Source organism: Bombus huntii, chromosome 1 (assembly GCF_024542735.1).
Source record: "Bombus huntii isolate Logan2020A chromosome 1, iyBomHunt1.1, whole genome shotgun sequence".
Classification (NCBI taxonomy): domain Eukaryota; kingdom Metazoa; phylum Arthropoda; class Insecta; order Hymenoptera; family Apidae; genus Bombus; species Bombus huntii.
In genome coordinates, this window is record NC_066238.1 from 22,236,247 (window position 1) to 22,308,335 (window position 72,089).

Consider the following 72,089-nt stretch of genomic DNA (forward strand, 5'->3'; position numbering starts at 1 on the left):
AATTTTTCAGCCCTCCGAGGTAGAATATGTTTTATAGAGAGACGTACAACGCCATGAAGGGGAGACAGATCAATAAATTGGGTTATCTTTAAATTACTGACAATCATTTCATCGACGCGGTTTCACCGACACCGAGTCCCCCGGCAACGTCTGTCAAAGCTTATTTACCGATACACTGAAATCAACCACAATCATTTTACCGACCTCTTCCTTTGCTGACAGTTATTATACTCGCTGTCATATGTTATCGTTGATTATACATCTTTATTTACAAATTCGTACCTGTGTATAACGAAACAAAGGAAGAAACGAAAATGATACGTTTCATGACGCATTGTTAAATTATTAATTAACGAGAGTTACATATCTACATGAATGCTTTGAAATGTCAGTTATAATTCATGAAAATGGATACAAGCCATTTTACTATACATAAATAGAATTATAAAGACATGTTACGTACTAATGCTTTTACGAAATATATTTCTGTATACGTTTGACGTTTCTGTATTATTCCTTATGTGCTTTCTGCTCTTGTGTTTAGCTCGTCGGAAGTAAAAATACGTTAAGCGAATCAGCTAATCTATTCGAGCGTTTCAACGGCTCAGTCTTCTCTTATGCAACTACCAAAAGAGAAGATAAGTCTTTGGTTATACAACATTTCATAACGTCCAAAGTAACGGGGCACTAATTAGTTGCAACTTTAAGACAGACCAGATATCAGTCATCGTCCGTAAATACATTTATTACGATCGTTTAAAGTTTAAAGAAACACCGTTATAAAGTCGTAATACGAGACAAAGCGAAGAGAAAGTAAACTGTTGGATATATGACAAAATAATTCTATTTTAAATAAGAGACTGGTCAGCGTGGTTATTTTGTTTACAAAATCAAACGAATTTAATGAATGTAATGGTAAGGAAGTAACTATAAGTGGCTGTTAAACTATTTTTATGCTTGAAAAGTAATTCGCAAAGTAATGTAAAGCAGTACTACTGAGTTGTACATAACCTCTTTCAGAATTTGTTCTTAACCTCTTGCTTCATAACTTCCTTAATTATACTCTTCAAACTTATTGACTACTTCGATGTTGTTACGAACAGAAACTGATAAAATATTAATCTTAAATATATATATATATATATATATATATATATATATATATATATATATATATATATATATATATATATATATATATATATATATATATATGTACTACTTACTCAAACTATGGATCACATAACCTATACAAAAAAAAAAAAAAAAAAAAAATTATTGTACACTATAAAGCAAGAGGTTAAATCTTTAATCTGTTAAGAATTAAATTTTTTATTGTAACTGCGAAAATTATAAAAGTACCAAGCGAAGCAAGTACGGAATATATGCGGAATATGAATCGCTCAACGAACCAAAGAGCGGCTCAGTGACAAAATTAGTAAAGTAAAGACCACAAATATTACAACATTATATTCTACCACAAAATAATTCTCTATACAAAAAAGGTACACAACGAATCGATTTTTCACAACGATAAGAGTCAACAGAACCAATCAAGACCAGACGAGACTCTCATAAGACAACGATATCAGAGGGATCAAATCAGCGACTTCAATCTATGTTACAGAGTATAGTTATCAAGAAAAATTGCTCTTTTCATGAAAAGTATGGTAATGATACTCTTATAACACATTGTATATCTGGCAGTCGGATGTGCCCGTGGCCATCGGAAATGTAAAGACGACGCTTTTAGAAAGTGATAGCGCCATCGCGTATTAAAAACGCGTTAGAAGAAGGACGGTTTCGCTATCCAAGGCGAATCGAAAAGTGTGCGTGTTGCGAGAATCAGAGTTGATCGAGACGTCGAAGCATAGAGTCGTTAGAATTGAGTTGCGAGTGTTGTCGAGTGTTAGAGTTGCTAGTGAGAGAGAGAGAGAGAGAGAGAGAGAGAGTTACCAAATAGTTGTCAAGTTATTTGTTGTAAATACGAGCGTTGCATTTAGTTTTCCTGTTAATCAAACATCGTTTCTCTGTCTAACTAATATCTGTATTTTCAATCCATTATTAATATATTCCGATATTACAAGTGGGGGCTCGTCCGGGATTGAATAAGACAGAGAAACGATACGATTTAACGGAGCTATTTCTGCGGGAGTAGAAAAGAATAGAATAAAATGGCAAACGTTGAAGACGAACGATTGTCGGGTGAAGAGGATTTGACGCTGGAGGAGCTGAGGAGTAAGCTCGCACAGATGAATCTGCCTATATCCGGTGCGAGATCAGTGCTGGTTGCCAGGTTGAACAGAGCGTGCAAACCTGGTCGATCTACTCCTAAGGATTCGAAGCGTGGCGAAGAACCAACAAACCAGCGAGATCTAAGAAGCAAGCAGAGAGCCGAACGCAGTCAAGAGGGAGAGGAAGACCTCGAGAAGCTGAGGACGAAAGAGCTGAGAGCGCGTCTCGTTAGCTTGGGGTTGAAGGTAACGGGAAGAAAATCCGAACTACGCGCGCGGCTACAGGCGGCCCTAGAAGGAGACGATGTATCGTCGGAAGAAGAGAGCTCCGACGAAAGTGAAGGCGAGGACGATAAACAAGGCGCGCGAGAATACAGGAGAGGCACGCGAGCGGTGTATCAGGACCGCGATGAGTAGCAGCAGAAGGTATGCGTCGGTTCGATGTTGAGTCTTAAAGACGTGGAAGACTCATTAGAGAAATTCAGCGGGGATGATCTGCTGAGGGTAAATCAGTGGGTGGAAGACTTCGAGGAAATGGCAGAAGTGTGGGGTTGGTCAGACGCCCACATGGTGGCCTATGCTAAGAAATTACTCGCAGGCTCCGCTCAGGCCTTCGTACGACAAAAACGATGCGCGAAGTCCTGGGCAAAGCTAAAAAAGGCGTTGAGGAATGAGTTTGAAAATGTAGTAAGCGACCAACAGATACATGGCGAGTTATCCCATAGAAGCAGATGAGAGTCTGCAACAATATATGTATCACATGTGCGGGATTGCAAAACAAGGAAGGGTTGATACGCAATCCTTGATAGACTACATTATTCAAGGCATTCCCGACGAGGTCGCGAACAAGACTGTGCTATACGGAGCCAGGAATATCGAGCAATTAAAAGAGCGTTTCAGGCGCTACGAAGCGATAAAAAGAGATATGGAGATGAGGACGAAATTTGAGGAGCCGAAGAGTAACAGGGTAAAGCCGGTGGCGAAGCTGTCCGAAACCGAGAGGAACAAGGAACCCGGTCGATCTGGAGATGCGAGGAAGACGCGATGCTACAATTGCTTCAAATGTAGGGAGTACGGACACATCGCATCAAGTTGCGACAATTTGGGTGAGCCCTCAAAAAAAGTTTACAGCGTGTTTCGGTCGTTACAAACAAGGCGTGGTAAGGATGTTAAGATGGAAAATTTCAAATTGAGCGCGTTGATAGACACCGGTAGTGAGCTGACTCTAATGCGAGCAGATCAGCATGTGAAAATCGGAGCGCCCAGATTAAGTCGGGAAATCGTTGGATTTGGCGGTGTCGGTTCCGGAAGGAATTTTACGCTCGGGAAATTTTCCACGAACATTATTATAGACAATGAGTCGTACTGTATAACCATACACGTAGTTCCAGACACAGTGATGCAACATTCGCTTATTATTGGCGCAGACTTTTTGGACACTGTTGAAATAAGTATAAAAGGGGGAGAATCTTTTATTAGTAGAATAAAGGACGAAAATCCCGATGAGTGTCCGGAAGTCCTCAAGATAGATGTAGAGACACAGGCGAGTGAGATAGATTTGTCACACGTTAAGGACATGCAACATAGGCTAAAAAGAGATTTGAAGAGAACCAAAGCATTGCTAAGAGACGCTCAAACGATGCTGGAGAGATCGAAAGGTGACTCGACGGGTAAAGCAGCTTTACGACAGCTGAAGAACCAGTTAGAAGATGCAGAATGCGCTAGAGCAGTTGCAGTTAAAGCGAAACAGGCACTGGAGCAAGAACCGAATGAGACGCAGGCTTCGTTGCAGGAAGTACTGCGGCAACGTTCCGAAGCAGAAGATCGTGTTAATGTAGCTAGTCGCGAACGAACTGAGCTACTGTCGCAATTGGAAGAAAATAAAGAAGAGTTAGCAGAAGTTTTGAAGAAGTATCGGGCAGCTGTGCAGCAAGTGTCGGAGGAACGGAGAATAGTGGCAAGACACGTGGTGATTGGTAAAGTGGACCACGAGATGGTGTCCTCGTCGGATTCTTGCGGCCAGCAGGAGGACTTAGCGAACATCACGAGGAGGAAGAATCTGGCTAAACAACAGCAACAGGATGTTGTTGATGATATTTGCGAATTTACTGAGAAGGATAGCGTTGCGGATGTGAGGGTTGTTTCAAGTTTTCGGATAGACTCGAAGAGAGTGAATGCAAGGCGAACGAAAAGACAAGGGAAGTCGCACGTGCGGAATCCCTCCAATAATATCGATATACAGAGGATGTGGATGACGAGGACGACGATGGGATTGTCGAGGACACGATGAACGTGAAGACCTTCGAAAAAGAAGAGATCATAGTCTCGGTAGATGGTAAGTTGTTAACGTCTTCCATGTACGAACCGAGCCTACGAAAATGTCACGATGCTGCCACGACGATCAAAGCCCCTGACAAGAGTGAAATGGGTAAACAAACAACGGAGAGGAAGATAGAGGAAGAGCGAAAGAGGAGCAGTAGCATCGAGGACGAACAGGCCGCGGTGTTCCAAGAGGAACGAGATCAGCTGCGTGCGGACGCAAAGAGACGGATTGAGGAGATCCAAATCCGAAACAAGCGGGCGTATAACAGGAGACGCAAGAAGGCGACAGCATACAGGACGGGAGATCTAGTGGCAATCGAGAGGATGCAGAGGGGTCCCGGGCTAAAGCTGCATCCGAAGTTTCTTGGACCGTATCGGGTGATAAAAGTCCTGCGAAATGACCGATGCATAGTGCAGCGAGAGGGGGAGCACGAAGGGCCACGTACAACTTCCACGGCAGCCGATCACATGAAATGGTGGAATGCTGACGATAGTGATGTAAGTGCGAGCGGCGATGATGAGCACATCTGAGGGCAGATGTGATTGTCAGGAAAGGCCGATTGTAATATCGTAGAATAGCTTTGATTGGAGATCGGCTGAAAATAGAAAAACCGTGTACGTCGTGTTTCTGTGGTTCGTTTACATTTAAGAGTGCCTACGTGACTAAAGGCACGTAGTTGGTAGTTCTTACATAGGTATGAGGGAAACAATAGACAACGTTAGAAGAAGGACGGTTTCGCTATCCAAAGCGAATCGAAAAGTGTGCGTGTTGCGAGAATCAGAGTTGATCGAGACGTCGAAGCATAGAGTCGTTAGAATTGAGTTGCGAGTGTTGTCGAGTGTTAGAGTTGCTAGTGAGAGAGAGAGAGAGAGAGAGAGAGAGTTACCAAATAGTTGTCAAGTTATTTGTTGTAAATACGAGCGTTGCATTTAGTTTTCCTGTTAATCAAACATCGTTTCTCTGTCTAACTAATATCTGTATTTTCAATCCATTATTAATAAATTATAATTAATCGAACAAAATTACACCTTTAATATATTCCGATATTACATTACCGTGATGTAATATTTATCATGCTTATTTTGTACGTAAAACGAATCGTTGGAATATTCCCGAAGCTAACGAAGCATTTCCCAAAAGTTAAACCGAAGAGATTAACGCGAATAGTTAAGTGAAATTTTTCCATTAACTTGCTGACCAACCGGCAAATAAAAAATCATAAAAATTGTTTCAATGTGTTGAGGTCACGCATAACTTCTTTTTTCATTGACGATTACCAAACAGGTAAAATTTCGAAATTGTACGAAGGCCACGTGACCAGATCGTATTGGAATTTGAAGTGCATGGAAAAAGACAACTCGAAGTACAAACCTTGAGCTGTACTACTCGAAGTACAAACGTGAACTAATGGATGCAGAAAAGCAATTAACGCCAAACATCCGAACAGCATCTTGGAGCCCGTCATTGTTCTGAAATAAAAGAAGTGACGAATTAAAAAGACGCAGGACTAATAATAATAAAGGAAACTTAGTTCGTATTATAAATTGAATTTACATCAGAAAAGAAGCACGATCAAGCGAAACAGATCGTAGAAATGACAAATATCATCGATATACGTTTCAGTGTAATTTCACTTTTGAAAATTATTTAGTTTAATACGATCGTATTCATCGCTCCGAAACTTTCATTGTGCTGCAATTTGTGCTGCGTCTTTTTAATTTCTCTATCTTTCTGTGTTTTCGGAAAAATTACTTGAAAGATTAAGAATTGCTTGCCTTATTTTATTTTCGATTAGTTAGGATTTGATTATTCCAGGTAAGGTTTATTATTTATAACAGGTTTTATCACTTGTTTATTATTTAGGAGTTTGTTATTTTAGGATTAGTACCTTTTAGGATTTCTTATCCTTCGAGTTTCTGTTTCAGATATCTAGGTCTATTTCAAGATGTTTTATTACATTAGGATTATTTATTCGATTAAGATAATTTAAGAGTTTCACAATGTACAAAGAAATAATCGCGTGAAATTTAGATTTATGCTTTAAACGTATTAAACACGCGGTAATTTCAATGTCTATAGCCTCGAACGTGTTCTGATTAGTTGTGTCATTGTCTGTGACATTGAAATCACAAAAATCCATTGCAAGTGTGCTGTCATGCAATGTGGATGTAATTGGGTTTTTTGGGGTTAGGTTGGGGTTAGGTTGTATCATCTGATTTGTACAGTACTATTTTAACGCAAGGACAGGAAAGTTATTATATATTTCCCGTCCATTATTTGAATCGTTGTGAAGTGTAACGAATTATATTCGATTCGAGGAGATGTTAATGAATTAGCCATTTCATATGTAATTACATGGAAATAAAAATCATTGCAAAAGTAATTGATCTAATGACAACGGAATTTCCAATATTTTTTTGTTTCGTCACCTCTTTTTCGTAATATATCTTTTATAGGTACGTGATTTATTAATCGTTCGAATGGAAATAATTATTCGTATAATATTCAAACGATTCTAGCCATAAAATAAATTAAAACGATACCTGTCAATGATATGCAATCTGCGTATGACGTCAACCTCGATCTATGCTTATACAAGAAATTTTATCAATCAATGACTAGATATACAATAATCAAATATTATAAAATTTCCTGAAAACCTTTAGGTGTTAATATCTTTAATATTTGCAAGTTATTGTTTAGCGCTAATTAGTTAAAATGTAACAAGTGGTGTACCAGAATTGAGATAATTAAGCCACACGAACAATCTTATTTAGATCTTTTTAATTTTTTAATTCTCTTTTGCTCTAATACTTCGTAAAATTAATCTTCATTAGCTACTACACTTCATAGAATAACAAGAGATAATTTTTCTTATATAACGTTTCATTCATAAAATCTATCATTAAAGTATATCTTCATAAAAATATCATTCCATACTAACGGTATATTTGGTGTCATACGAGATAACAGTTACCAGTGATGACATATGTAACTTTATAAAGATATCTCGTTTTATTATATATTAAAAGAATGTACTCATTGCTGCTATATTTCAGATGAAAAAAAGGCGGCAACGATTTTACAGTAAAATCGTTCGTTTACAACTGATTCATTTACATTTCATGATAATACTGTGCATTCTGAATATGCTATGATTTGGTTTAAAATAATAAATAGTCCATTCTTGCATACTATTGCTCCAGCTTTACTTGTATTTTCGATATTGGTATAAATAGAAAGACAATTAATGTCGTTCGAGTCTATTTTCGGATCATTTATATTACGTTTAATCCATATAGTTATCATATGAGACATAGTATCGTAAAATTTGGAAGAATAAAACGTTCGTACAGGAAGTACATTTTATAAGAACTCCAACAAATCTGCGTGTGCACCTAAAATACAAACTGATAGTGATAGTGATTGTTCATAAGTTTATATACATTATCTAATGTCAATCGAAGGTATCAATTCTTTTTCTCCATAAGAGTACTTTTTCATTTATATGTGTTCAAAAATACATGTGTTCAACCGTGAAGCATATGTCACCTACAACGAAAAAGAGTTTTCCTATACTTAATATTTCCTTTATATACCTATGAAAGTCTATTCTTCGCGTAGTATGAAATTATGAATAAATCTGGAATATTGTTCAATCTGAAAAGAAAAATAACTTATTGACATCATTCATTGATACGAGATTCAGAATGTTTGTTTTGTCTTGCAGAAAAAGAAGGCAGCCCTCCCTTTCTTTTAATGTGAAATAGAAAGCGAAAATTTGAAAACAGATTTTTTGGAAATTTACTTGCAAATATCGTTTTCAATATCGTGATTTTCTTCCCAATGGTACTGTACTTTCAAATTTTCCAGTATCCCTCTAAAAACAAAAAGTCGAACCTCGTTATTGTTAACGTAGGCATTACAAGGAAGCGAAGTATTAGAAAGCAGCTCCTTTTTATTATGGATTTCTCTATAATCATGTAAATAAGAAATTCCGGAAATTTTTTCCTCAAGAATTTAATTCTTGTGTTTTGATTGATAATTATTACACTGCATACTAACTTTTCGCATACTGTTCGCGTCTAACAGTTTCCTAATAATAACTACTTCAAAATTACATATGTTCTTGCACGAATTCAAAAGTACGTATGATACAATTACAATTGATTCTAAAATAATAATTATTTAAAGATATTAAGATACTAATTAAACGTTTCACTGTATTTCAAAATCTGGAACAACAAATTTTTATTTATAAAAAATGAAACTGTCTTTATATATTCTTTGTCACGATGCTATTTCTTATTACCGTGTCGACATTTTTTAAAATTCATTTTGTTATCTCTACGCAATAGGAAAATTCATATACTGCTTAATATTTTTTGCATATTATCCATCCACCGCATGATATCTTCTGAAAAATCAAAATATTAATGTTATATTATTACAATGCTTCTTAAATATCAATTTTTGACAAATTTGAAATCCAATATATTTTGCACAATTATTATTTATCAAAAAATTCCAAGTTAGTAACTTTCTTTTCAAATGGCAAATAACATATACTTTGACTTACCTGTAAGTTTTTGTTCCTAATCATCATTTCCTCTTATAGAACATCATTATTGTTCTTATAATTACTACCAGTGTCATAGATATTGTAGTGGCTACAACTGAATTAATAGAAAATGATAAATAACTGTGTATAACACTAACACATAATTGTGTATAACAATGACACATAACTTTTACTTACATATCTGTCGATAAGGGATTACTTACTGTGATATCCTGTTGATGTTTCTTAAGGCACTTGATTAGGTGCGATACGGTATCATTCCTTATGGTATACTGTAGATAAGTATTTTAGAAAATAACAAGAATAAATCTAAATTATTCAGAGGTTCCAGTTTCGGCTTAGACATAAATACAGGACCATTTGCAAAGAAGAAAGGGTGCGTTTCTACAGCCTCGTTATAGTAACCATGAATACCAATCTCTGAATTACTGGTTACTAAACATAAATATCCTATAAAATTTAATATATTTCTTTAATTTTTAATACATACATGAGTTAGTAGTTCTAAATTATGAATCATCCTACCTGTGATATTACGCTTTTCCTTATAATATCATCACTCGAGTGAACAACATTAAGATCATGTAAACCATGTCATCCTATCTTACTGTGAAGATACTTAGTTATGTTATCTAACATTATAAAAATATCATCAAATTCAAGTCCTTTTATTCACATCACATGGCCACGACGATCTGGTTCTTCGTTATATAATGTTCTAAAATTTGTCGTATATATAGGATGTACAAACCGTGATATCAAGGTATCAGTTCTTCCTTCCCAAGGGACAGTTTCATTAAAATTCTGATAGAATTAAAAATTAATTATTAATATTCTAACAATCATATATGTTAAATACGTTATAGTCAACGATATATACCTGAGCGAATGTAGGGGTGATTCCTTGATAATTATAAATGTCATCAGCCCACATCATTGTGCCACTTCTTTGTACTCCAGCCTCTAGATTAACAGCCTAAACAAACATACGAAATTTTATAGAAGCTGTACAAAATATAGTATATATGCGCAATATTGAAGCGTTCAAGGGGATATAAAGGTAATGTACATCACATACACGTGTACTCTCATGCAACAAAATACAATTAGATTTAATAGTATAAGCTCTTTTATTCATCATAATAGATTGGAAATTTAAGTGTCTTACGAGGGTGAGTAAAAAGTTACCCGCTCTGTCGGTGTAGAATTTATTTTAAGCAATTGTCAAAAAAGACATACATCATTTTTTGACATAATCACTCGATTTCTGTATACACTTTGTCCATTTGCCGAAGGACCTTTGTATTTTCTCATTAAAAAATGTTTTGGGCTGAGCTGCGAACCACGAATGCATCGTCGTCTTCACCTTTTCATCAGCTTTTTCGGCATCCATCTCGCACAAACTTTTTAAAATCCAAATCTGTCGTGCACTATTGCATAAGCAGAGCCGTGGCTGATTTGCAAATGATTTGCCACATTATCCAGTGTCACTCGTCTATTCCATAGAGCATAAGTTCATGAGCACGTTCAATGTTGTCATCGTGGATGTGGACGGGCGTCCAGCTGTTTTTTCATAACACTCGTGCGATCTTCTTTGAACTTTTGTGCCCATTCAAACACACTTCGTGACAAAACACTTTCTCCATAATGTGCATTAAATCTTTGATAAATATAGGCATCAAACATAACCTCCGACCACAAGAAACGAATCACAGCATCCTGCACTGTTTTCCTGCAAATCACCATTGCAAAGCGCCATTACTCGCGCAACGGTCACAAACGAATTGACGTAACACAAAGAAACCTGCGCAGCAGCACTGAACAGATATTGACGTCATACGAAGAGTGCAGATGGATCAATACGGTCGACAGAAGTTTTAACTATCTGGAGTGCGGATAAATTTTTACTGAGAGTCGTATAGGAATCTATAATCTGTAAGTACACCTTTGGCTGAATGGAAATTTCTCTTACATATAGTCAAAAATGCTGAAACTGTGTATTGAATTGGAATTGCATGTGATTGCATGAGTACACAGGACGTTTTTAGCGAATAAAAAATAATTTTGAAAGACACGAAACTTATCTTGTATTTTATGCACTCTCTGTGTCCGAATTTCCAGAAGCTCTCTATCTTATGAAGTGTTTTAGATTAGCCGGAAAATTTTGTACGTACGTACAAGAAGTATACGATCTAAGTGGAATATTCCATTATTCTCTTGATACAACAGAAACGAAATTTACAGAACTTCTCAGAAAGTTGGTTTATTATTACCAAATTAATAGAATTAATACACGTTTATCATCTTTACATACCTAAGTCGTGGAGGTTTATCGTGCGTAAAAAATTAGTGTCGTTTCAAAGTTACATTTCGTACATTTTAAGCCTATAATTTGTAACGTACAAAACAATGTAAATTTGAGCTGTTTCTTATCTCCACAATAAGAAAATCCAACTTTACGTTTTTTACACAATGATATTTATGGAACAGTAATATCATATTATTGCATCGCTTGGAGAATGAAGTCAAGGTACGATGTGACCCTAGTGTAAACGCTGGGATACCCAGCTGTGCCGCACTTATAAGCATAAGACACAATACCTATTAAATACGAGGTTAATTCATGTTGTATCAGCAGTGGTCCGCCGCGGTCAGCCTGAAAGGATCGTTAAATTTTTAATCAAAGATACTGAAATATATCGATCGAATTGTATTGAAATTATACTTATATACAGTAATAATCTTCTATTGATTTGTGTATTGAAATACTCCAATTTATAACGTACATGTTATATGTATTTTGAGCAAAACTAAGATTAGAAGGAAATTAGATTAAATACCATAACGAGGTGTGAGAAGTGGGCAAAACTATTAAATTGTGTTTATCTATTATTTTTAATGTTTAAGACGTCGATTTGATGTTAATTCGAATCGACGTGTCTTCAGATACCGTATAGTTTGTAGTAACTTTGTAACTTAATTACCGTACAAGAATCCTCTCCACCCTGAGCATGTTCGGCGCATATTATACCATCAGTGATATCAGGTGCATTAGGAAATTTGGAATAAGCTATTTTGCATTCGGCGTTCTTAATCACTGGCATTTGTACTTCCATTAATGCATTACGTCGTGGTCGTCCTACGAAGAAAATAAGAAAGATATTTAAGACTGGAACTATTTAATTTTATTATAAAATTGATATCACTTACTATATCTTAATGCTCCCCATCCAGCAACAAGGGGGTTATAGCCGACGAAGTTGCTCATTCGTACAAATGGGATATACGTACCCTGAAAAATAAAAAAATAAATGAAAATGCAGGAAACGAATGACCAAAAGTATGAGAAAGAATTATACACGCTTTATGACACAATATATGTGTACAGTAAGAAATTTCAGGATATGATACTTCAGTAATACTCAATAGCATATATATATATATATATATTTGAGGACTTACTCGAAAATGGCACCTCCTCCACCAATCTAAGAATGACAATATTATGATTGTGTATGTTTTCTATTCCATCCATATGTGCACAATGTGCTGCGGTCAAAACATGCCTAGCCGATATCAGGGAACCTCCGCACTTCCATAGTGGTTTGTCTGGGTTTCGGGGATTACGAAAACCTAATGCAGCGATCCATGGCCAAGCGCCTAAAATGCAATAGTCATAGTTGTGAATATACATAATTTTTTCTCACATAACGGGTAACAACGATTATTACCTATTCGATATTCGATCATACAGCAGACGATAAGTACATACGTACAAATACTCTGAAATAGAGATTTGATAAAGACAGAAATTAAATTTTTATTCCAGTGGAATACAAATTATTAAATAATTCTATATAATTTCTATTTGAACTATACTGAACTATAAAGTTCAAACGTGTAATTTCTGCCCTAACAGTTTTTGATCTCTATCCATATTATTACTCCTATATCAATTTTTTATTTCAAGCAAAAAGATACTCTTCCTAACATGAAGTAAAAGAAAGAAATAATTCAAGTTAATAAGTAAAGTTACTACCGATAAAATCATAGCATTATTATTTAGTCTAATTGAAATGTACATTGATGTGCTGTTTAATGCCTTTAAAGTTCATTCTTTGCAGTAAATGGCTTATTATTAATCGGAAAGAAAGACATAAAACGTACCAAGTTCAGCTGGTTTACCATCGACCACCCTGGTATGAGAGACGTTGCTAAAACCACAGTATGGTGGTCGCAAAGCCTTATACTTATACACAGTTTTTATTAAAATTTCTCTCTTCTCTTTGTTTGGATCGTTCGGACAGCAAACGATCGTAACATTGCCCTGGTATCTGCACACTGATCGTCTATAAAAATCGGTGGCTGTACGGTACTGTATCTGCCATATTTCTTGCAGAGGTTTACATTTTCTGTAGTCAAGGCACCTGCCTTCTTGATTGTCCGGTGTGGTACATTCTGGATCAAACAATTTTAAAACATTTATACAGTTCAAAGATGCGTAAGAAAGCGACACCGATTACTCAACTTTCGAAGTAAAAGGCCGATCAAGTCCACCGGATTGCCCTACAGACACGTATTAATCCGTAAGAGTTAGTCATCATGTTGATAATAATTATCTAAAGAAACTTTTTACGTGAAAATATAAAATTTTAATTGATTAGATATTGTGTTAGCCATACTTAAGAAAGAAAATGAAAATGAATGAAATGAAAGAAAAGGACTACCTTCAACCTCATGTTTTAAATAAACACTTTGTCAGTTTTGCGGTAAATAAATTCTTAGGAATTCAGGACAGTTTTTAGTGAATCATTTTGTTTCGACCGTTCGCGGAGAGACGCGATCGCGAGATAGCACGGCAACGAGAGTTGTAAGTTCCCATTACGATTAAATAATCGACGCCACGAACTGATCGATCCCCTTATTTCGATTATGATAATAAGGGTAGTTCAATGAAATTCCACAGAATTAACACAAATAAATTAATGTTTATTTCAACAACTTATTAACTAGAAAGATATAAATGGAACAAAAAAAATGTAACTGCGTTTTGGTTGATAAGTAATGCGCGACATACCACATGTGTTGACGGTTCGACTTCTCGAAAAGTTCTGAACGCCTTTCGATTTTTTTCGTTTTTTCTGGAAGGCGACCCCCACTACGTTCGGATCACGCCACATTCTTTTACTGCGAGGTAAAATACGGGCCACGAGTCGACGTTTCTGGAAGTCGCCCTGCTTAATGAACCATGTTTGTTTGCCGGGCAGACGCGACGATCCGTCTGCGACATTATAGTGCCGCGATCGATAGTTAAGAATATGACCTATTGTAAGCCGCATGGCGTAACATTCTCCCCCCGTTGAGAGGGTACCGATCAAACTAGCGAGGTGTGGTTGAAGTTCCCATCTTATTTCGTCTCGGTGGCTAGTTGTTCGGGTTTCTCGAGATCGGGTTGAATTGGCAGTGGGACAAGCCTTTTGACGCCCCGATCCAAAATGCTCTTTGCCGTCTGAACTGTAGCTGTCCGGATGACACCATCGGCGCCTGGTTGAACCTTGATAACTCGGCCCAGAGGCCAATGCATGGAGGGAACGTTGTCCTCTCTGAGGATGACGATTGTGCCCTTTTGGATGCTGTGTCCACCCTTGCTCCATTTATTGCGGTTGGTTAGCTCGTTCAAATACTCCTTATGCCAGCGGTTCCAAAAATGTTGTTTAAGCTGTTGGATATGCTGCCATTTGGAGAGTCGGTTCGATGGAATGTCTCTGAAATCTCGATCACGTAAGCACATTAATGAATCGCCAATGAGGAAATGTCCGGGAGTGAGGGCTAGGAGATCATTTGGATCGGTGGAGATAGGAGTTAGCGGGCGGGAATTGAGGACTGCTTCTATTTCTATGATAAGAGTATTACGGTGTTAAGCTCATATGTTTCTGTTTCTCCACTCGCGCTGCGCCATAATATCCTTTGATATTTCCGATCCTCTGGTCGTACGAGGAATTGCCGATACATTTTCTCGATGTCGCCAGTGAGTACGTACTGATGAGCGCGGAATCTAATTAATATACAAAATAAATTGTGAATTGATTCGAGAATATAGGATTTCCCCATTTTCATGATTATCGTGATTTTTGTATAAATATATTTTTTAAGATACTAATAATTAGGTACTTATAAATTAGTATTATCAATTATTTTGCATTTATAATTCCGCCTCTAGTATAAGTGTTAATTGAAAACTAACTTTATGTTTCAAAAAGTACTAGCAAAGTCGTTGAGTAACAAGCCACTGATGCTAACACAAATAGCATTGTCGTAATTAAATATTTCTAAATATTCATTTTTCATTTTGAACCTGTAGAAACAATTTATTATATATACTATTAGCTAAGTAATTGCATATTTAATTAAGTCGAAATATAAAACTTAGTTATTTTAATAATTTAAAAAATAAAAAACTGACAAACATTTCAATTTAATTTATGGTTGGAACAAAAGACAGTTATTCTTCATTAATTGAAATATTGCAATGCAGAGTACTTTCCAAAATACGCCGAGAGTATTCCTGATGGTGAAACGAGCGTTGCTTCATCGAACGCAGCTAAAGAAAACAACATCTATGTAGTTGGTGGTACGATGCCTGAAATAGAGGGCGCTAAATTGTACAATACCTGTACTATTTGGGGTCCCGATGGAACTTTGATAGCAAAACACCGAAAGGTAAGTAATATATTCCTTTATGGCTTTGAATTTGAAAATATTGGGGTGAAGAAAGTGACTCTATCTAGGAATAATTTAGGAATATACATATGTACATACGTATACTATAACCAATTCTATAATTTACGGTTTATAAAATACGTTATGATACGGGAAACGCCCATTTTTGTTGTAATGTGTTTGTTGTTGTATAAATTTTTCACATACTTAAAATATTATTCTACTTATTTTTTCTCCTTTTTAAACATTATTAAATGATAAGATTTTTTAATAAAAGAAAGTGATAAAAACGCTGTCAGTTATTAAATAAAAAATAATTAAAGTTTAGGAGTTGGTAACTTTGATATTAAATTACAAAAGTTGCAGCAATAGAATTAGCGACCACATTTTTATGTTATTAGGTACATCTATTCGACATCGACATTCCTAATAAGATTACTTTTCGAGAGAGTGATTCACTCAGTCCTGGTAACTCCCTAACGACGTTCGATGTGAAGGGCTGCAAAATAGGTATTGGCATTTGCTATGATATTAGATTCGAGGAAATGGCACGCATTTATCGGAACAAAGGTACAGTAACTTAATCGATCAATACTTAACTAGCAAAAAATTAAATATCTTTCTTAAATATATTCTATATAAAATTAATATAATCTGTAACTCTGTATAAAAAGAAGCTTAATTTAAAAAACCAGTATATTTGCTGAAAATGAAACAAATAAAAGAATTAAAAGCACAATAAGAGGACTGTCCTCGCATATTCAGAAATGATGGAATGTGAACCGTGCAACTACGAAGTTAATTGGTATTCGGTGGCTTCATATTTCCTGCTTCTCTGGGTTAGGTTGCCAAATGCTGATATATCCAGCGGCATTCAATATGACCACTGGACCACTGCACTGGTCATTACTTCAGCGTTTCAGAGCGAATGATAATCAATTATACGTTGCCTGCATATCACCGGCTCGTGTTCCTTAAGCAAGTTACGTCGCATGGGGACATACACAGTTGACCAATCCCTGGGGAAAGATTCTTTACGATTTGGAAACTCAAGAGAATATGGCAGTCACCGATATCGGTAATTTACAGCTTAAAATTAAAAGCGAGAGATCCATGATGTAATTAATTTTTAGTCTCGTTAATTTATCGATTTAGCCATCTTCCTCTGTATTTGTTGAATTTATTAGTAAGCATTACTTATTACTTCGTATGTTTCTTTTTTCTATCAGATCTAAAAGTTGTTGAGGAAGTAAGGGCTCAGATACCTACATTTTCTCAGAGACGTACAGATTTGTACGACACTGTCTGTAAGAAGGAGTAACTCTACACTAAAACAGAAAATGTTTTTTTATAATATTTCTACTACGATATCCTTTTTTTGTGAATTATTACTAATTTCTTATCATTTGTACTAAATGAATGACTCAATTAAGAAAACCAAAACGTTATAAATAATAATCTGTATATCTTGTGTATCAACATGTAATTGGATATTATAATAATATAGGAATGCTATAATAATATAGGATAATAATATAGGAGAATAGTAATATAGAAAAAAACTACATGCTTTTAAACACCTTTAATATCGATCACATAAATTGTTATAATTCACAATGATTACGCATACATAAAAGACCCCTTGATAGTAAAATTTACGATCAAAAGGCAATTACGTATCGTTTAACAACATTTAATTTATAACACCTTTTAAACATTTAGACAGATTAACACATAACACTTCTTATATAGAAACATCAATTCGAAGTTATCAGCTTGGAGAAATTGGTCGATTAATACCTGTAGATTGTCTGTCTCGATGAAAGACTTAAAGAGAGCAAAAACATGATAATGCCGCTAATATAATATTCCTTCTTTCTTGTATCTGTCTGCCTCTCAGGTCGTTTTACTAATTACAATAAGTAATTTCGCCTTCTTTGCGCTCTCTTTTAACGCATTCGAGACCGAAAGAAATTCATATCAGTCAGTAGGCAAGGGTATAGTATACATATTTTATATATAACTTATGTAGTAATGTATATATCATGTTAATTTCATATTTTTTTCAATATAGAATTATTATATATATATATATATGACTGTACATAATACATTATAGAATAACATAGTATATAATTTTATATTTTAAAAATATGAGGCATACTATTTAAGATTGTCATCGATTTAAAATCAAAGTATGAAAAGGATACCCTGGAGAGAGTAAAACACAGAATCATTCTAACTAAACATTCAGATCGTACCGACACCTAGGTATCGTCTTACAATTAAATCTCGGTCTCGAATGGATTAAAATGAAATACATACTTACAGCTTCAACATCTTCAATATCGAGAAGATTCAAACTTTACAAATAAATGTAAATTGCGATGTAAAACAACGCGATGTAAAAAGGGAAAAAGGAGGAAAGAAGGAACAGGGAAGCAAAGAGAAGAAACGAATTTTTCATTTTCTCTTGCCAGGAATATAAGATGCTAAGTAATCTTCCTAAGTAATCTCCTCCAGCTTTTTCTAGTTTGATCAATAATTATTAGTACATGTTAGGAAAACAAATAGAATTTTTGTTCTCAAGCGAGGTATAATCTAAATTTTGTATGTACACAAAAATGTTAAATATCTGTAATAAACATGGTATAATCAATTTTTTTACATAAAATTATATTGTATAGGCTATTGTTATTTAAACATTTTAAATTGGATGAAGAAAAAAAATGACGCAAATAAAACGTAGGACATTTTAATTAAAGAGACTAATATAGAGATTTATCTACTTAACTGTGATTAAATCATCTCCACTTAACGCTCTACCTCTTCTATTAATTATGCTTCGTTAAACTATGATTACAGAGGATGGGTTTTTTGATAAAATGACATTCTGACAAATATATATAGATCGATATATATAGATATAGATAGACAAATATATAGATTCTTACAACAGTAGTTATGAATGAACAGTAGTTATTGTATCAATTCCGTTCTTCAGAAGCTTCATTTGTGAAAAGACAATTCGCCAGAATATGGATTCACTGTAGTTATAGCTATAGGATTTCAATCTAGTTGACAGACTTGCTTTACGTAGAGAATATCTGTCTCTTGTTCTACCTTATCGCGATTCTCTCCTCATCTTATACGCTTTGTCGAGCAAAGTAATATTGGCATATATCTCGGCTCTGGTTACAATCATTAGTTTCCGCCTAAACGGTTAGAATCACATAGCTCGCGCTCTACTCTCGTTTATTCAACATTCAGGCCATATGGTCGCATGCGACGAGTTTTATGTTAATTCCGACCGATTACAATACCTTTCTTTCGTTTACAAGGAACGACGAGACTGGCAGTTGCGTGATTTCCAATGCAAAAGCCGCGATATCTGCACGATAACCTAACCTCAACCGATTTTGTTGTACTATTCTTACGTGGACTTCGTTTGTACCACTTTCGTAACAAAAATAGAATACGTAGAACACAGCATTCCGTTATGCGATATTGTCGATTCCTAACATCCGAAAAATCAGAGATAATTATTTCCCTACAGTTGTACATTTGTGTGAAAAATTACGAACGTAAAGTTGTTTGGTGCATGCACAGTCCTCCCCTCCGCTGCATTTGCGTGGACATGCTAGAAAGATTCACTTTTCCACGGTGAAACTGTATGTATTATAATTTCATTTTTACAAAGGTCGAACATCCTACTATGCATAAATTTAATATTAATATAAGCAGGTTTCGTGTTAAGTATTACATCTGACGTATAAGCACACGTGTGTACGAGCCTTGGTTTTAAATGTCTTATAGTAGACACCGAAAAGATTATTCAGTTGGATATCTGACTCAATATCAATATTTTACTAGGAGATAACATGTTAAGAACACGTTGGTGGATGGCATGGGAGATGATGAATGAAGACATACTTCTGTGAGATACATAAAATAGTAGTCAGAACGTATTTTGGCGCTTGGGGACAGCAACAGCTTTTTTTTTTTTTTATTTATTTGTTGGAATTACAATCAATTCTCGCGTTGAGAATTTTCAGTAATTTTTCTGGCGTGGCGCAGTGACATGGCTGTTTATTTACAATAAGTTAATACTTATTATAGATAGGTATAATTTATAAGTATTATAAGTAAGTGCATTAGCTTAATTTGGATAATTAAATGAATCTAACGTTTAGGTCTAGCGGGTAGTGCCTCTTCAGCCTGCGAATCTGGTCCGTCGTATCGAGTAGTCCAGTGATTAGGGGGTTTCGGTGTTTCTTGACTCTTTTGCTATATCTGTCGCTATATTTTGCTATTTCCTCTTTGACTGTAGGTATCTTGAGGTCGCGATGGATGGTTTCGTTGGTAACATACCAAGGTGCGTCTATTAAGGCTCTTAGCGTTTTCGATTGGAATCGTTGTAGTATTTCGATGTTGGAGTTACTTGCTGTTCCCCATCGCTTCCTATATCCCTATATTCCGTACTTGCTTCGCTTGGTACTTTTATAATTTTCGCAGTTACAATAAAAAATTTAATTCTTAACAGATTAAAGATTTAACCTCTTGCTTTATAGTGTACAATAATTTTTTTTTTTTTTTTTTTTTGTATAGGTTATGTGATCCATAGTTTGAGTAAGCAGTACACACACACACACACACACACACACACACACACACACACACACACACACACACACACACACACACACACACACACACACATTTACGTGACAAGCTTTCATTTCAATCTATATTTAAGATTAATATTTTATCAGTTTCTGTTCGTAACAACATCGAAGTAGTCAATAAGTTTGAAGAGTATAATTAAGGAAGCTATGAAGCAAGAGGTTAAGAACAAATTCTGAAAGAGGTTATGTACAACTCAGTAGTACTGCTTTACATTACTTTGCGAATTACTTTTCAAGCATAAAAATAGTTTAACAGCCACTTATAGTTACTTCCTTACCATTACATTCATTAAATTCGTTTGATTTTGTAAACTAAATAACCACGCTGACCAGTCTCTTATTTAAAATAGAATTATTTTGTCATATATCCAACAGTTTACTTTCTCTTCGTAAATATTATTAATAATTTTATCAATTTCGTATACTTCCATCCTTCGTATAAGTGACAATAAATCAGAAGAGCTTCATAGCAATATTGAACAACATACAGTCAACTACAGCACCATTAGATACATCCACCATACAGTCAACTACAACACCATTAGATAACAGCAATACAATAGATTATTATTTTCTACGTGTCATTGATTCATCATCATCATTTTCCATTTTTTTAGCATATGTAAAAACGTATCTGACGTAATCTTACCTCGCTCTTTGAGTACAAAAATCCATTCAAATGAAACAAAGGGAAAAGAAATAAGAAAACAAACACTCACATACGAATCTTCATTACATAACTGTATGTACTCCTCGAGGTATAATTACTCAGACACGTTACAGCGTACCTTCTTCGTTCCCTGATGGCTGATGTTGATCGTTGACGTTTATAGTGAAAGAATTTCGTCAACGGCGCCATCTGGATCCCTGTTGAAAAATTAAACTAGCCGCAACAGCACCATTAAGCTCATCACCCAGAGTAGCTTTTGTTGCTGAGTCGTGGAGGAATTATTATCATCAACGACATAAACTTTACCAGTTCCGGTAATGTTCTTCATGTGATCCAGGCATTCGAACTCGCAACATCGCTTTCCAAGACGAAATTTTTTGCATGTCTGTAGTAAAAAGAAATCGAATCTGGTCCGTCGTATCGAGTAGTCCAGTGATTAGGGGGTTTCGGTGTTTGTTGACTCTTTTGCTATATCTGTCGCTATATTTTGCTATTTCCTCTTTGACTGTAGGTATCTTGAGGTCGCGATGGATGGTTTCGTTGGTAACATACCAAGGTGCGTCTATTAAGGCTCTTAGCGTTTTCGATTGGAATCGTTGTAGTATTTCGATGTTGGAGTTACTTGGACAGCAACAGCTGGTGATACTGTCATACACCTCCATTTATAAACTTTCGAAAATCGATGTGACCTTCAAACTTTAGTGTATTCTGTTTCACAGCACAAAATGTTTCCGAAACGTACGTTTATTGTTACAATAAACTTGACTAGTGGCTCTGAAATACTATCCTTGAAAAAACAATGGGGAAATTGGAGCAAAAGCAGAAGGAAATAAACAAAGACCTTGTTGGTTCGTAAAAATAAAATATGCTACAGGAAAAACTTTTTCCAACGGATTGAGATGCGACAAGCTTTAAAAGCTATGACGCGAATCGAGCGTTTGTCTACAAGAGCGCATTTTCGGTGGATATATATGTCGGAATGACATTGATTTCTTTTTACTACAGACATGCAAGAAATTCCGTGTTGGAGAGCGATGTTGCGAGTTCGAATGCCTGGACCACATGAAGAACATTACCGGAACTGGTAAAGTTTATGTCGTTGATGATAATAATTCCTCCACGACTCAGCAACAAAAGCTACTCTGGGTGATGAGCTTAATGGTGCTGTTGCGGCTATTTTAATTTTTCAACAAGGATCCAGATGGCGCCGTTGACGAAATTCTTTCATTATAAACGTCAACGATCAACATCAGCCATCAGGGAACGAAGAAGGTACGCTGTAACGTGTCTGAGTAATTATACCTCGAGGAGTACATACAGTTATGTAATGAAGATTCATATGTGAGTGTTTGTTTTCTTATTTCTTTTCCCTTTGTTTCATTTGAATGGATTTTTTTACTCAAAGAGCGAGGTAAGATTACGTCAGATACGTTTTTACATATGCTAAAAAAATGGAAAATGATGATGATGAATCAATGACACGTAGAAAATTATAATCTATTGTATTGCTGTTATCTAATGGTGTTGTAGTTGACTGTATGGTGGATGTATCTAATGGTGTTGTAGTTGACTGTATGTTGTTCAATATTGCTATGAAACTCTTCTGATTCATTGTCACTTATACGAAGGATGGAAGTATGCGAATTGGGAGAAGTCAGGTTGAGAGATGCAAGATTTATACGCTCGTTCTGTCAGTTATCCCAGTGTCTGTTACGCGATAGAAAATGAACGAACTGAATAATAAATGCATTATCGGCATGAAGATTGCTTGATGTAGGCCACCGCTTTTTTTCTATCCTTCCGATACCATTTTTCTTTTTTTTCTTTTTTTGCGAAACACTTTGCTAGTCGTGAGAAGCAGCAATTCCCTTCTGCGAATCAATTACGGTTCACGAGAAATTGTATTATAGCCTGGAACGTATTCAAATTATCTTCAATTATTCTCGGCTGTTTCCATTTCCATTCGTCTCTTACGTAAGTACTCGTTTGATGTACGTACATAGTGAGACAATAATCGTTAACACCTTTAATGTCTTCAGTATTATAGAATAAGACGCGAAAATACGTTGAAACCTGACTTTTAGATTCGCGAGACTCTATAAGGCTTCGAAAGTCTCTTGTTTCAGGCCGAATAAAAAATTGTAGATGAAGAATTACATTGCGAGGTCTGTTAAGGAAAATTTTAAATCGTATCGTTGTAATAGGATTATTTCAGCGAGGGAAATTACGTGTTGCGTGCGAAGCCACGAGCTTTCTTTCAGGCTAATATACATAATTGTCCTATCGAACTTTCCATCTAAACCGTTGCGCTCACACGTGGATTTTGCATTTCAATTTTCTTACTTACAGTCCAGTCCAGTGAGACCAAGTTAAATTTTTCAGCCCTCCGAGGTAGAATATGTTTTATAGAGAGACGTACAACGCCATGAAGGGGAGACAGATCAATAAATTGGGTTATCTTTAAATTACTGACAATCATTTCATCGACGCGGTTTCACCGACACCGAGTCCCCCGGCAACGTCTGTCAAAGCTTATTTACCGATACACTGAAATCAACCACAATCATTTTACCGACCTCTTCCTTTGCTGACAGTTATTATACTCGCTGTCATATGTTATCGTTGATTATACATCTTTATTTACAAATTCGTTCCTGTGTATAACGAAACAAAGGAAGAAACGAAAATGATACGTTTCATGACGCATTGTTAAATTATTAATTAACGAGAGTTACATATCTACATGAATGCTTTGAAATGTCAGTTATAATTCATGAAAATGGATACAAGCCATTTTACTATACATAAATAGAATTATAAAGACATGTTACGTACTAATGCTTTTACGAAATATATTTCTGTATACGTTTGACGTTTCTGTATTATTCCTTATGTGCTTTCTGCTCTTGTGTTTAGCTCGTCGGAAGTAAAAATACGTTAAGCGAATCAGCTAATCTATTCGAGCGTTTCAACGGCTCAGTCTTCTCTTATGCAACTACCAAAAGAGAAGATAAGTCTTTGGTTATACAACATTTCATAACGTCCAAAGTAACGGGGCACTAATTAGTTGCAACTTTAAGACAGACCAGATATCAGTCATCGTCCGTAAATACATTTATTACGATCGTTTAAAGTTTAAAGAAACACCGTTATAAAGTCGTAATACGAGACAAAGCGAAGAGAAAGTAAACTGTTGGATATATGACAAAATAATTCTATTTTAAATAAGAGACTGGTCAGCGTGGTTATTTTGTTTACAAAATCAAACGAATTTAATGAATGTAATGGTAAGGAAGTAACTATAAGTGGCTGTTAAACTATTTTTATGCTTGAAAAGTAATTCGCAAAGTAATGTAAAGCAGTACTACTGAGTTGTACATAACCTCTTTCAGAATTTGTTCTTAACCTCTTGCTTCATAACTTCCTTAATTATACTCTTCAAACTTATTGACTACTTCGATGTTGTTACGAACAGAAACTGATAAAATATTAATCTTAAATATATATATATATATATATATATATATATATATATATATATATATATGTACTACTTACTCAAACTATGGATCACATAACCTATACAAAAAAAAAAAAAAAAAAAATTATTGTACACTATAAAGCAAGAGGTTAAATCTTTAATCTGTTAAGAATTAAATTTTTTATTGTAACTGCGAAAATTATAAAAGTACCAAGCGAAGCAAGTACGGAATATATGCGGAATATGAATCGCTCAACGAACCAAAGAGCGGCTCAGTGACAAAATTAGTAAAGTAAAGACCACAAATATTACAACATTATATTCTACCACAAAATAATTCTCTATACAAAAAAGGTACACAACGAATCGATTTTTCACAACGATAAGAGTCAACAGAACCAATCAAGACCAGGCGAGACTCTCATAAGACAACGATATCAGAGGGATCAAATCAGCGACTTCAATCTATGTTACAGAGTATAGTTATCAAGAAAAATTGCTCTTTTCATGAAAAGTATGGTAATGATACTCTTATAATACATTGTATATCTGGCAGTCGGGTGTGCCCGTGGCCATCGGAAATGTAAAGACGACGCTTTTAGAAAGTGATAGCGCCATCGCGTTTTAAAAACGCGTTAGAAGAAGGTCGGTTTCGCTATCCAAGGCGAATCGAAAAGTGTGCGTGTTGCGAGAATCAGAGTTGATCGAGACGTCGAAGCATAGAGCCGTTAGAATTGAGTTGCGAGTGTAGTCGAGTGTTAGAGTTGCTAGTGAGAGAGAGAAAGAGAGAGAGAGAGAGAGAGAGAGAGAGTTACCAAATAGTTGTCAAGTTATTTGTTGTAAATACGAGCGTTGCATTTAGTTTTCCTGTTAATCAAACATCGTTTCTCTGTCTAACTAATATCTGTATTTTCAATCCATTATTAATATATTCCGATATTACAAGTGGGGGCTCGTCCGGGATTGAATAAGACAGAGAAACGATACGATTTAACGGAGCTATTTCTGCGGGAGTAGAAAAGAATAGAATAAAATGGCAAACGTTGAAGACGAACGATTGTCGGGTGAAGAGGATTTGACGCTGGAGGAGCTGAGGAGTAAGCTCGCACAGATGAATCTGCCTATATCCGGTGCGAGATCAGTGCTGGTTGCCAGGTTGAACAGAGCGTGCAAACCTGGTCGATCTACTCCTAAGGATTCGAAGCGTGGCGAAGAACCAACAAACCAGCGAGATCTAAGAAGCAAGCAGAGAGCCGAACGCAGTCAAGAGGGAGAGGAAGACCTCGAGAAGCTGAGGACGAAAGAGCTGAGAGCGCGTCTCGTTAGCTTGGGGTTGAAGGTAACGGGAAGAAAATCCGAACTACGCGCGCGGCTACAGGCGGCCCTAGAAGGAGACGATGTATCGTCGGAAGAAGAGAGCTCCGACGAAAGTGAAGGCGAGGACGATAAACAAGGCGCGCGAGAATACAGGAGAGGCACGCGAGCGGTGTATCAGGACCGCGATGAGTAGCAGCAGAAGGTATGCGTCGGTTCGATGTTGAGTCTTAAAGACGTGGAAGACTCATTAGAGAAATTCAGCGGGGATGATCTGCTGAGGGTAAATCAGTGGGTGGAAGACTTCGAGGAAATGGCAGAAGTGTGGGGTTGGTCAGACGCCCACATGGTGGCCTATGCTAAGAAATTACTCGCAGGCTCCGCTCAGGCCTTCGTACGACAAAAACGATGCGCGAAGTCCTGGGCAAAGCTAAAAAAGGCGTTGAGGAATGAGTTTGAAAATGTAGTAAGCGACCAACAGATACATGGCGAGTTATCCCATAGAAAGAAGAAAGCAGATGAGAGTCTGCAACAATATATGTATCACATGTGCGGGATTGCAAAACAAGGAAGGGTTGATACGCAATCCTTGATAGACTACATTATTCAAGGCATTCCCGACGAGGTCGCGAACAAGACTGTGCTATACGGAGCCAGGAATATCGAGCAATTAAAAGAGCGTTTCAGGCGCTACGAAGCGATAAAAAGAGATATGGAGATGAGGACGAAATTTGAGGAGCCGAAGAGTAACAGGGTAAAGCCGGTGGCGAAGCTGTCCGAAACCGAGAGGAACAAGGAACCCGGTCGATCTGGAGATGCGAGGAAGACGCGATGCTACAATTGCTTCAAATGTAGGGAGTACGGACACATCGCATCAAGTTGCGACAATTTGGGTGAGCCCTCAAAAAAAGTTTACAGCGTGTTTCGGTCGTTACAAACAAGGCGTGGTAAGGATGTTAAGATGGAAAATTTCAAATTGAGCGCGTTGATAGACACCGGTAGTGAGCTGACTCTAATGCGAGCAGATCAGCATGTGAAAATCGGAGCGCCCAGATTAAGTCGGGAAATCGTTGGATTTGGCGGTGTCGGTTCCGGAAGGAATTTTACGCTCGGGAAATTTTCCACGAACATTATTATAGACAATGAGTCGTACTGTATAACCATACACGTAGTTCCAGACACAGTGATGCAACATTCGCTTATTATTGGCGCAGACTTTTTGGACACTGTTGAAATAAGTATAAAAGGGGGAGAATCTTTTATTAGTAGAATAAAGGACGAAAATCCCGATGAGTGTCCGGAAGTCCTCAAGATAGATGTAGAGACACAGGCGAGTGAGATAGATTTGTCACACGTTAAGGACATGCAACATAGGCTAAAAAGAGATTTGAAGAGAACCAAAGCATTGCTAAGAGACGCTCAAACGATGCTGGAGAGATCGAAAGGTGACTCGACGGGTAAAGCAGCTTTACGACAGCTGAAGAACCAGTTAGAAGATGCAGAATGCGCTAGAGCAGTTGCAGTTAAAGCGAAACAGGCACTGGAGCAAGAACCGAATGAGACGCAGGCTTCGTTGCAGGAAGTACTGCGGCAACGTTCCGAAGCAGAAGATCGTGTTAATGTAGCTAGTCGCGAACGAACTGAGCTACTGTCGCAATTGGAAGAAAATAAAGAAGAGTTAGCAGAAGTTTTGAAGAAGTATCGGGCAGCTGTGCAGCAAGTGTCGGAGGAACGGAGAATAGTGGCAAGACACGTGGTGATTGGTAAAGTGGACCACGAGATGGTGTCCTCGTCGGATTCTTGCGGCCAGCAGGAGGACTTAGCGAACATCACGAGGAGGAAGAATCTGGCTAAACAACAGCAACAGGATGTTGTTGATGATATTTGCGAATTTACTGAGAAGGATAGCGTTGCGGATGTGAGGGTTGTTTCAAGTTTTCGGATAGACTCGAAGAGAGTGAATGCAAGGCGAACGAAAAGACAAGGGAAGTCGCACGTGCGGAATCCCTCCAATAATATCGATATACAGAGGATGTGGATGACGAGGACGACGATGGGATTGTCGAGGACACGATGAACGTGAAGACCTTCGAAAAAGAAGAGATCATAGTCTCGGTAGATGGTAAGTTGTTAACGTCTTCCATGTACGAACCGAGCCTACGAAAATGTCACGATGCTGCCACGACGATCAAAGCCCCTGACAAGAGTGAAATGGGTAAACAAACAACGGAGAGGAAGATAGAGGAAGAGCGAAAGAGGAGCAGTAGCATCGAGGACGAACAGGCCGCGGTGTTCCAAGAGGAACGAGATCAGCTGCGTGCGGACGCAAAGAGACGGATTGAGGAGATCCAAATCCGAAACAAGCGGGCGTATAACAGGAGACGCAAGAAGGCGACAGCATACAGGACGGGAGATCTAGTGGCAATCGAGAGGATGCAGAGGGGTCCCGGGCTAAAGCTGCATCCGAAGTTTCTTGGACCGTATCGGGTGATAAAAGTCCTGCGAAATGACCGATGCATAGTGCAGCGAGAGGGGGAGCACGAAGGGCCACGTACAACTTCCACGGCAGCCGATCACATGAAATGGTGGAATGCTGACGATAGTGATGTAAGTGCGAGCGGCGATGATGAGCACATCTGAGGGCAGATGTGATTGTCAGGAAAGGCCGATTGTAATATCGTAGAATAGCTTTGATTGGAGATCGGCTGAAAATAGAAAAACCGTGTACGTCGTGTTTCTGTGGTTCGTTTACATTTAAGAGTGCCTACGTGACTAAAGGCACGTAGTTGGTAGTTCTTACATAGGTATGAGGGAAACAATAGACAACGTTAGAAGAAGGACGGTTTCGCTATCCAAAGCGAATCGAAAAGTGTGCGTGTTGCGAGAATCAGAGTTGATCGAGACGTCGAAGCATAGAGTCGTTAGAATTGAGTTGCGAGTGTTGTCGAGTGTTAGAGTTGCTAGTGAGAGAGAGAGAGAGAGAGAGAGAGAGAGAGAGAGAGTTACCAAATAGTTGTCAAGTTATTTGTTGTAAATACGAGCGTTGCATTTAGTTTTCCTGTTAATCAAACATCGTTTCTCTGTCTAACTAATATCTGTATTTTCAATCCATTATTAATAAATTATAATTAATCGAACAAAATTACACCTTTAATATATTCCGATATTACATTACCGTGATGTAATATTTATCATGCTTATTTTGTACGTAAAACGAATCGTTGGAATATTCCCGAAGCTAACGAAGCATTTCCCAAAAGTTAAACCGAAGAGATTAACGCGAATAGTTAAGTGAAATTTTTCCATTAACTTGCTGACCAACCGGCAAATAAAAAATCATAAAAATTGTTTCAATGTGTTGAGGTCACGCATAACTTCTTTTTTCATTGACGATTACCAAACAGGTAAAATTTCGAAATTGTACGAAGGCCACGTGACCAGATCGTATTGGAATTTGAAGTGCATGGAAAAAGACAACTCGAAGTACAAACCTTGAGCTGTACTACTCGAAGTACAAACGTGAACTAATGGATGCAGAAAAGCAATTAACGCCAAACATCCGAACAGCATCTTGGAGCCCGTCATTGTTCTGAAATAAAAGAAGTGACGAATTAAAAAGACGCAGGACTAATAATAATAAAGGAAACTTAGTTCGTATTATAAATTGAATTTACATCAGAAAAGAAGCACGATCAAGCGAAACAGATCGTAGAAATGACAAATATCATCGATATACGTTTCAGTGTAATTTCACTTTTGAAAATTATTTAGTTTAATACGATCGTATTCATCGCTCCGAAACTTTCATTGTGCTGCAATTTGTGCTGCGTCTTTTTAATTTCTCTATCTTTCTGTGTTTTCGGAAAAATTACTTGAAAGATTAAGAATTGCTTGCCTTATTTTATTTTCGATTAGTTAGGATTTGATTATTCCAGGTAAGGTTTATTATTTATAACAGGTTTTATCACTTGTTTATTATTTAGGAGTTTGTTATTTTAGGATTAGTACCTTTTAGGATTTCTTATCCTTCGAGTTTCTGTTTCAGATATCTAGGTCTATTTCAAGATGTTTTATTACATTAGGATTATTTATTCGATTAAGATAATTTAAGAGTTTCACAATGTACAAAGAAATAATCGCGTGAAATTTAGATTTATGCTTTAAACGTATTAAACACGCGGTAATTTCAATGTCTATAGCCTCGAACGTGTTCTGATTAGTTGTGTCATTGTCTGTGACATTGAAATCACAAAAATCCATTGCAAGTGTGCTGTCATGCAATGTGGATGTAATTGGGTTTTTTGGGGTTAGGTTGGGGTTAGGTTGTATCATCTGATTTGTACAGTACTATTTTAACGCAAGGACAGGAAAGTTATTATATATTTCCCGTCCATTATTTGAATCGTTGTGAAGTGTAACGAATTATATTCGATTCGAGGAGATGTTAATGAATTACCCATTTCATATGTAATTACATGGAAATAAAAATCATTGCAAAAGTAATTGATCTAATGACAACGGAATTTCCAATATTTTTTTGTTTCGTCACCTCTTTTTCGTAATATATCTTTTATAGGTACGTGATTTATTAATCGTTCGAATGGAAATAATTATTCGTATAATATTCAAACGATTCTAGCCATAAAATAAATTAAAACGATACCTGTCAATGATATGCAATCTGCGTATGACGTCAACCTCGATCTATGCTTATACAAGAAATTTTATCAATCAATGACTAGATATACAATAATCAAATATTATAAAATTTCCTGAAAACCTTTAGGTGTTAATATCTTTAATATTTGCAAGTTATTGTTTAGCGCTAATTAGTTAGAATGTAACAAGTGGTGTACCAGAATTGAGATAATTAAGCCACACGAACAATCTTATTTAGATCTTTTTAATTTTTTAATTCTCTTTTGCTCTAATACTTCGTAAAATTAATCTTCATTAGCTACTACACTTCATAGAATAACAAGAGATAATTTTTCTTATATAACGTTTCATTCATAAAATCTATCATTAAAGTATATCTTCATAAAAATATCATTCCATACTAACGGTATATTTGGTGTCATACGAGATAACAGTTACCAGTGATGACATATGTAACTTTATAAAGATATCTCGTTTTATTATATATTAAAAGAATGTACTCATTGCTGCTATATTTCAGATGAAAAAAAGGCGGCAACGATTTTACAGTAAAATCGTTCGTTTACAACTGATTCATTTACATTTCATGATAATACTGTGCATTCTGAATATGCTATGATTTGGTTTAAAATAATAAATAGTCCATTCTTGCATACTATTGCTCCAGCTTTACTTGTATTTTCGATATTGGTATAAATAGAAAGACAATTAATGTCGTTCGAGTCTATTTTCGGATCATTTATATTACGTTTAATCCATATAGTTATCATATGAGACATAGTATCGTAAAATTTGGAAGAATAAAACGTTCGTACAGGAAGTACATTTTATAAGAACTCCAACAAATCTGCGTGTGCACCTAAAATACAAACTGATAGTGATAGTGATTGTTCATAAGTTTATATACATTATCTAATGTCAATCGAAGGTATCAATTCTTTTTCTCCATAAGAGTACTTTTTCATTTATATGTGTTCAAAAATACATGTGTTCAACCGTGAAGCATATGTCACCTACAACGAAAAAGAGTTTTCCTATACTTAATATTTCCTTTATATACCTATGAAAGTCTATTCTTCGCGTAGTATGAAATTATGAATAAATCTGGAATATTGTTCAATCTGAAAAGAAAAATAACTTATTGACATCATTCATTGATACGAGATTCAGAATGTTTGTTTTGTCTTGCAGAAAAAGAAGGCAGCCCTCCCTTTCTTTTAATGTGAAATAGAAAGCGAAAATTTGAAAACAGATTTTTTGGAAATTTACTTGCAAATATCGTTTTCAATATCGTGATTTTCTTCCCAATGGTACTGTACTTTCAAATTTTCCAGTATCCCTCTAAAAACAAAAAGTCGAACCTCGTTATTGTTAACGTAGGCATTACAAGGAAGCGAAGTATTAGAAAGCAGCTCCTTTTTATTATGGATTTCTCTATAATCATGTAAATAAGAAATTCCGGAAATTTTTTCCTCAAGAATTTAATTCTTGTGTTTTGATTGATAATTATTACACTGCATACTAACTTTTCGCATACTGTTCGCGTCTAACAGTTTCCTAATAATAACTACTTCAAAATTACATATGTTCTTGCACGAATTCAAAAGTACGTATGATACAATTACAATTGATTCTAAAATAATAATTATTTAAAGATATTAAGATACTAATTAAACGTTTCACTGTATTTCAAAATCTGGAACAACAAATTTTTATTTATAAAAAATGAAACTGTCTTTATATATTCTTTGTCACGATGCTATTTCTTATTACCGTGTCGACATTTTTTAAAATTCATTTTGTTATCTCTACGCAATAGGAAAATTCATATACTGCTTAATATTTTTTGCATATTATCCATCCACCGCATGATATCTTCTGAAAAATCAAAATATTAATGTTATATTATTACAATGCTTCTTAAATATCAATTTTTGACAAATTTGAAATCCAATATATTTTGCACAATTATTATTTATCAAAAAATTCCAAGTTAGTAACTTTCTTTTCAAATGGCAAATAACATATACTTTGACTTACCTGTAAGTTTTTGTTCCTAATCATCATTTCCTCTTATAGAACATCATTATTGTTCTTATAATTACTACCAGTGTCATAGATATTGTAGTGGCTACAACTGAATTAATAGAAAATGATAAATAACTGTGTATAACACTAACACATAATTGTGTATAACAATGACACATAACTTTTACTTACATATCTGTCGATAAGGGATTACTTACTGTGATATCCTGTTGATGTTTCTTAAGGCACTTGATTAGGTGCGATACGGTATCATTCCTTATGGTATACTGTAGATAAGTATTTTAGAAAATAACAAGAATAAATCTAAATTATTCAGAGGTTCCAGTTTCGGCTTAGACATAAATACAGGACCATTTGCAAAGAAGAAAGGGTGCGTTTCTACAGCCTCGTTATAGTAACCATGAATACCAATCTCTGAATTACTGGTTACTAAACATAAATATCCTATAAAATTTAATATATTTCTTTAATTTTTAATACATACATGAGTTAGTAGTTCTAAATTATGAATCATCCTACCTGTGATATTACGCTTTTCCTTATAATATCATCACTCGAGTGAACAACATTAAGATCATGTAAACCATGTCATCCTATCTTACTGTGAAGATACTTAGTTATGTTATCTAACATTATAAAAATATCATCAAATTCAAGTCCTTTTATTCACATCACATGGCCACGACGATCTGGTTCTTCGTTATATAATGTTCTAAAATTTGTCGTATATATAGGATGTACAAACCGTGATATCAAGGTATCAGTTCTTCCTTCCCAAGGGACAGTTTCATTAAAATTCTGATAGAATTAAAAATTAATTATTAATATTCTAACAATCATATATGTTAAATACGTTATAGTCAACGATATATACCTGAGCGAATGTAGGGGTGATTCCTTGATAATTATAAATGTCATCAGCCCACATCATTGTGCCACTTCTTTGTACTCCAGCCTCTAGATTAACAGCCTAAACAAACATACGAAATTTTATAGAAGCTGTACAAAATATAGTATATATGCGCAATATTGAAGCGTTCAAGGGGATATAAAGGTAATGTACATCACATACACGTGTACTCTCATGCAACAAAATACAATTAGATTTAATAGTATAAGCTCTTTTATTCATCATAATAGATTGGAAATTTAAGTGTCTTACGAGGGTGAGTAAAAAGTTACCCGCTCTGTCGGTGTAGAATTTATTTTAAGCAATTGTCAAAAAAGACATACATCATTTTTTGACATAATCACTCGATTTCTGTATACACTTTGTCCATTTGCCGAAGGACCTTTGTATTTTCTCATTAAAAAATGTTTTGGGCTGAGCTGCGAACCACGAATGCATCGTCGTCTTCACCTTTTCATCAGCTTTTTCGGCATCCATCTCGCACAAACTTTTTAAAATCCAAATCTGTCGTGCACTATTGCATAAGCAGAGCCGTGGCTGATTTGCAAATGATTTGCCACATTATCCAGTGTCACTCGTCTATTCCATAGAGCATAAGTTCATGAGCACGTTCAATGTTGTCATCGTGGATGTGGACGGGCGTCCAGCTGTTTTTTCATAACACTTGTGCGATCTTCTTTGAACTTTTGTGCCCATTCAAACACACTTCGTGACAAAACACTTTCTCCATAATGTGCATTAAATCTTTGATAAATATAGGCATCAAACATAACCTCCGACCACAAGAAACGAATCACAGCATCCTGCACTGTTTTCCTGCAAATCACCATTGCAAAGCGCCATTACTCGCGCAACGGTCACAAACGAATTGACGTAACACAAAGAAACCTGCGCAGCAGCACTGAACAGATATTGACGTCATACGAAGAGTGCAGATGGATCAATACGGTCGACAGAAGTTTTAACTATCTGGAGTGCGGATAAATTTTTACTGAGAGTCGTATAGGAATCTATAATCTGTAAGTACACCTTTGGCTGAATGGAAATTTCTCTTACATATAGTCAAAAATGCTGAAACTGTGTATTGAATTGGAAAGTGATAAAAAATAAGTGAAGTTTCGAGGTTGCATGTGATTGCATGAGTACACAGGACGTTTTTAGCGAATAAAAAATAATTTTGAAAGACACGAGACTTATCTTGTATTTTATGCACTCTCTGTGTCCGAATTTCCAGAAGCTCTCTATCTTATGAAGTGTTTTAGATTAGCCGGAAAATTTTGTACGTACGTACAAGAAGTATACGATCTAAGTGGAATATTCCATTATTCTCTTGATACAACAGAAACGAAATTTACAGAACTTCTCAGAAAGTTGGTTTATTATTACCAAATTAATAGAATTAATACACGTTTATCATCTTTACATACCTAAGTCGTGGAGGTTTATCGTGCGTAAAAAATTAGTGTCGTTTCAAAGTTACATTTCGTACATTTTAAGCCTATAATTTGTAACGTACAAAACAATGTAAATTTGAGCTGTTTCTTATCTCCACAATAAGAAAATCCAACTTTACGTTTTTTACACAATGATATTTATGGAACAGTAATATCATATTATTGCATCGCTTGGAGAATGAAGTCAAGGTACGATGTGACCCTAGTGTAAACGCTGGGATACCCAGCTGTGCCGCACTTATAAGCATAAGACACAATACCTATTAAATACGAGGTTAATTCATGTTGTATCAGCAGTGGTCCGCCGCGGTCAGCCTGAAAGGATCGTTAAATTTTTAATCAAAGATACTGAAATATATCGATCGAATTGTATTGAAATTATACTTATATACAGTAATAATCTTCTATTGATTTGTGTATTGAAATACTCCAATTTATAACGTACATGTTATATGTATTTTGAGCAAAACTAAGATTAGAAGGAAATTAGATTAAATACCATAACGAGGTGTGAGAAGTGGGCAAAACTATTAAATTGTGTTTATCTATTATTTTTAATGTTTAAGACGTCGATTTGATGTTAATTCGAATCGACGTGTCTTCAGATACCGTATAGTTTGTAGTAACTTTGTAACTTAATTACCGTACAAGAATCCTCTCCACCCTGAGCATGTTCGGCGCATATTATACCATCAGTGATATCAGGTGCATTAGGAAATTTGGAATAAGCTATTTTGCATTCGGCGTTCTTAATCACTGGCATTTGTACTTCCATTAATGCATTACGTCGTGGTCGTCCTACGAAGAAAATAAGAAAGATATTTAAGACTGGAACTATTTAATTTTATTATAAAATTGATATCACTTACTATATCTTAATGCTCCCCATCCAGCAACAAGGGGGTTATAGCCGACGAAGTTGCTCATTCGTACAAATGGGATATACGTACCCTGAAAAATAAAAAAATAAATGAAAATGCAGGAAACGAATGACCAAAAGTATGAGAAAGAATTATACACGCTTTATGACACAATATATGTGTACAGTAAGAAATTTCAGGATATGATACTTCAGTAATACTCAATAGCATATATATATATATATATATTTGAGGACTTACTCGAAAATGGCACCTCCTCCACCAATCTAAGAATGACAATATTATGATTGTGTATGTTTTCTATTCCATCCATATGTGCACAATGTGCTGCGGTCAAAACATGCCTAGCCGATATCAGGGAACCTCCGCACTTCCATAGTGGTTTGTCTGGGTTTCGGGGATTACGAAAACCTAATGCAGCGATCCATGGCCAAGCGCCTAAAATGCAATAGTCATAGTTGTGAATATACATAATTTTTTCTCACATAACGGGTAACAACGATTATTACCTATTCGATATTCGATCATACAGCAGACGATAAGTACATACGTACAAATACTCTGAAATAGAGATTTGATAAAGACAGAAATTAAATTTTTATTCCAGTGGAATACAAATTATTAAATAATTCTATATAATTTCTATTTGAACTATACTGAACTATAAAGTTCAAACGTGTAATTTCTGCCCTAACAGTTTTTGATCTCTATCCATATTATTACTCCTATATCAATTTTTTATTTCAAGCAAAAAGATACTCTTCCTAACATGAAGTAAAAGAAAGAAATAATTCAAGTTAATAAGTAAAGTTACTACCGATAAAATCATAGCATTATTATTTAGTCTAATTGAAATGTACATTGATGTGCTGTTTAATGCCTTTAAAGTTCATTCTTTGCAGTAAATGGCTTATTATTAATCGGAAAGAAAGACATAAAACGTACCAAGTTCAGCTGGTTTACCATCGACCACCCTGGTATGAGAGACGTTGCTAAAACCACAGTATGGTGGTCGCAAAGCCTTATACTTATACACAGTTTTTATTAAAATTTCTCTCTTCTCTTTGTTTGGATCGTTCGGACAGCAAACGATCGTAACATTGCCCTGGTATCTGCACACTGATCGTCTATAAAAATCGGTGGCTGTACGGTACTGTATCTGCCATATTTCTTGCAGAGGTTTACATTTTCTGTAGTCAAGGCACCTGCCTTCTTGATTGTCCGGTGTGGTACATTCTGGATCAAACAATTTTAAAACATTTATACAGTTCAAAGATGCGTAAGAAAGCGACACCGATTACTCAACTTTCGAAGTAAAAGGCCGATCAAGTCCACCGGATTGCCCTACAGACACGTATTAATCCGTAAGAGTTAGTCATCATGTTGATAATAATTATCTAAAGAAACTTTTTACGTGAAAATATAAAATTTTAATTGATTAGATATTGTGTTAGCCATACTTAAGAAAGAAAATGAAAATGAATGAAATGAAAGAAAAGGACTACCTTCAACCTCATGTTTTAAATAAACACTTTGTCAGTTTTGCGGTAAATAAATTCTTAGGAATTCAGGACAGTTTTTAGTGAATCATTTTGTTTCGACCGTTCGCGGAGAGACGCGATCGCGAGATAGCACGGCAACGAGAGTTGTAAGTTCCCATTACGATTAAATAATCGACGCCACGAACTGATCGATCCCCTTATTTCGATTATGATAATAAGGGTAGTTCAATGAAATTCCACAGAATTAACACAAATAAATTAATGTTTATTTCAACAACTTATTAACTAGAAAGATATAAATGGAACAAAAAAAATGTAACTGCGTTTTGGTTGATAAGTAATGCGCGACATACCACATGTGTTGACGGTTCGACTTCTCGAAAAGTTCTGAACGCCTTTCGATTTTTTTCGTTTTTTCTGGAAGGCGACCCCCACTACGTTCGGATCACGCCACATTCTTTTACGCGAGGTAAAATACGGGCCACGAGTCGACGTTTCTGGAAGTCGCCCTGCTTAATGAACCATGTTTGTTTGCCGGGCAGACGCGACGATCCGTCTGCGACATTATAGTGCCGCGATCGATAGTTAAGAATATGACCTATTGTAAGCCGCATGGCGTAACATTCTCCCCCCGTTGAGAGGGTACCGATCAAACTAGCGAGGTGTGGTTGAAGTTCCCATCTTATTTCGTCTCGGTGGCTAGTTGTTCGGGTTTCTCGAGATCGGGTTGAATTGGCAGTGGGACAAGCCTTTTGACGCCCCGATCCAAAATGCTCTTTGCCGTCTGAACTGTAGCTGTCCGGATGACACCATCGGCGCCTGGTTGAACCTTGATAACTCGGCCCAGAGGCCAATGCATGGAGGGAACGTTGTCCTCTCTGAGGATGACGATTGTGCCCTTTTGGATGCTGTGTCCACCCTTGCTCCATTTATTGCGGTTGGTTAGCTCGTTCAAATACTCCTTATGCCAGCGGTTCCAAAAATGTTGTTTAAGCTGTTGGATATGCTGCCATTTGGAGAGTCGGTTCGATGGAATGTCTCTGAAATCTCGATCACGTAAGCACATTAATGAATCGCCAATGAGGAAATGTCCGGGAGTGAGGGCTAGGAGATCATTTGGATCGGTGGAGATAGGAGTTAGCGGGCGGGAATTGAGGACTGCTTCTATTTCTATGATAAGAGTATTACGGTGTTAAGCTCATATGTTTCTGTTTCTCCACTCGCGCTGCGCCATAATATCCTTTGATATTTCCGATCCTCTGGTCGTACGAGGAATTGCCGATACATTTTCTCGATGTCGCCAGTGAGTACGTACTGATGAGCGCGGAATCTAATTAATATACAAAATAAATTGTGAATTGATTCGAGAATATAGGATTTCCCCATTTTCATGATTATCGTGATTTTTGTATAAATATATTTTTTAAGATACTAATAATTAGGTACTTATAAATTAGTATTATCAATTATTTTGCATTTATAATTCCGCCTCTAGTATAAGTGTTAATTGAAAACTAACTTTATGTTTCAAAAAGTACTAGCAAAGTCGTTGAGTAACAAGCCACTGATGCTAACACAAATAGCATTGTCGTAATTAAATATTTCTAAATATTCATTTTTCATTTTGAACCTGTAGAAACAATTTATTATATATACTATTAGCTAAGTAATTGCATATTTAATTAAGTCGAAATATAAAACTTAGTTATTTTAATAATTTAAAAAATAAAAAACTGACAAACATTTCAATTTAATTTATGGTTGGAACAAAAGACAGTTATTCTTCATTAATTGAAATATTGCAATGCAGAGTACTTTCCAAAATACGCCGAGAGTATTCCTGATGGTGAAACGAGCGTTGCTTCATCGAACGCAGCTAAAGAAAACAACATCTATGTAGTTGGTGGTACGATGCCTGAAATAGAGGGCGCTAAATTGTACAATACCTGTACTATTTGGGGTCCCGATGGAACTTTGATAGCAAAACACCGAAAGGTAAGTAATATATTCCTTTATGGCTTTGAATTTGAAAATATTGGGGTGAAGAAAGTGACTCTATCTAGGAATAATTTAGGAATATACATATGTACATACGTATACTATAACCAATTCTATAATTTACGGTTTATAAAATACGTTATGATACGGGAAACGCCCATTTTTGTTGTAATGTGTTTGTTGTTGTATAAATTTTTCACATACTTAAAATATTATTCTACTTATTTTTTCTCCTTTTTAAACATTATTAAATGATAAGATTTTTTAATAAAAGAAAGTGATAAAAACGCTGTCAGTTATTAAATAAAAAATAATTAAAGTTTAGGAGTTGGTAACTTTGATATTAAATTACAAAAGTTGCAGCAATAGAATTAGCGACCACATTTTTATGTTATTAGGTACATCTATTCGACATCGACATTCCTAATAAGATTACTTTTCGAGAGAGTGATTCACTCAGTCCTGGTAACTCCCTAACGACGTTCGATGTGAAGGGCTGCAAAATAGGTATTGGCATTTGCTATGATATTAGATTCGAGGAAATGGCACGCATTTATCGGAACAAAGGTACAGTAACTTAATCGATCAATACTTAACTAGCAAAAAATTAAATATCTTTCTTAAATATATTCTATATAAAATTAATATAATCTGTAACTCTGTATAAAAAGAAGCTTAATTTAAAAAACCAGTATATTTGCTGAAAATGAAACAAATAAAAGAATTAAAAGCACAATAAGAGGACTGTCCTCGCATATTCAGAAATGATGGAATGTGAACCGTGCAACTACGAAGTTAATTGGTATTCGGTGGCTTCATATTTCCTGCTTCTCTGGGTTAGGTTGCCAAATGCTGATATATCCAGCGGCATTCAATATGACCACTGGACCACTGCACTGGTCATTACTTCAGCGTTTCAGAGCGAATGATAATCAATTATACGTTGCCTGCATATCACCGGCTCGTGTTCCTTAAGCAAGTTACGTCGCATGGGGACATACACAGTTGACCAATCCCTGGGGAAAGATTCTTTACGATTTGGAAACTCAAGAGAATATGGCAGTCACCGATATCGGTAATTTACAGCTTAAAATTAAAAGCGAGAGATCCATGATGTAATTAATTTTTAGTCTCGTTAATTTATCGATTTAGCCATCTTCCTCTGTATTTGTTGAATTTATTAGTAAGCATTACTTATTACTTCGTATGTTTCTTTTTTCTATCAGATCTAAAAGTTGTTGAGGAAGTAAGGGCTCAGATACCTACATTTTCTCAGAGACGTACAGATTTGTACGACACTGTCTGTAAGAAGGAGTAACTCTACACTAAAACAGAAAATGTTTTTTTATAATATTTCTACTACGATATCCTTTTTTTGTGAATTATTACTAATTTCTTATCATTTGTACTAAATGAATGACTCAATTAAGAAAACCAAAACGTTATAAATAATAATCTGTATATCTTGTGTATCAACATGTAATTGGATATTATAATAATATAGGAATGCTATAATAATATAGGATAATAATATAGGAGAATAGTAATATAGAAAAAAACTACATGCTTTTAAACACCTTTAATATCGATCACATAAATTGTTATAATTCACAATGATTACGCATACATAAAAGACCCCTTGATAGTAAAATTTACGATCAAAAGGCAATTACGTATCGTTTAACAACATTTAATTTATAACACCTTTTAAACATTTAGACAGATTAACACATAACACTTCTTATATAGAAACATCAATTCGAAGTTATCAGCTTGGAGAAATTGGTCGATTAATACCTGTAGATTGTCTGTCTCGATGAAAGACTTAAAGAGAGCAAAAACATGATAATGCCGCTAATATAATATTCCTTCTTTCTTGTATCTGTCTGCCTCTCAGGTCGTTTTACTAATTACAATAAGTAATTTCGCCTTCTTTGCGCTCTCTTTTAACGCATTCGAGACCGAAAGAAATTCATATCAGTCAGTAGGCAAGGGTATAGTATACATATTTTATATATAACTTATGTAGTAATGTATATATCATGTTAATTTCATATTTTTTTCAATATAGAATTATTATATATATATATATATGACTGTACATAATACATTATAGAATAACATAGTATATAATTTTATATTTTAAAAATATGAGGCATACTATTTAAGATTGTCATCGATTTAAAATCAAAGTATGAAAAGGATACCCTGGAGAGAGTAAAACACAGAATCATTCTAACTAAACATTCAGATCGTACCGACACCTAGGTATCGTCTTACAATTAAATCTCGGTCTCGAATGGATTAAAATGAAATACATACTTGCAGCTTCAACATCTTCAATATCGAGAAGATTCAAACTTTACAAATAAATGTAAATTGCGATGTAAAACAACGCGATGTAAAAAGGGAAAAAGGAGGAAAGAAGGAACAGGGAAGCAAAGAGAAGAAACGAATTTTTCATTTTCTCTTGCCAGGAATATAAGATGCTAAGTAATCTTCCTAAGTAATCTCCTCCAGCTTTTTCTAGTTTGATCAATAATTATTAGTACATGTTAGGAAAACAAATAGAATTTTTGTTCTCAAGCGAGGTATAATCTAAATTTTGTATGTACACAAAAATGTTAAATATCTGTAATAAACATGGTATAATCAATTTTTTTTACATAAAATTATATTGTATAGGCTATTGTTATTTAAACATTTTAAATTGGATGAAGAAAAAAAATGACGCAAATAAAACGTAGGACATTTTAATTAAAGAGACTAATATAGAGATTTATCTACTTAACTGTGATTAAATCATCTCCACTTAACGCTCTACCTCTTCTATTAATTATGCTTCGTTAAACTATGATTACAGAGGATGGGTTTTTTGATAAAATGACATTCTGACAAATATATATAGATCGATATATATAGATATAGATAGACAAATATATAGATTCTTACAACAGTAGTTATGAATGAACAGTAGTTATTGTATCAATTCCGTTCTTCAGAAGCTTCATTTGTGAAAAGACAATTCGCCAGAATATGGATTCACTGTAGTTATAGCTATAGGATTTCAATCTAGTTGACAGACTTGCTTTACGTAGAGAATATCTGTCTCTTGTTCTACCTTATCGCGATTCTCTCCTCATCTTATACGCTTTGTCGAGCAAAGTAATATTGGCATATATCTCGGCTCTGGTTACAATCATTAGTTTCCGCCTAAACGGTTAGAATCACATAGCTCGCGCTCTACTCTCGTTTATTCAACATTCAGGCCATATGGTCGCATGCGACGAGTTTTATGTTAATTCCGACCGATTACAATACCTTTCTTTCGTTTACAAGGAACGACGAGACTGGCAGTTGCGTGATTTCCAATGCAAAAGCCGCGATATCTGCACGATAACCTAACCTCAACCGATTTTGTTGTACTATTCTTACGTGGACTTCGTTTGTACCACTTTCGTAACAAAAATAGAATACGTAGAACACAGCATTCCGTTATGCGATATTGTCGATTCCTAACATCCGAAAAATCAGAGATAATTATTTCCCTACAGTTGTACATTTGTGTGAAAAATTACGAACGTAAAGTTGTTTGGTGCATGCACAGTCCTCCCCTCCGCTGCATTTGCGTGGACATGCTAGAAAGATTCACTTTTCCACGGTGAAACTGTATGTATTATAATTTCATTTTTACAAAGGTCGAACATCCTACTATGCATAAATTTAATATTAATATAAGCAGGTTTCGTGTTAAGTATTACATCTGACGTATAAGCACACGTGTGTACGAGCCTTGGTTTTAAATGTCTTATAGTAGACACCGAAAAGATTATTCAGTTGGATATCTGACTCAATATCAATATTTTACTAGGAGATAACATGTTAAGAACACGTTGGTGGATGGCATGGGAGATGATGAATGAAGACATACTTCTGTGAGATACATAAAATAGTAGTCAGAACGTATTTTGGCGCTTGGGGACAGCAACAGCTTTTTTTTTTTTTTATTTATTTGTTGGAATTACAATCAATTCTCGCGTTGAGAATTTTCAGTAATTTTTCTGGCGTGGCGCAGTGACATGGCTGTTTATTTACAATAAGTTAATACTTATTATAGATAGGTATAATTTATAAGTATTATAAGTAAGTGCATTAGCTTAATTTGGATAATTAAATGAATCTAACGTTTAGGTCTAGCGGGTAGTGCCTCTTCAGCCTGCGAATCTGGTCCGTCGTATCGAGTAGTCCAGTGATTAGGGGGTTTCGGTGTTTCTTGACTCTTTTGCTATATCTGTCGCTATATTTTGCTATTTCCTCTTTGACTGTAGGTATCTTGAGGTCGCGATGGATGGTTTCGTTGGTAACATACCAAGGTGCGTCTATTAAGGCTCTTAGCGTTTTCGATTGGAATCGTTGTAGTATTTCGATGTTGGAGTTACTTGCTGTTCCCCATCGCTTCCTATATCCCTATATTCCGTACTTGCTTCGCTTGGTACTTTTATAATTTTCGCAGTTACAATAAAAAATTTAATTCTTAACAGATTAAAGATTTAACCTCTTGCTTTATAGTGTACAATAATTTTTTTTTTTTTTTTTTTTTGTATAGGTTATGTGATCCATAGTTTGAGTAAGCAGTACACACACACACACACACACACACACACACACACACACACACACACACACACACACACACACACACACACACACACACACACACACACACACATTTACGTGACAAGCTTTCATTTCAATCTATATTTAAGATTAATATTTTATCAGTTTCTGTTCGTAACAACATCGAAGTAGTCAATAAGTTTGAAGAGTATAATTAAGGAAGCTATGAAGCAAGAGGTTAAGAACAAATTCTGAAAGAGGTTATGTACAACTCAGTAGTACTGCTTTACATTACTTTGCGAATTACTTTTCAAGCATAAAAATAGTTTAACAGCCACTTATAGTTACTTCCTTACCATTACATTCATTAAATTCGTTTGATTTTGTAAACTAAATAACCACGCTGACCAGTCTCTTATTTAAAATAGAATTATTTTGTCATATATCCAACAGTTTACTTTCTCTTCGTAAATATTATTAATAATTTTATCAATTTCGTATACTTCCATCCTTCGTATAAGTGACAATAAATCAGAAGAGCTTCATAGCAATATTGAACAACATACAGTCAACTACAGCACCATTAGATACATCCACCATACAGTCAACTACAACACCATTAGATAACAGCAATACAATAGATTATTATTTTCTACGTGTCATTGATTCATCATCATCATTTTCCATTTTTTTAGCATATGTAAAAACGTATCTGACGTAATCTTACCTCGCTCTTTGAGTACAAAAATCCATTCAAATGAAACAAAGGGAAAAGAAATAAGAAAACAAACACTCACATACGAATCTTCATTACATAACTGTATGTACTCCTCGAGGTATAATTACTCAGACACGTTACAGCGTACCTTCTTCGTTCCCTGATGGCTGATGTTGATCGTTGACGTTTATAGTGAAAGAATTTCGTCAACGGCGCCATCTGGATCCCTGTTGAAAAATTAAACTAGCCGCAACAGCACCATTAAGCTCATCACCCAGAGTAGCTTTTGTTGCTGAGTCGTGGAGGAATTATTATCATCAACGACATAAACTTTACCAGTTCCGGTAATGTTCTTCATGTGATCCAGGCATTCGAACTCGCAACATCGCTTTCCAAGACGAAATTTTTTGCATGTCTGTAGTAAAAAGAAATCGAATCTGGTCCGTCGTATCGAGTAGTCCAGTGATTAGGGGGTTTCGGTGTTTGTTGACTCTTTTGCTATATCTGTCGCTATATTTTGCTATTTCCTCTTTGACTGTAGGTATCTTGAGGTCGCGATGGATGGTTTCGTTGGTAACATACCAAGGTGCGTCTATTAAGGCTCTTAGCGTTTTCGATTGGAATCGTTGTAGTATTTCGATGTTGGAGTTACTTGGACAGCAACAGCTGGTGATACTGTCATACACCTCCATTTATAAACTTTCGAAAATCGATGTGACCTTCAAACTTTAGTGTATTCTGTTTCACAGCACAAAATGTTTCCGAAACGTACGTTTATTGTTACAATAAACTTGACTAGTGGCTCTGAAATACTATCCTTGAAAAAACAATGGGGAAATTGGAGCAAAAGCAGAAGGAAATAAACAAAGACCTTGTTGGTTCGTAAAAATAAAATATGCTACAGGAAAAACTTTTTCCAACGGATTGAGATGCGACAAGCTTTAAAAGCTATGACGCGAATCGAGCGTTTGTCTACAAGAGCGCATTTTCGGTGGATATATATGTCGGAATGACATTGATTTCTTTTTACTACAGACATGCAAGAAATTCCGTGTTGGAGAGCGATGTTGCGAGTTCGAATGCCTGGACCACATGAAGAACATTACCGGAACTGGTAAAGTTTATGTCGTTGATGATAATAATTCCTCCACGACTCAGCAACAAAAGCTACTCTGGGTGATGAGCTTAATGGTGCTGTTGCGGCTATTTTAATTTTTCAACAAGGATCCAGATGGCGCCGTTGACGAAATTCTTTCATTATAAACGTCAACGATCAACATCAGCCATCAGGGAACGAAGAAGGTACGCTGTAACGTGTCTGAGTAATTATACCTCGAGGAGTACATACAGTTATGTAATGAAGATTCATATGTGAGTGTTTGTTTTCTTATTTCTTTTCCCTTTGTTTCATTTGAATGGATTTTTTTACTCAAAGAGCGAGGTAAGATTACGTCAGATACGTTTTTACATATGCTAAAAAAATGGAAAATGATGATGATGAATCAATGACACGTAGAAAATTATAATCTATTGTATTGCTGTTATCTAATGGTGTTGTAGTTGACTGTATGGTGGATGTATCTAATGGTGTTGTAGTTGACTGTATGTTGTTCAATATTGCTATGAAACTCTTCTGATTCATTGTCACTTATACGAAGGATGGAAGTATGCGAATTGGGAGAAGTCAGGTTGAGAGATGCAAGATTTATACGCTCGTTCTGTCAGTTATCCCAGTGTCTGTTACGCGATAGAAAATGAACGAACTGAATAATAAATGCATTATCGGCATGAAGATTGCTTGATGTAGGCCACCGCTTTTTTTCTATCCTTCCGATACCATTTTTCTTTTTTTTCTTTTTTTGCGAAACACTTTGCTAGTCGTGAGAAGCAGCAATTCCCTTCTGCGAATCAATTACGGTTCACGAGAAATTGTATTATAGCCTGGAACGTATTCAAATTATCTTCAATTATTCTCGGCTGTTTCCATTTCCATTCGTCTCTTACGTAAGTACTCGTTTGATGTACGTACATAGTGAGACAATAATCGTTAACACCTTTAATGTCTTCAGTATTATAGAATAAGACGCGAAAATACGTTGAAACCTGACTTTTAGATTCGCGAGACTCTATAAGGCTTCGAAAGTCTCTTGTTTCAGGCCGAATAAAAAATTGTAGATGAAGAATTACATTGCGAGGTCTGTTAAGGAAAATTTTAAATCGTATCGTTGTAATAGGATTATTTCAGCGAGGGAAATTACGTGTTGCGTGCGAAGCCACGAGCTTTCTTTCAGGCTAATATACATAATTGTCCTATCGAACTTTCCATCTAAACCGTTGCGCTCACACGTGGATTTTGCATTTCAATTTTCTTACTTACAGTCCAGTCCAGTGAGACCAAGTTAAATTTTTCAGCCCTCCGAGGTAGAATATGTTTTATAGAGAGACGTACAACGCCATGAAGGGGAGACAGATCAATAAATTGGGTTATCTTTAAATTACTGACAATCATTTCATCGACGCGGTTTCACCGACACCGAGTCCCCCGGCAACGTCTGTCAAAGCTTATTTACCGATACACTGAAATCAACCACAATCATTTTACCGACCTCTTCCTTTGCTGACAGTTATTATACTCGCTGTCATATGTTATCGTTGATTATACATCTTTATTTACAAATTCGTTCCTGTGTATAACGAAACAAAGGAAGAAACGAAAATGATACGTTTCATGACGCATTGTTAAATTATTAATTAACGAGAGTTACATATCTACATGAATGCTTTGAAATGTCAGTTATAATTCATGAAAATGGATACAAGCCATTTTACTATACATAAATAGAATTATAAAGACATGTTACGTACTAATGCTTTTACGAAATATATTTCTGTATACGTTTGACGTTTCTGTATTATTCCTTATGTGCTTTCTGCTCTTGTGTTTAGCTCGTCGGAAGTAAAAATACGTTAAGCGAATCAGCTAATCTATTCGAGCGTTTCAACGGCTCAGTCTTCTCTTATGCAACTACCAAAAGAGAAGATAAGTCTTTGGTTATACAACATTTCATAACGTCCAAAGTAACGGGGCACTAATTAGTTGCAACTTTAAGACAGACCAGATATCAGTCATCGTCCGTAAATACATTTATTACGATCGTTTAAAGTTTAAAGAAACACCGTTATAAAGTCGTAATACGAGACAAAGCGAAGAGAAAGTAAACTGTTGGATATATGACAAAATAATTCTATTTTAAATAAGAGACTGGTCAGCGTGGTTATTTTGTTTACAAAATCAAACGAATTTAATGAATGTAATGGTAAGGAAGTAACTATAAGTGGCTGTTAAACTATTTTTATGCTTGAAAAGTAATTCGCAAAGTAATGTAAAGCAGTACTACTGAGTTGTACATAACCTCTTTCAGAATTTGTTCTTAACCTCTTGCTTCATAACTTCCTTAATTATACTCTTCAAACTTATTGACTACTTCGATGTTGTTACGAACAGAAACTGATAAAATATTAATCTTAAATATATATATATATATATATATATATATATATATATGTACTACTTACTCAAACTATGGATCACATAACCTATACAAAAAAAAAAAAAAAAAAAAAAATTATTGTACACTATAAAGCAAGAGGTTAAATCTTTAATCTGTTAAGAATTAAATTTTTTATTGTAACTGCGAAAATTATAAAAGTACCAAGCGAAGCAAGTACGGAATATATGCGGAATATGAATCGCTCAACGAACCAAAGAGCGGCTCAGTGACAAAATTAGTAAAGTAAAGACCACAAATATTACAACATTATATTCTACCACAAAATAATTCTCTATACAAAAAAGGTACACAACGAATCGATTTTTCACAACGATAAGAGTCAACAGAACCAATCAAGACCAGACGAGACTCTCATAAGACAACGATATCAGAGGGATCAAATCAGCGACTTCAATCTATGTTACAGAGTATAGTTATCAAGAAAAATTGCTCTTTTCATGAAAAGTATGGTAATGATACTCTTATAACACATTGTATATCTGGCAGTCGGATGTGCCCGTGGCCATCGGAAATGTAAAGACGACGCTTTTAGAAAGTGATAGCGTCATCGCGTATTAAAAACGCGTTAGAAGAAGGACGGTTTCGCTATCCAAGGCGAATCGAAAAGTGTGCGTGTTGCGAGAATCAGAGTTGATCGAGACGTCGAAGCATAGAGTCGTTAGAATTGAGTTGCGAGTGTTGTCGAGTGTTAGAGTTGCTAGTGAGAGAGAGAGAGAGAGAGAGAGAGAGTTACCAAATAGTTGTCAAGTTATTTGTTGTAAATACGAGCGTTGCATTTAGTTTTCCTGTTAATCAAACATCGTTTCTCTGTCTAACTAATATCTGTATTTTCAATCCATTATTAATATATTCCGATATTACAAGTGGGGGCTCGTCCGGGATTGAATAAGACAGAGAAACGATACGATTTAACGGAGCTATTTCTGCGGGAGTAGAAAAGAATAGAATAAAATGGCAAACGTTGAAGACGAACGATTGTCGGGTGAAGAGGATTTGACGCTGGAGGAGCTGAGGAGTAAGCTCGCACAGATGAATCTGCCTATATCCGGTGCGAGATCAGTGCTGGTTGCCAGGTTGAACAGAGCGTGCAAACCTGGTCGATCTACTCCTAAGGATTCGAAGCGTGGCGAAGAACCAACAAACCAGCGAGATCTAAGAAGCAAGCAGAGAGCCGAACGCAGTCAAGAGGGAGAGGAAGACCTCGAGAAGCTGAGGACGAAAGAGCTGAGAGCGCGTCTCGTTAGCTTGGGGTTGAAGGTAACGGGAAGAAAATCCGAACTACGCGCGCGGCTACAGGCGGCCCTAGAAGGAGACGATGTATCGTCGGAAGAAGAGAGCTCCGACGAAAGTGAAGGCGAGGACGATAAACAAGGCGCGCGAGAATACAGGAGAGGCACGCGAGCGGTGTATCAGGACCGCGATGAGTAGCAGCAGAAGGTATGCGTCGGTTCGATGTTGAGTCTTAAAGACGTGGAAGACTCATTAGAGAAATTCAGCGGGGATGATCTGCTGAGGGTAAATCAGTGGGTGGAAGACTTCGAGGAAATGGCAGAAGTGTGGGGTTGGTCAGACGCCCACATGGTGGCCTATGCTAAGAAATTACTCGCAGGCTCCGCTCAGGCCTTCGTACGACAAAAACGATGCGCGAAGTCCTGGGCAAAGCTAAAAAAGGCGTTGAGGAATGAGTTTGAAAATGTAGTAAGCGACCAACAGATACATGGCGAGTTATCCCATAGAAAGAAGAAAGCAGATGAGAGTCTGCAACAATATATGTATCACATGTGCGGGATTGCAAAACAAGGAAGGGTTGATACGCAATCCTTGATAGACTACATTATTCAAGGCATTCCCGACGAGGTCGCGAACAAGACTGTGCTATACGGAGCCAGGAATATCGAGCAATTAAAAGAGCGTTTCAGGCGCTACGAAGCGATAAAAAGAGATATGGAGATGAGGACGAAATTTGAGGAGCCGAAGAGTAACAGGGTAAAGCCGGTGGCGAAGCTGTCCGAAACCGAGAGGAACAAGGAACCCGGTCGATCTGGAGATGCGAGGAAGACGCGATGCTACAATTGCTTCAAATGTAGGGAGTACGGACACATCGCATCAAGTTGCGACAATTTGGGTGAGCCCTCAAAAAAAGTTTACAGCGTGTTTCGGTCGTTACAAACAAGGCGTGGTAAGGATGTTAAGATGGAAAATTTCAAATTGAGCGCGTTGATAGACACCGGTAGTGAGCTGACTCTAATGCGAGCAGATCAGCATGTGAAAATCGGAGCGCCCAGATTAAGTCGGGAAATCGTTGGATTTGGCGGTGTCGGTTCCGGAAGGAATTTTACGCTCGGGAAATTTTCCACGAACATTATTATAGACAATGAGTCGTACTGTATAACCATACACGTAGTTCCAGACACAGTGATGCAACATTCGCTTATTATTGGCGCAGACTTTTTGGACACTGTTGAAATAAGTATAAAAGGGGGAGAATCTTTTATTAGTAGAATAAAGGACGAAAATCCCGATGAGTGTCCGGAAGTCCTCAAGATAGATGTAGAGACACAGGCGAGTGAGATAGATTTGTCACACGTTAAGGACATGCAACATAGGCTAAAAAGAGATTTGAAGAGAACCAAAGCATTGCTAAGAGACGCTCAAACGATGCTGGAGAGATCGAAAGGTGACTCGACGGGTAAAGCAGCTTTACGACAGCTGAAGAACCAGTTAGAAGATGCAGAATGCGCTAGAGCAGTTGCAGTTAAAGCGAAACAGGCACTGGAGCAAGAACCGAATGAGACGCAGGCTTCGTTGCAGGAAGTACTGCGGCAACGTTCCGAAGCAGAAGATCGTGTTAATGTAGCTAGTCGCGAACGAACTGAGCTACTGTCGCAATTGGAAGAAAATAAAGAAGAGTTAGCAGAAGTTTTGAAGAAGTATCGGGCAGCTGTGCAGCAAGTGTCGGAGGAACGGAGAATAGTGGCAAGACACGTGGTGATTGGTAAAGTGGACCACGAGATGGTGTCCTCGTCGGATTCTTGCGGCCAGCAGGAGGACTTAGCGAACATCACGAGGAGGAAGAATCTGGCTAAACAACAGCAACAGGATGTTGTTGATGATATTTGCGAATTTACTGAGAAGGATAGCGTTGCGGATGTGAGGGTTGTTTCAAGTTTTCGGATAGACTCGAAGAGAGTGAATGCAAGGCGAACGAAAAGACAAGGGAAGTCGCACGTGCGGAATCCCTCCAATAATATCGATATACAGAGGATGTGGATGACGAGGACGACGATGGGATTGTCGAGGACACGATGAACGTGAAGACCTTCGAAAAAGAAGAGATCATAGTCTCGGTAGATGGTAAGTTGTTAACGTCTTCCATGTACGAACCGAGCCTACGAAAATGTCACGATGCTGCCACGACGATCAAAGCCCCTGACAAGAGTGAAATGGGTAAACAAACAACGGAGAGGAAGATAGAGGAAGAGCGAAAGAGGAGCAGTAGCATCGAGGACGAACAGGCCGCGGTGTTCCAAGAGGAACGAGATCAGCTGCGTGCGGACGCAAAGAGACGGATTGAGGAGATCCAAATCCGAAACAAGCGGGCGTATAACAGGAGACGCAAGAAGGCGACAGCATACAGGACGGGAGATCTAGTGGCAATCGAGAGGATGCAGAGGGGTCCCGGGCTAAAGCTGCATCCGAAGTTTCTTGGACCGTATCGGGTGATAAAAGTCCTGCGAAATGACCGATGCATAGTGCAGCGAGAGGGGGAGCACGAAGGGCCACGTACAACTTCCACGGCAGCCGATCACATGAAATGGTGGAATGCTGACGATAGTGATGTAAGTGCGAGCGGCGATGATGAGCACATCTGAGGGCAGATGTGATTGTCAGGAAAGGCCGATTGTAATATCGTAGAATAGCTTTGATTGGAGATCGGCTGAAAATAGAAAAACCGTGTACGTCGTGTTTCTGTGGTTCGTTTACATTTAAGAGTGCCTACGTGACTAAAGGCACGTAGTTGGTAGTTCTTACATAGGTATGAGGGAAACAATAGACAACGTTAGAAGAAGGACGGTTTCGCTATCCAAAGCGAATCGAAAAGTGTGCGTGTTGCGAGAATCAGAGTTGATCGAGACGTCGAAGCATAGAGTCGTTAGAATTGAGTTGCGAGTGTTGTCGAGTGTTAGAGTTGCTAGTGAGAGAGAGAGAGAGAGAGAGAGAGAGAGAGAGAGAGAGAGTTACCAAATAGTTGTCAAGTTATTTGTTGTAAATACGAGCGTTGCATTTAGTTTTCCTGTTAATCAAACATCGTTTCTCTGTCTAACTAATATCTGTATTTTCAATCCATTATTAATAAATTATAATTAATCGAACAAAATTACACCTTTAATATATTCCGATATTACATTACCGTGATGTAATATTTATCATGCTTATTTTGTACGTAAAACGAATCGTTGGAATATTCCCGAAGCTAACGAAGCATTTCCCAAAAGTTAAACCGAAGAGATTAACGCGAATAGTTAAGTGAAATTTTTCCATTAACTTGCTGACCAACCGGCAAATAAAAAATCATAAAAATTGTTTCAATGTGTTGAGGTCACGCATAACTTCTTTTTTCATTGACGATTACCAAACAGGTAAAATTTCGAAATTGTACGAAGGCCACGTGACCAGATCGTATTGGAATTTGAAGTGCATGGAAAAAGACAACTCGAAGTACAAACCTTGAGCTGTACTACTCGAAGTACAAACGTGAACTAATGGATGCAGAAAAGCAATTAACGCCAAACATCCGAACAGCATCTTGGAGCCCGTCATTGTTCTGAAATAAAAGAAGTGACGAATTAAAAAGACGCAGGACTAATAATAATAAAGGAAACTTAGTTCGTATTATAAATTGAATTTACATCAGAAAAGAAGCACGATCAAGCGAAACAGATCGTAGAAATGACAAATATCATCGATATACGTTTCAGTGTAATTTCACTTTTGAAAATTATTTAGTTTAATACGATCGTATTCATCGCTCCGAAACTTTCATTGTGCTGCAATTTGTGCTGCGTCTTTTTAATTTCTCTATCTTTCTGTGTTTTCGGAAAAATTACTTGAAAGATTAAGAATTGCTTGCCTTATTTTATTTTCGATTAGTTAGGATTTGATTATTCCAGGTAAGGTTTATTATTTATAACAGGTTTTATCACTTGTTTATTATTTAGGAGTTTGTTATTTTAGGATTAGTACCTTTTAGGATTTCTTATCCTTCGAGTTTCTGTTTCAGATATCTAGGTCTATTTCAAGATGTTTTATTACATTAGGATTATTTATTCGATTAAGATAATTTAAGAGTTTCACAATGTACAAAGAAATAATCGCGTGAAATTTAGATTTATGCTTTAAACGTATTAAACACGCGGTAATTTCAATGTCTATAGCCTCGAACGTGTTCTGATTAGTTGTGTCATTGTCTGTGACATTGAAATCACAAAAATCCATTGCAAGTGTGCTGTCATGCAATGTGGATGTAATTGGGTTTTTTGGGGTTAGGTTGGGGTTAGGTTGTATCATCTGATTTGTACAGTACTATTTTAACGCAAGGACAGGAAAGTTATTATATATTTCCCGTCCATTATTTGAATCGTTGTGAAGTGTAACGAATTATATTCGATTCGAGGAGATGTTAATGAATTAGCCATTTCATATGTAATTACATGGAAATAAAAATCATTGCAAAAGTAATTGATCTAATGACAACGGAATTTCCAATATTTTTTTGTTTCGTCACCTCTTTTTCGTAATATATCTTTTATAGGTACGTGATTTATTAATCGTTCGAATGGAAATAATTATTCGTATAATATTCAAACGATTCTAGCCATAAAATAAATTAAAACGATACCTGTCAATGATATGCAATCTGCGTATGACGTCAACCTCGATCTATGCTTATACAAGAAATTTTATCAATCAATGACTAGATATACAATAATCAAATATTATAAAATTTCCTGAAAACCTTTAGGTGTTAATATCTTTAATATTTGCAAGTTATTGTTTAGCGCTAATTAGTTAGAATGTAACAAGTGGTGTACCAGAATTGAGATAATTAAGCCACACGAACAATCTTATTTAGATCTTTTTAATTTTTTAATTCTCTTTTGCTCTAATACTTCGTAAAATTAATCTTCATTAGCTACTACACTTCATAGAATAACAAGAGATAATTTTTCTTATATAACGTTTCATTCATAAAATCTATCATTAAAGTATATCTTCATAAAAATATCATTCCATACTAACGGTATATTTGGTGTCATACGAGATAACAGTTACCAGTGATGACATATGTAACTTTATAAAGATATCTCGTTTTATTATATATTAAAAGAATGTACTCATTGCTGCTATATTTCAGATGAAAAAAAGGCGGCAACGATTTTACAGTAAAATCGTTCGTTTACAACTGATTCATTTACATTTCATGATAATACTGTGCATTCTGAATATGCTATGATTTGGTTTAAAATAATAAATAGTCCATTCTTGCATACTATTGCTCCAGCTTTACTTGTATTTTCGATATTGGTATAAATAGAAAGACAATTAATGTCGTTCGAGTCTATTTTCGGATCATTTATATTACGTTTAATCCATATAGTTATCATATGAGACATAGTATCGTAAAATTTGGAAGAATAAAACGTTCGTACAGGAAGTACATTGTATAAGAACTCCAACAAATCTGCGTGTGCACCTAAAATACAAACTGATAGTGATAGTGATTGTTCATAAGTTTATATACATTATCTAATGTCAATCGAAGGTATCAATTCTTTTTCTCCATAAGAGTACTTTTTCATTTATATGTGTTCAAAAATACATGTGTTCAACCGTGAAGCATATGTCACCTACAACGAAAAAGAGTTTTCCTATACTTAATATTTCCTTTATATACCTATGAAAGTCTATTCTTCGCGTAGTATGAAATTATGAATAAATCTGGAATATTGTTCAATCTGAAAAGAAAAATAACTTATTGACATCATTCATTGATACGAGATTCAGAATGTTTGTTTTGTCTTGCAGAAAAAGAAGGCAGCCCTCCCTTTCTTTTAATGTGAAATAGAAAGCGAAAATTTGAAAACAGATTTTTTGGAAATTTACTTGCAAATATCGTTTTCAATATCGTGATTTTCTTCCCAATGGTACTGTACTTTCAAATTTTCCAGTATCCCTCTAAAAACAAAAAGTCGAACCTCGTTATTGTTAACGTAGGCATTACAAGGAAGCGAAGTATTAGAAAGCAGCTCCTTTTTATTATGGATTTCTCTATAATCATGTAAATAAGAAATTCCGGAAATTTTTTCCTCAAGAATTTAATTCTTGTGTTTTGATTGATAATTATTACACTGCATACTAACTTTTCGCATACTGTTCGCGTCTAACAGTTTCCTAATAATAACTACTTCAAAATTACATATGTTCTTGCACGAATTCAAAAGTACGTATGATACAATTACAATTGATTCTAAAATAATAATTATTTAAAGATATTAAGATACTAATTAAACGTTTCACTGTATTTCAAAATCTGGAACAACAAATTTTTATTTATAAAAAATGAAACTGTCTTTATATATTCTTTGTCACGATGCTATTTCTTATTACCGTGTCGACATTTTTTAAAATTCATTTTGTTATCTCTACGCAATAGGAAAATTCATATACTGCTTAATATTTTTTGCATATTATCCATCCACCGCATGATATCTTCTGAAAAATCAAAATATTAATGTTATATTATTACAATGCTTCTTAAATATCAATTTTTGACAAATTTGAAATCCAATATATTTTGCACAATTATTATTTATCAAAAAATTCCAAGTTAGTAACTTTCTTTTCAAATGGCAAATAACATATACTTTGACTTACCTGTAAGTTTTTGTTCCTAATCATCATTTCCTCTTATAGAACATCATTATTGTTCTTATAATTACTACCAGTGTCATAGATATTGTAGTGGCTACAACTGAATTAATAGAAAATGATAAATAACTGTGTATAACACTAACACATAATTGTGTATAACAATGACACATAACTTTTACTTACATATCTGTCGATAAGGGATTACTTACTGTGATATCCTGTTGATGTTTCTTAAGGCACTCGATTAGGTGCGATACGGTATCATTCCTTATGGTATACTGTAGATAAGTATTTTAGAAAATAACAAGAATAAATCTAAATTATTCAGAGGTTCCAGTTTCGGCTTAGACATAAATACAGGACCATTTGCAAAGAAGAAAGGGTGCGTTTCTACAGCCTCGTTATAGTAACCATGAATACCAATCTCTGAATTACTGGTTACTAAACATAAATATCCTATAAAATTTAATATATTTCTTTAATTTTTAATACATACATGAGTTAGTAGTTCTAAATTATGAATCATCCTACCTGTGATATTACGCTTTTCCTTATAATATCATCACTCGAGTGAACAACATTAAGATCATGTAAACCATGTCATCCTATCTTACTGTGAAGATACTTAGTTATGTTATCTAACATTATAAAAATATCATCAAATTCAAGTCCTTTTATTCACATCACATGGCCACGACGATCTGGTTCTTCGTTATATAATGTTCTAAAATTTGTCGTATATATAGGATGTACAAACCGTGATATCAAGGTATCAGTTCTTCCTTCCCAAGGGACAGTTTCATTAAAATTCTGATAGAATTAAAAATTAATTATTAATATTCTAACAATCATATATGTTAAATACGTTATAGTCAACGATATATACCTGAGCGAATGTAGGGGTGATTCCTTGATAATTATAAATGTCATCAGCCCACATCATTGTGCCACTTCTTTGTACTCCAGCCTCTAGATTAACAGCCTAAACAAACATACGAAATTTTATAGAAGCTGTACAAAATATAGTATATATGCGCAATATTGAAGCGTTCAAGGGGATATAAAGGTAATGTACATCACATACACGTGTACTCTCATGCAACAAAATACAATTAGATTTAATAGTATAAGCTCTTTTATTCATCATAATAGATTGGAAATTTAAGTGTCTTACGAGGGTGAGTAAAAAGTTACCCGCTCTGTCGGTGTAGAATTTATTTTAAGCAATTGTCAAAAAAGACATACATCATTTTTTGACATAATCACTCGATTTCTGTATACACTTTGTCCATTTGCCGAAAGACCTTTGTATTTTCTCATTAAAAAATGTTTTGGGCTGAGCTGCGAACCACGAATGCATCGTCGTCTTCACCTTTTCATCAGCTTTTTCGGCATCCATCTCGCACAAACTTTTTAAAATCCAAATCTGTCGTGCACTATTGCATAAGCAGAGCCGTGGCTGATTTGCAAATGATTTGCCACATTATCCAGTGTCACTCGTCTATTCCATAGAGCATAAGTTCATGAGCACGTTCAATGTTGTCATCGTGGATGTGGACGGGCGTCCAGCTGTTTTTTCATAACACTCGTGCGATCTTCTTTGAACTTTTGTGCCCATTCAAACACACTTCGTGACAAAACACTTTCTCCATAATGTGCATTAAATCTTTGATAAATATAGGCATCAAACATAACCTCCGACCACAAGAAACGAATCACAGCATCCTGCACTGTTTTCCTGCAAATCACCATTGCAAAGCGCCATTACTCGCGCAACGGTCACAAACGAATTGACGTAACACAAAGAAACCTGCGCAGCAGCACTGAACAGATATTGACGTCATACGAAGAGTGCAGATGGATCAATACGGTCGACAGAAGTTTTAACTATCTGGAGTGCGGATAAATTTTTACTGAGAGTCGTATAGGAATCTATAATCTGTAAGTACACCTTTGGCTGAATGGAAATTTCTCTTACATATAGTCAAAAATGCTGAAACTGTGTATTGAATTGGAATTGCATGTGATTGCATGAGTACACAGGACGTTTTTAGCGAATAAAAAATAATTTTGAAAGACACGAAACTTATCTTGTATTTTATGCACTCTCTGTGTCCGAATTTCCAGAAGCTCTCTATCTTATGAAGTGTTTTAGATTAGCCGGAAAATTTTGTACGTACGTACAAGAAGTATACGATCTAAGTGGAATATTCCATTATTCTCTTGATACAACAGAAACGAAATTTACAGAACTTCTCAGAAAGTTGGTTTATTATTACCAAATTAATAGAATTAATACACGTTTATCATCTTTACATACCTAAGTCGTGGAGGTTTATCGTGCGTAAAAAATTAGTGTCGTTTCAAAGTTACATTTCGTACATTTTAAGCCTATAATTTGTAACGTACAAAACAATGTAAATTTGAGCTGTTTCTTATCTCCACAATAAGAAAATCCAACTTTACGTTTTTTACACAATGATATTTATGGAACAGTAATATCATATTATTGCATCGCTTGGAGAATGAAGTCAAGGTACGATGTGACCCTAGTGTAAACGCTGGGATACCCAGCTGTGCCGCACTTATAAGCATAAGACACAATACCTATTAAATACGAGGTTAATTCATGTTGTATCAGCAGTGGTCCGCCGCGGTCAGCCTGAAAGGATCGTTAAATTTTTAATCAAAGATACTGAAATATATCGATCGAATTGTATTGAAATTATACTTATATACAGTAATAATCTTCTATTGATTTGTGTATTGAAATACTCCAATTTATAACGTACATGTTATATGTATTTTGAGCAAAACTAAGATTAGAAGGAAATTAGATTAAATACCATAACGAGGTGTGAGAAGTGGGCAAAACTATTAAATTGTGTTTATCTATTATTTTTAATGTTTAAGACGTCGATTTGATGTTAATTCGAATCGACGTGTCTTCAGATACCGTATAGTTTGTAGTAACTCTGTAACTTAATTACCGTACAAGAATCCTCTCCACCCTGAGCATGTTCGGCGCATATTATACCATCAGTGATATCAGGTGCATTAGGAAATTTGGAATAAGCTATTTTGCATTCGGCGTTCTTAATCACTGGCATTTGTACTTCCATTAATGCATTACGTCGTGGTCGTCCTACGAAGAAAATAAGAAAGATATTTAAGACTGGAACTATTTAATTTTATTATAAAATTGATATCACTTACTATATCTTAATGCTCCCGATCCAGCAACAAGGGGGTTATAGCCGACGAAGTTGCTCTTTCGTAGGGGCTCTTTCGTACAAATGGGATATACGTACCCTGAAAAATAAAAAAATAAATGAAAATGCAGGAAACGAATGACCAAAAGTATGAGAAAGAATTATACACGCTTTATGACACAATATATGTGTACAGTAAGAAATTTCAGGATATGATACTTCAGTAATACTCAATAGCATATATATATATATATATTTGAGGACTTACTCGAAAATGGCACCTCCTCCACCAATCTAAGAATGACAATATTATGATTGTGTATGTTTTCTATTCCATCCATATGTGCACAATGTGCTGCGGTCAAAACATGCCTAGCCGATATCAGGGAACCTCCGCACTTCCATAGTGGTTTGTCTGGGTTTCGGGGATTACGAAAACCTAATGCAGCGATCCATGGCCAAGCGCCTAAAATGCAATAGTCATAGTTGTGAATATACATAATTTTTTCTCACATAACGGGTAACAACGATTATTACCTATTCGATATTCGATCATACAGCAGACGATAAGTACATACGTACAAATACTCTGAAATAGAGATTTGATAAAGACAGAAATTAAATTTTTATTCCAGTGGAATACAAATTATTAAATAATTCTATATAATTTCTATTTGAACTATACTGAACTATAAAGTTCAAACGTGTAATTTCTGCCCTAACAGTTTTTGATCTCTATCCATATTATTACTCCTATATCAATTTTTTATTTCAAGCAAAAAGATACTCTTCCTAACATGAAGTAAAAGAAAGAAATAATTCAAGTTAATAAGTAAAGTTACTACCGATAAAATCATAGCATTATTATTTAGTCTAATTGAAATGTACATTGATGTGCTGTTTAATGCCTTTAAAGTTCATTCTTTGCAGTAAATGGCTTATTATTAATCGGAAAGAAAGACATAAAACGTACCAAGTTCAGCTGGTTTACCATCGACCACCCTGGTATGAGAGACGTTGCTAAAACCACAGTATGGTGGTCGCAAAGCCTTATACTTATACACAGTTTTTATTAAAATTTCTCTCTTCTCTTTGTTTGGATCGTTCGGACAGCAAACGATCGTAACATTGCCCTGGTATCTGCACACTGATCGTCTATAAAAATCGGTGGCTGTACGGTACTGTATCTGCCATATTTCTTGCAGAGGTTTACATTTTCTGTAGTCAAGGCACCTGCCTTCTTGATTGTCCGGTGTGGTACATTCTGGATCAAACAATTTTAAAACATTTATACAGTTCAAAGATGCGTAAGAAAGCGACACCGATTACTCAACTTTCGAAGTAAAAGGCCGATCAAGTCCACCGGATTGCCCTACAGACACGTATTAATCCGTAAGAGTTAGTCATCATGTTGATAATAATTATCTAAAGAAACTTTTCACGTGAAAATATAAAATTTTAATTGATTAGATATTGTGTTAGCCATACTTAAGAAAGAAAATGAAAATGAATGAAATGAAAGAAAAGGACTACCTTCAACCTCATGTTTTAAATAAACACTTTGTCAGTTTTGCGGTAAATAAATTCTTAGGAATTCAGGACAGTTTTTAGTGAATCATTTTGTTTCGACCGTTCGCGGAGAGACGCGATCGCGAGATAGCACGTCAACGAGAGTTGTAAGTTCCCGTTACGATTAAATAATCGACGCCACGAACTGATCGATCCCCTTATTTCGATTATGATAATAAGGGTAGTTCAACGAAATTCCACAGAATTAACACAAATAAATTAATGTTTATTTCAACAACTTATTAACTAGAAAGATATAAATGGAACAAAAAAAATGTAACTGCGTTTTGGTTGATAAGTAATGCGCGACATACCACATGTGTTGACGGTTCGACATCTCGAAAAGTTCTGAACGCCTTTCGATTTTTTTCGTTTTTTCTGGAAGGCGACCCCCACTACGTTCGGATCACGCCACATTCTTTTACGCGAGGTAAAATACGGGCCACGAGTCGACGTTTCTGGAAGTCGCCCTGCTTAATGAACCATGTTTGTTTGCCGGGCAGACGCGACGATCCGTCTGCGACATTATAGTGCCGCGATCGATAGTTAAGAATATGACCTATTGTAAGCCGCATGGCGTAACATTCTCCCCCCGTTGAGAGGGTACCGATCAAACTAGCGAGGTGTGGTTGAAGTTCCCATCTTATTTCGTCTCGGTGGCTAGTTGTTCGGGTTTCTCGAGATCGGGTTGAATTGGCAGTGGGACAAGCCTTTTGACGCCCCGATCCAAAATGCTCTTTGCCGTCTGAACTGTAGCTGTCCGGATGACACCATCGGCGCCTGGTTGAACCTTGATAACTCGGCCCAGAGGCCAATGCATGGAGGGAACGTTGTCCTCTCTGAGGATGACGATTGTGCCCTTTTGGATGCTGTGTCCACCCTTGCTCCATTTATTGCGGTTGGTTAGCTCGTTCAAATACTCCTTATGCCAGCGGTTCCAAAAATGTTGTTTAAGCTGTTGGATATGCTGCCATTTGGAGAGTCGGTTCGATGGAATGTCTCTGAAATCTCGATCACGTAAGCACATTAATGAATCGCCAATGAGGAAATGTCCGGGAGTGAGGGCTAGGAGATCATTTGGATCGGTGGAGATAGGAGTTAGCGGGCGGGAATTGAGGACTGCTTCTATTTCTATGATAAGAGTATTACGGTGTTAAGCTCATATGTTTCTGTTTCTCCACTCGCGCTGCGCCATAATATCCTTTGATATTTCCGATCCTCTGGTCGTACGAGGAATTGCCGATACATTTTCTCGATGTCGCCAGTGAGTACGTACTGATGAGCGCGGAATCTAATTAATATACAAAATAAATTGTGAATTGATTCGAGAATATAGGATTTCCCCATTTTCATGATTATCGTGATTTTTGTATAAATATATTTTTTAAGATACTAATAATTAGGTACTTATAAATTAGTATTATCAATTATTTTGCATTTATAATTCCGCCTCTAGTATAAGTGTTAATTGAAAACTAACTTTATGTTTCAAAAAGTACTAGCAAAGTCGTTGAGTAACAAGCCACTGATGCTAACACAAATAGCATTGTCGTAATTAAATATTTCTAAATATTCATTTTTCATTTTGAACCTGTAGAAACAATTTATTATATATACTATTAGCTAAGTAATTGCATATTTAATTAAGTCGAAATATAAAACTTAGTTATTTTAATAATTTAAAAAATAAAAAACTGACAAACATTTCAATTTAATTTATGGTTGGAACAAAAGACAGTTATTCTTCATTAATTGAAATATTGCAATGCAGAGTACTTTCCAAAATACGCCGAGAGTATTCCTGATGGTGAAACGAGCGTTGCTTCATCGAACGCAGCTAAAGAAAACAACATCTATGTAGTTGGTGGTACGATGCCTGAAATAGAGGGCGCTAAATTGTACAATACCTGTACTATTTGGGGTCCCGATGGAACTTTGATAGCAAAACACCGAAAGGTAAGTAATATATTCCTTTATGGCTTTGAATTTGAAAATATTGGGGTGAAGAAAGTGACTCTATCTAGGAATAATTTAGGAATATACATATGTACATACGTATACTATAACCAATTCTATAATTTACGGTTTATAAAATACGTTATGATACGGGAAACGCCCATTTTTGTTGTAATGTGTTTGTTGTTGTATAAATTTTTCACATACTTAAAATATTATTCTACTTATTTTTTCTCCTTTTTAAACATTATTAAATGATAAGATTTTTTAATAAAAGAAAGTGATAAAAACGCTGTCAGTTATTAAATAAAAAATAATTAAAGTTTAGGAGTTGGTAACTTTGATATTAAATTACAAAAGTTGCAGCAATAGAATTAGCGACCACATTTTTATGTTATTAGGTACATCTATTCGACATCGACATTCCTAATAAGATTACTTTTCGAGAGAGTGATTCACTCAGTCCTGGTAACTCCCTAACGACGTTCGATGTGAAGGGCTGCAAAATAGGTATTGGCATTTGCTATGATATTAGATTCGAGGAAATGGCACGCATTTATCGGAACAAAGGTACAGTAACTTAATCGATCAATACTTAACTAGCAAAAAATTAAATATCTTTCTTAAATATATTCTATATAAAATTAATATAATCTGTAACTCTGTATAAAAAGAAGCTTAATTTAAAAAACCAGTATATTTGCTGAAAATGAAACAAATAAAAGAATTAAAAGCACAATAAGAGGACTGTCCTCGCATATTCAGAAATGATGGAATGTGAACCGTGCAACTACGAAGTTAATTGGTATTCGGTGGCTTCATATTTCCTGCTTCTCTGGGTTAGGTTGCCAAATGCTGATATATCCAGCGGCATTCAATATGACCACTGGACCACTGCACTGGTCATTACTTCAGCGTTTCAGAGCGAATGATAATCAATTATACGTTGCCTGCATATCACCGGCTCGTGTTCCTTAAGCAAGTTACGTCGCATGGGGACATACACAGTTGACCAATCCCTGGGGAAAGATTCTTTACGATTTGGAAACTCAAGAGAATATGGCAGTCACCGATATCGGTAATTTACAGCTTAAAATTAAAAGCGAGAGATCCATGATGTAATTAATTTTTAGTCTCGTTAATTTATCGATTTAGCCATCTTCCTCTGTATTTGTTGAATTTATTAGTAAGCATTACTTATTACTTCGTATGTTTCTTTTTTCTATCAGATCTAAAAGTTGTTGAGGAAGTAAGGGCTCAGATACCTACATTTTCTCAGAGACGTACAGATTTGTACGACACTGTCTGTAAGAAGGAGTAACTCTACACTAAAACAGAAAATGTTTTTTTATAATATTTCTACTACGATATCCTTTTTTTGTGAATTATTACTAATTTCTTATCATTTGTACTAAATGAATGACTCAATTAAGAAAACCAAAACGTTATAAATAATAATCTGTATATCTTGTGTATCAACATGTAATTGGATATTATAATAATATAGGAATGCTATAATAATATAGGATAATAATATAGGAGAATAGTAATATAGAAAAAAACTACATGCTTTTAAACACCTTTAATATCGATCACATAAATTGTTATAATTCACAATGATTACGCATACATAAAAGACCCCTTGATAGTAAAATTTACGATCAAAAGGCAATTACGTATCGTTTAACAACATTTAATTTATAACACCTTTTAAACATTTAGACAGATTAACACATAACACTTCTTATATATAAACATCAATTCGAAGTTATCAGCTTGGAGAAATTGGTCGATTAATACCTGTAGATTGTCTGTCTCGATGAAAGACTTAAAGAGAGCAAAAACATGATAATGCCGCTAATATAATATTCCTTCTTTCTTGTATCTGTCTGCCTCTCAGGTCGTTTTACTAATTACAATAAGTAATTTCGCCTTCTTTGCGCTCTCTTTTAACGCATTCGAGACCGAAAGAAATTCATATCAGTCAGTAGGCAAGGGTATAGTATACATATTTTATATATAACTTATGTAGTAATGTATATATCATGTTAATTTCATATTTTTTTCAATATAGAATTATTATATATATATATATATGACTGTACATAATACATTATAGAATAACATAGTATATAATTTTATATTTTAAAAATATGAGGCATACTATTTAAGATTGTCATCGATTTAAAATCAAAGTATGAAAAGGATACCCTGGAGAGAGTAAAACACAGAATCATTCTAACTAAACATTCAGATCGTACCGACACCTAGGTATCGTCTTACAATTAAATCTCGGTCTCGAATGGATTAAAATGAAATACATACTTGCAGCTTCAACATCTTCAATATCGAGAAGATTCAAACTTTACAAATAAATGTAAATTGCGATGTAAAACAACGCGATGTAAAAAGGGAAAAAGGAGGAAAGAAGGAACAGGGAAGCAAAGAGAAGAAACGAATTTTTCATTTTCTCTTGCCAGGAATATAAGATGCTAAGTAATCTTCCTAAGTAATCTCCTCCAGCTTTTTCTAGTTTGATCAATAATTATTAGTACATGTTAGGAAAACAAATAGAATTTTTGTTCTCAAGCGAGGTATAATCTAAATTTTGTATGTACACAAAAATGTTAAATATCTGTAATAAACATGGTATAATCAATTTTTTTACATAAAATTATATTGTATAGGCTATTGTTATTTAAACATTTTAAATTGGATGAAGAAAAAAAATGACGCAAATAAAACGTAGGACATTTTAATTAAAGAGACTAATATAGAGATTTATCTACTTAACTGTGATTAAATCATCTCCACTTAACGCTCTACCTCTTCTATTAATTATGCTTCGTTAAACTATGATTACAGAGGATGGGTTTTTTGATAAAATGACATTCTGACAAATATATATAGATCGATATATATAGATATAGATAGACAAATATATAGATTCTTACAACAGTAGTTATGAATGAACAGTAGTTATTGTATCAATTCCGTTCTTCAGAAGCTTCATTTGTGAAAAGACAATTCGCCAGAATATGGATTCACTGTAGTTATAGCTATAGGATTTCAATCTAGTTGACAGACTTGCTTTACGTAGAGAATATCTGTCTCTTGTTCTACCTTATCGCGATTCTCTCCTCATCTTATACGCTTTGTCGAGCAAAGTAATATTGGCATATATCTCGGCTCTGGTTACAATCATTAGTTTCCGCCTAAACGGTTAGAATCACATAGCTCGCGCTCTACTCTCGTTTATTCAACATTCAGGCCATATGGTCGCATGCGACGAGTTTTATGTTAATTCCGACCGATTACAATACCTTTCTTTCGTTTACAAGGAACGACGAGACTGGCAGTTGCGTGATTTCCAATGCAAAAGCCGCGATATCTGCACGATAACCTAACCTCAACCGATTTTGTTGTACTATTCTTACGTGGACTTCGTTTGTACCACTTTCGTAACAAAAATAGAATACGTAGAACACAGCATTCCGTTATGCGATATTGTCGATTCCTAACATCCGAAAAATCAGAGATAATTATTTCCCTACAGTTGTACATTTGTGTGAAAAATTACGAACGTAAAGTTGTTTGGTGCATGCACAGTCCTCCCCTCCGCTGCATTTGCGTGGACATGCTAGAAAGATTCACTTTTCCACGGTGAAACTGTATGTATTATAATTTCATTTTTACAAAGGTCGAACATCCTACTATGCATAAATTTAATATTAATATAAGCAGGTTTCGTGTTAAGTATTACATCTGACGTATAAGCACACGTGTGTACGAGCCTTGGTTTTAAATGTCTTATAGTAGACACCGAAAAGATTATTCAGTTGGATATCTGACTCAATATCAATATTTTACTAGGAGATAACATGTTAAGAACACGTTGGTGGATGGCATGGGAGATGATGAATGAAGACATACTTCTGTGAGATACATAAAATAGTAGTCAGAACGTATTTTGGCGCTTGGGGACAGCAACAGCTTTTTTTTTTTTTTATTTATTTGTTGGAATTACAATCAATTCTCGCGTTGAGAATTTTCAGTAATTTTTCTGGCGTGGCGCAGTGACATGGCTGTTTATTTACAATAAGTTAATACTTATTATAGATAGGTATAATTTATAAGTATTATAAGTAAGTGCATTAGCTTAATTTGGATAATTAAATGAATCTAACGTTTAGGTCTAGCGGGTAGTGCCTCTTCAGCCTGCGAATCTGGTCCGTCGTATCGAGTAGTCCAGTGATTAGGGGGTTTCGGTGTTTCTTGACTCTTTTGCTATATCTGTCGCTATATTTTGCTATTTCCTCTTTGACTGTAGGTATCTTGAGGTCGCGATGGATGGTTTCGTTGGTAACATACCAAGGTGCGTCTATTAAGGCTCTTAGCGTTTTCGATTGGAATCGTTGTAGTATTTCGATGTTGGAGTTACTTGCTGTTCCCCATCGCTTCCTATATCCCTATATTCCGTACTTGCTTCGCTTGGTACTTTTATAATTTTCGCAGTTACAATAAAAAATTTAATTCTTAACAGATTAAAGATTTAACCTCTTGCTTTATAGTGTACAATAATTTTTTTTTTTTTTTTTTTTTGTATAGGTTATGTGATCCATAGTTTGAGTAAGCAGTACACACACACACACACACACACACACACACACACACACACACACACACACACACACACACACACACACACACACACACACACACACACACATTTACGTGACAAGCTTTCATTTCAATCTATATTTAAGATTAATATTTTATCAGTTTCTGTTCGTAACAACATCGAAGTAGTCAATAAGTTTGAAGAGTATAATTAAGGAAGCTATGAAGCAAGAGGTTAAGAACAAATTCTGAAAGAGGTTATGTACAACTCAGTAGTACTGCTTTACATTACTTTGCGAATTACTTTTCAAGCATAAAAATAGTTTAACAGCCACTTATAGTTACTTCCTTACCATTACATTCATTAAATTCGTTTGATTTTGTAAACTAAATAACCACGCTGACCAGTCTCTTATTTAAAATAGAATTATTTTGTCATATATCCAACAGTTTACTTTCTCTTCGTAAATATTATTAATAATTTTATCAATTTCGTATACTTCCATCCTTCGTATAAGTGACAATAAATCAGAAGAGCTTCATAGCAATATTGAACAACATACAGTCAACTACAGCACCATTAGATACATCCACCATACAGTCAACTACAACACCATTAGATAACAGCAATACAATAGATTATTATTTTCTACGTGTCATTGATTCATCATCATCATTTTCCATTTTTTTAGCATATGTAAAAACGTATCTGACGTAATCTTACCTCGCTCTTTGAGTACAAAAATCCATTCAAATGAAACAAAGGGAAAAGAAATAAGAAAACAAACACTCACATACGAATCTTCATTACATAACTGTATGTACTCCTCGAGGTATAATTACTCAGACACGTTACAGCGTACCTTCTTCGTTCCCTGATGGCTGATGTTGATCGTTGACGTTTATAGTGAAAGAATTTCGTCAACGGCGCCATCTGGATCCCTGTTGAAAAATTAAACTAGCCGCAACAGCACCATTAAGCTCATCACCCAGAGTAGCTTTTGTTGCTGAGTCGTGGAGGAATTATTATCATCAACGACATAAACTTTACCAGTTCCGGTAATGTTCTTCATGTGATCCAGGCATTCGAACTCGCAACATCGCTTTCCAAGACGAAATTTTTTGCATGTCTGTAGTAAAAAGAAATCGAATCTGGTCCGTCGTATCGAGTAGTCCAGTGATTAGGGGGTTTCGGTGTTTGTTGACTCTTTTGCTATATCTGTCGCTATATTTTGCTATTTCCTCTTTGACTGTAGGTATCTTGAGGTCGCGATGGATGGTTTCGTTGGTAACATACCAAGGTGCGTCTATTAAGGCTCTTAGCGTTTTCGATTGGAATCGTTGTAGTATTTCGATGTTGGAGTTACTTGGACAGCAACAGCTGGTGATACTGTCATACACCTCCATTTATAAACTTTCGAAAATCGATGTGACCTTCAAACTTTAGTGTATTCTGTTTCACAGCACAAAATGTTTCCGAAACGTACGTTTATTGTTACAATAAACTTGACTAGTGGCTCTGAAATACTATCCTTGAAAAAACAATGGGGAAATTGGAGCAAAAGCAGAAGGAAATAAACAAAGACCTTGTTGGTTCGTAAAAATAAAATATGCTACAGGAAAAACTTTTTCCAACGGATTGAGATGCGACAAGCTTTAAAAGCTATGACGCGAATCGAGCGTTTGTCTACAAGAGCGCATTTTCGGTGGATATATATGTCGGAATGACATTGATTTCTTTTTACTACAGACATGCAAGAAATTCCGTGTTGGAGAGCGATGTTGCGAGTTCGAATGCCTGGACCACATGAAGAACATTACCGGAACTGGTAAAGTTTATGTCGTTGATGATAATAATTCCTCCACGACTCAGCAACAAAAGCTACTCTGGGTGATGAGCTTAATGGTGCTGTTGCGGCTATTTTAATTTTTCAACAAGGATCCAGATGGCGCCGTTGACGAAATTCTTTCATTATAAACGTCAACGATCAACATCAGCCATCAGGGAACGAAGAAGGTACGCTGTAACGTGTCTGAGTAATTATACCTCGAGGAGTACATACAGTTATGTAATGAAGATTCATATGTGAGTGTTTGTTTTCTTATTTCTTTTCCCTTTGTTTCATTTGAATGGATTTTTTTACTCAAAGAGCGAGGTAAGATTACGTCAGATACGTTTTTACATATGCTAAAAAAATGGAAAATGATGATGATGAATCAATGACACGTAGAAAATTATAATCTATTGTATTGCTGTTATCTAATGGTGTTGTAGTTGACTGTATGGTGGATGTATCTAATGGTGTTGTAGTTGACTGTATGTTGTTCAATATTGCTATGAAACTCTTCTGATTCATTGTCACTTATACGAAGGATGGAAGTATGCGAATTGGGAGAAGTCAGGTTGAGAGATGCAAGATTTATACGCTCGTTCTGTCAGTTATCCCAGTGTCTGTTACGCGATAGAAAATGAACGAACTGAATAATAAATGCATTATCGGCATGAAGATTGCTTGATGTAGGCCACCGCTTTTTTTCTATCCTTCCGATACCATTTTTCTTTTTTTTCTTTTTTTGCGAAACACTTTGCTAGTCGTGAGAAGCAGCAATTCCCTTCTGCGAATCAATTACGGTTCACGAGAAATTGTATTATAGCCTGGAACGTATTCAAATTATCTTCAATTATTCTCGGCTGTTTCCATTTCCATTCGTCTCTTACGTAAGTACTCGTTTGATGTACGTACATAGTGAGACAATAATCGTTAACACCTTTAATGTCTTCAGTATTATAGAATAAGACGCGAAAATACGTTGAAACCTGACTTTTAGATTCGCGAGACTCTATAAGGCTTCGAAAGTCTCTTGTTTCAGGCCGAATAAAAAATTGTAGATGAAGAATTACATTGCGAGGTCTGTTAAGGAAAATTTTAAATCGTATCGTTGTAATAGGATTATTTCAGAGAGGGAAATTACGTGTTGCGTGCGAAGCCACGAGCTTTCTTTCAGGCTAATATACATAATTGTCCTATCGAACTTTCCATCTAAACCGTTGCGCTCACACGTGGATTTTGCATTTCAATTTTCTTACTTACAGTCCAGTCCAGTGAGACCAAGTTAAATTTTTCAGCCCTCCGAGGTAGAATATGTTTTATAGAGAGACGTACAACGCCATGAAGGGGAGACAGATCAATAAATTGGGTTATCTTTAAATTACTGACAATCATTTCATCGACGCGGTTTCACCGACACCGAGTCCCCCGGCAACGTCTGTCAAAGCTTATTTACCGATACACTGAAATCAACCACAATCATTTTACCGACCTCTTCCTTTGCTGACAGTTATTATACTCGCTGTCATATGTTATCGTTGATTATACATCTTTATTTACAAATTCGTTCCTGTGTATAACGAAACAAAGGAAGAAACGAAAATGATACGTTTCATGACGCATTGTTAAATTATTAATTAACGAGAGTTACATATCTACATGAATGCTTTGAAATGTCAGTTATAATTCATGAAAATGGATACAAGCCATTTTACTATACATAAATAGAATTATAAAGACATGTTACGTACTAATGCTTTTACGAAATATATTTCTGTATACGTTTGACGTTTCTGTATTATTCCTTATGTGCTTTCTGCTCTTGTGTTTAGCTCGTCGGAAGTAAAAATACGTTAAGCGAATCAGCTAATCTATTCGAGCGTTTCAACGGCTCAGTCTTCTCTTATGCAACTACCAAAAGAGAAGATAAGTCTTTGGTTATACAACATTTCATAACGTCCAAAGTAACGGGGCACTAATTAGTTGCAACTTTAAGACAGACCAGATATCAGTCATCGTCCGTAAATACATTTATTACGATCGTTTAAAGTTTAAAGAAACACCGTTATAAAGTCGTAATACGAGACAAAGCGAAGAGAAAGTAAACTGTTGGATATATGACAAAATAATTCTATTTTAAATAAGAGACTGGTCAGCGTGGTTATTTTGTTTACAAAATCAAACGAATTTAATGAATGTAATGGTAAGGAAGTAACTATAAGTGGCTGTTAAACTATTTTTATGCTTGAAAAGTAATTCGCAAAGTAATGTAAAGCAGTACTACTGAGTTGTACATAACCTCTTTCAGAATTTGTTCTTAACCTCTTGCTTCATAACTTCCTTAATTATACTCTTCAAACTTATTGACTACTTCGATGTTGTTACGAACAGAAACTGATAAAATATTAATCTTAAATATATATATATATATATATATATATATATATATATATATATATATATATATATATATATATGTACTACTTACTCAAACTATGGATCACATAACCTATACAAAAAAAAAAAAAAAAAAAAAAAATTATTGTACACTATAAAGCAAGAGGTTAAATCTTTAATCTGTTAAGAATTAAATTTTTTATTG

At 35.6% G+C, this 72,089-nt stretch overlaps 1 protein-coding gene and 4 long non-coding RNA genes across 6 annotated transcripts; 3 read left to right on the forward strand and 2 right to left on the reverse strand.

Annotated features, from left to right (window-relative positions):
- Positions 1-9,344: 9,344 nt before the first annotated feature.
- Positions 9,345-12,290, reverse strand: LOC126865860 (uncharacterized). 2 transcript variants are annotated; one of them, XR_007689701.1, is made up of 6 exons: positions 12,124-12,290; positions 11,454-11,795; positions 10,328-11,072; positions 10,020-10,115; positions 9,665-9,943; positions 9,345-9,589 (listed from the first exon to the last, which is right to left on the reverse strand). It is a non-coding gene; the product is annotated as an uncharacterized LOC126865860 (long non-coding RNA). The 2 variants fall into 2 exon arrangements; XR_007689700.1 differs by lacking the exon at positions 12,124-12,290 and having other exon boundaries at positions 11,454-12,102.
- Positions 12,291-16,184: 3,894 nt separating this feature from the next.
- LOC126865886 (uncharacterized) lies at positions 16,185-17,849 on the forward strand. Its single transcript, XR_007689709.1, has 3 exons — positions 16,185-16,429; positions 16,704-16,937; positions 17,089-17,849. It is a non-coding gene; the product is annotated as an uncharacterized LOC126865886 (long non-coding RNA).
- A 16,844-nt stretch (positions 17,850-34,693) lies between these two features.
- LOC126865721 (venom serine protease Bi-VSP-like) lies at positions 34,694-35,895 on the reverse strand. Its single transcript, XM_050618567.1, has 2 exons — positions 35,725-35,895; positions 34,694-35,396 (listed from the first exon to the last, which is right to left on the reverse strand). Exons 1-2 carry the CDS (start codon positions 35,854-35,856, stop codon positions 35,241-35,243), a joined length of 288 nt encoding a protein of 95 aa, XP_050474524.1. The 5' UTR covers positions 35,857-35,895; the 3' UTR covers positions 34,694-35,240.
- Positions 35,896-39,784: 3,889 nt separating this feature from the next.
- Positions 39,785-41,447, forward strand: LOC126865889 (uncharacterized). The gene is made up of 3 exons (XR_007689715.1): positions 39,785-40,029; positions 40,304-40,537; positions 40,689-41,447. It is a non-coding gene; the product is annotated as an uncharacterized LOC126865889 (long non-coding RNA).
- A 21,918-nt stretch (positions 41,448-63,365) lies between these two features.
- Positions 63,366-64,959, forward strand: LOC126865898 (uncharacterized). The gene is made up of 3 exons (XR_007689719.1): positions 63,366-63,608; positions 63,883-64,116; positions 64,268-64,959. It is a non-coding gene; the product is annotated as an uncharacterized LOC126865898 (long non-coding RNA).
- Positions 64,960-72,089: the final 7,130 nt, after the last annotated feature.

Excerpts from the sequence above, each read along its gene's own strand:
- LOC126865721 (XM_050618567.1), bottom strand. The coding sequence starts at position 35,856 with ATGGAAGTACAAATGCCAGTGATTAAGAACGCCGAATGCAAAATAGCT. Across the intron at positions 35,397-35,724 it reads GTGGAGAGGATTCTTGTACG|GCTGACCGCGGCGGACCACT; the intron begins GTAATTAAGTTA and ends CGATCCTTTCAG.